This window comes from Herpailurus yagouaroundi, unplaced genomic scaffold (assembly GCF_014898765.1).
Source record: "Herpailurus yagouaroundi ecotype Mexico unplaced genomic scaffold, PumYag 165, whole genome shotgun sequence".
NCBI classification, from domain to species: Eukaryota; Metazoa; Chordata; class Mammalia; order Carnivora; family Felidae; genus Herpailurus; species Herpailurus yagouaroundi.
Genome location: NW_024412406.1, coordinates 11,052,098 through 11,124,186, shown reverse-complemented (window position 1 = coordinate 11,124,186; position 72,089 = coordinate 11,052,098). Strand labels below are relative to the sequence as shown.

General features: G+C 38.1%; 2 protein-coding genes across 4 annotated transcripts in view; both read right to left on the bottom strand.

The window, feature by feature from the left end:
- UBE2W (ubiquitin conjugating enzyme E2 W) overlaps positions 1-6,054 on the bottom strand; it is a 74,980-nt gene extending 68,926 nt beyond the window's left edge. Inside the window, exon 1 of the mRNA XM_040487575.1 lies at positions 5,953-6,054. Within this exon, the coding sequence (XP_040343509.1) occupies positions 5,953-6,054 (102 nt within the window). The remainder of the gene's footprint in view (positions 1-5,952) is intronic.
- A 36,146-nt stretch (positions 6,055-42,200) lies between these two features.
- Positions 42,201-68,976, bottom strand: ELOC (elongin C). 3 transcript variants are annotated; one of them, XM_040487573.1, is made up of 4 exons: positions 68,903-68,976; positions 55,021-55,074; positions 50,538-50,681; positions 42,201-44,055 (listed from the first exon to the last, which is right to left on the bottom strand). In XM_040487573.1, the coding sequence occupies exons 2-4, from the start codon at positions 55,022-55,024 to the stop codon at positions 43,865-43,867; spliced, it is 339 nt and encodes a 112-aa protein (XP_040343507.1). In that variant the 5' UTR covers positions 55,025-55,074; positions 68,903-68,976; the 3' UTR covers positions 42,201-43,864. The 3 variants fall into 3 exon arrangements, with proteins under 3 accessions (XP_040343507.1, XP_040343506.1, XP_040343508.1); XM_040487572.1 differs by lacking the exon at positions 68,903-68,976 and adding an exon at positions 68,726-68,847; XM_040487574.1 differs by lacking the exons at positions 55,021-55,074; positions 68,903-68,976 and adding an exon at positions 51,986-52,094.
- Between the last annotated feature and the right edge of the window lie 3,113 nt (positions 68,977-72,089).

The following is a 72,089-nucleotide window of genomic DNA, read 5'->3' as shown; positions in this document are numbered from 1 at the left end:
AACACAGACATTAAGTAGTGAAACAGAACCTAAATCCAGGTCTTCTGATTCCAGATCCTATATTTTTTTCTAATGAAGTTTTATAAGACCTACTGAATGAAATCAGTTTTTTTTTTTTTTGAAGTTAGTTTTTATCAGAATAAAATAACTCAAAGGCACGCACCATTTGTTGGTGACCCAAAACCTGCATTCACAAATAAAGGCTATCAAATGAAGAATTATTAAAAACACCTGACAAACAGGAACAAGTATTATGTAGGTAAAATTAAAGCAGACAGCAATGACACAAATAAATAAAATTCACGTAACAAATGTTCAATTTAGATAAATACTATGCAGAACTATACTTGCAGAAAGATGCCAGATCACCCCTACTTTTAAAATTCTCCTTGGGGCGCCTGGGTGGCTCAGTCGGTTAAGCGGCCGACTTTGGCTCGGGTCATGATCTCGCGGTCCATGAGTTTGAGCCCCGCGTTGGGCTCTGTGCTGACAGCTCAGAGCCTGGAGCCTGTTTCGGATTCTGTGTTTCCCTCTCTCTGACCCTCCCCCGTTCATGCTCTCTCTCTCTCTCTGTCTCAAAAATAAATAGTTAAAAAAAAATTTTTTTTAAATAAATAAATAAAAATAAAATTCTCCTTGGGGTGCCTAGGTAGCTCAGTTGGTTAAGCGTCCAACTTCAGCTCAGGTCATGATCTCACAGCTCATGGGTTCGAGCCCGTGTCCAGCTCTGTGCTGACAGCTCAGAGCCTGGAGCCTGCTTCGGACTCTGTGTCTCCTCCCTCTGCCTCTCCCCTGCTCATGCTGTGTTTCTCTCTCAAAAACAAATAAACATTCAAAAAAGAATAAAACTGAAAATAAATTTTTAAAAAATTCTCCTTGATTAATAAAGACTCTTGGGACACCCGGGTGGTTCAGTCGGTTGAGCGCCTGACTTCAGCTCAGGTCATGATCTCACAGTTCTGGAGTTTGAGCCCTACATTGGTCGCACTGCTTGTCAGTGTGTCAGCACAGAGCTCACTTCGGGTCCTCTATCTCCCTCTCTCTGTTCCTACCCCACTTGTGCTCAACCAAAAATAAACATATTTTTTTTAAAAAACTATCTTTGAACAGTAAAGATTTGCCATAGTTTTAATCAGCACACAAGTACATGCATAAAAAAATTATTTTTAAAATGTGATGCATTAACTTTATATTATAAAATATGGGGAATATTATCCTCTCAGCTATAGAAGCTATAAAATAGTCTAGCAAATGTTTACTTCTTGACTGTAAAGTTAAGTAATTGTCCCAATGATTTCTCTATAATGCCAAACTTGTTAATATGTTAATAACCTACAACTTCATAGCATTAACAGATCTAATCACAGCTTCACCACACAGTGGCTACATAATTTGGGGTAAGTCACGTTCCAAATAAGTGATTACTCTCCGTCTCTACTGAAATGAAACAGGATTATCTAATTTCCATTTTACAAGGTTGGAATAAATCCAGAAAACGTTAAGTATACTTTGCAAAACATAAAAATTATGGCAAAGATAAACTAAGAAAATAAGCCAACTTTTGGGGGAATACATATATATAAATATGAATTTTAAATTATTCCTTTATAGGGCCTCAACCTTACTATTACAGAATTGCTTAAAAAAATTCTCAGGGGTGCCTGAGTGGCTCAGTCAGTTCAATGCTGACAGCTCAGAGCCTGGAGCCTGGAGCCTGGAGCCTGGTTCAGATTCTGTGTCTCCCATTCTCTCTGCCCCTCCCCCGCTCATGCTGTCTCTCTGTCTCTCAAAAATAAACATTTTTAAAAATTAAAAAAAAAAAAGATTTCTGTAAAATAGAATTAAACTATTTCAGAACTTGCTATAGTTAGAAACACTTTTTGGTTTGCCAAGCAATGAACATTTGCTGTAATCACTATGCACCCATTTAAGAGACAGAGAAAAGGTATTTTTCCTATTCTCGTGAGATCTATGGCCCATGGGAGTGAAAGAGACCTGAAAAGTTAAATAAAACACCCAAACACTTTAGGATAAAAATAGAAGGCATCTCATTAAGCAGTAATTGATTAACAGCTAAAAGAAAGTATCACAATGACTGCTTTGAAAGTTAAGATGATTACCTTAGTTTTATCCTTTACTCAAGTAACTCTACTATCTAGTTATATTTATCATTCACACAAAATACCTTCAATTCTATTCTGTTCCCCCTTTCCTTGGCTTCTCCTAAAAGCTCCCTGACAGCCCTGTTCCTGGCCAGATTATCCAATCAACCTTCTCAGATACTATAATTCTAGGTATATATACTCCCCAAGTTCCCAGTACCCAGTAAACCTCAAGATCCAAGATGAGTCAATTTTCTAACCTTTGATTATGCTGTAACCCTTCACATCACAAATACTTATATGGAGTCCATCAAGGCAATGTGACTACTAAAAATGTCAGTAAGAGCCCATATTCTACCTCTCAATTACTACAGCCAGATACTTGAGTAAAGAGCAGTGCAGTGTTGTGAATAATCCAAAATAATTTATTCTTTCTAAATCCTCTGAAAAGAAGCACCCATTCAAAATCCACCTGTTTCTAAATCTTAATCTCCTTCATCTAGCTAAATCAACAGTTAATAAATAAGTCCCCATTAGGTAAGAGAGAAAAAATGCACAAAATCTGCAAGAGTAATTTAACATTTCTAGAACTATCAAAATTAAATGTGGATCTATTTCTTTACTCTAACTCCTGCCAATGTTAAGCACTGCCAGAAACCCACCATTCTCTAAGAATGTTTTCTTAAAACATAATCTAACCATTATCCTGGTAATATGTGACTTTGTTCTAGGAAGAAACAGTTGGAAAGAAAAAAAAAATGAGAAAGAACATCTCAAAGGCTCAAATAAGTTTGAAAACCACAATTCTGCACTGTATACTGAAGAACAACTCTATCAATATGATAGCGGACAGCACCTCCAGCATTACAGAGGTGCCAGATGTACAGATCTGTACAGATGTGATGATACTCATCACCAATGTTTTATTTCATCCACCTTAGTACCTGATTCAAAAATTATTTCCTAGGTATGCCACCACCTGAGAAAAGGCTGGGAGGCACTGATAGGGTACACTAAAGAAGTTAAAACCTCAACTTCAAAATATTCTCCAATGAGAAAATCAAAGTCTACTTGATGTTATTGATCCTAAAGACTTATTTCATTTTACCAAGTAATCAAATCCTACATTTGTAGAGTATTTATGTTTTTAAGACACAGTTCCTCTCACAGCTTACGTAATCTCTTCAGCAGCAATAATATCCTGGTATGGGTAAGATAAAGAAATCTGAAAACTTTTAGGTAAGACATGGTCAGAGCAGCATTTGTGTATAGTATCTTTTTTTCCTAAGCTGAGGATTCCTAACTGAAATCCTCAAAATATCCATTTCCTAACTTCCTTCCAAAGCACTAACACCTTCCTTCCAATATACTATGCAATTAACTTAAATATTTAGTTCTTATCTGTCTCCCTCAGCTAGACTATTATATCCACAAAGGCAGAGGTCCTGATCTGCTTTGGTTTATCTGCTTTATCTCCAGCACCTTGATCAGTACCCGACACAGTGCGCCCTTAAAAAATAATTGATAAGTAAATAAACAAATTTCATAATCTGGTTGCAGTTTTGTATGTAATTCAGTTTTTTGAAGAGTTAAATTTAAGGGGTACCTGGCTGGTTCAGTCCATAGAACATGTGACTCATGATCTTGGGGTTTTAAGTTTGAGCCCCACATTGGGTGTAGAGATTACTTTAAAAAAACAAAATCTTTACAAAAAACTTTTTTTGCTATTAAGATGGTCAGGAAAAAATTTTGTTCACCAAAGACAGAATAAACACACTGAAAGTAGTAATGTGTTTCAGAAGTTTGATTTATCTATATTAAAATTATTTTTCTAGTTACTACCAGAAAACCTTTATCAGGTATTTCAAAAATACACACAAAAGGAAAGGTTTTATTTTAACTAAAATAGGAAACCAATAGTTTTCCATTCCTCTAATCAGAAGACACTAAGGAATAAAGGGTAATAAGATACTCAGAGGTAGTACTTGGGACACAGAAAAATGCAGTGGCAAGTATTTTTTTTTTTTTTTTTTGTTAAAGTTGCCATGTAAAATCCAAGATTATCACCATTAAGTTCTGTACTAACTCAGTTCTGTACTTTTTTCTTTTAAAAACTGAAATCTGCCTTTTCCAGAACCCTGGAGTCTAAATCTAACCAATTAGTTATCCCTATAATTCTCCGTCAAATACAATCTCACAAGTGTTGTGGATTTAACCTTAATTTTTAGTCTTAAAACAAATACTTTTAATCTTAATACAAATAATCTTAAATTAGTCATATAGCCTATCTACTGTTCAACTAGTGTTCCACAGTTCCTTTTTTGGCCTCAAATGACGAAACTTCTCTAACGTCTCTGGGGAGGTTGGTGTAAAGTATAATGTTTCCTCAAATTGTTCTTGTTTTTTTCCCCGCACCATTTTGTGACATCCCTTCAACTAGGAACGTTATATACATTTTTCTATTCTGAAGGAAAGTCCAGAGTGAGAAGCAAAAGTAAAAATATCGCACGGAAAATAAGTTGAAAGGGAATAGATAAGAAAAAGCACAGAAGTAAATGTGAAGCAAATATGTCCACAAAAGAGGAAGAAGCAGAAAAGAGAAGAAAAAGTGATCTTGCCTAGAAACGAGAGAAAAAACAGAGGGGGGGATAGGGAGATTTGCTTATTCTTCTAGAAACAAAAGCACTAAATCCTTCTGAGAAAAATGTCAGTCTCTTTAAGATGATGTCAAAACTCTAAAAAGCACTCAGCTGACACTCCAAACAAGAGTTCTACCTTCTCTTCCTATACTTTCATTAGAGCTAGTCTTCATCTGTAAAATTAAATGCAGCTATAGATAACACAGTCAATCTTTACAAAACTGCAGTTGTGGTTGCCATCTTTGCCTGGAAAACAAAACAAAACACCAAACTCCATGGCTTGGGGAAAAAAAGAATGTATTAAGTTGGAAAGCCAGAAAACCATGAACTGCTAACTCAGGTAGCTATGACACGGGTTAATAAACGCCTCCTACCAAACTAAGATTCCACTAAAGACCTGGGGAAGAAGGGCAAAGGGCTGTAGCCTTACCGCGATCGCAAGGGTGGGGCACCGTAGAAAAAAAATTTTGAGGGCGAGCTATCCCGAAGGTATAAGGGGGCTGGTGACTCAGATCTCGGGGAGACTGCATACTAGGCGGCAAATGATGTTGATGGACTAAGGGCAGCTTCGGGGAGAGCTACGAAGTGAGCTGCCGGACTAATGCTCGTTGAAAGTGCGAAGGCTAACAGAGGAAGATACACGGGGCAAAGGATTAAGAGTCAAAGGAGAGGAGAGCCGAGGGGCCGAGTAGTCAGGGAAGCTGGGCGTGGGAGGCCTGAGCAGAGGCCGCGAGGCGCCTTTGCAGCCAGCCGCCTTCTCAGCTACCCCACACTCAGCCCCTCTCAGGGCCGCCCTTGCCCCAGTGACAACGGCGAAAGCAGCTGTTTCCGCTGGGCCGGGGACCGCGAAGAAGGCATCCCTGCGGCGGGCGGACAGGCCAGTGTGTGTGTGTGAACGACAGATGATTTCGAGACCACTGTCGCCGAACCAATGCCAAACTTCGCCCTTTTCCCCCCTCTTAGCCTTCTTTATCCCCCAACTTCCCGGCCGGCTGGTGTCCGCTTCGACCGACCGAGGACCCCCCTCCCCCGCCCTTCTTCTCGCCTTCTCTCACCCCTCCCCAACGTCCTGAGGCTGGGAAAGGACTGGCTACCAGGGCCGCTCCCGAGCCCGCCCGGGTGCCCCAGAGTCCCAGACGCCGCCCCTGACAAAACGCTTGCGTTCTCTCGGCGGCTCCCTCGCCCGCCCAGATGCTGCAAACTCCTCTCACCTGCATTGACGCCATGATGGAACCATCCCCCCAAGGCCGGCGAGGCCAGAGACGCAGGGGGCGGAGCTGCCGTGCTCGCGTCACGCCGCGGGGGCCCAGCATCCTGGGCGCGGGGGGCGGGGCCTCCGATGGGAAGGGGACGGCGGGAGGGGATTGGCTGGAGCGCTGGGCCTCCGTGGGGGTGGGGCAGGCGAGAGCATGGTAAATGGCGCTGTCGGTACTCAGTCACATCCAGCTCTCCGGCGTGCCCGGCGAGCTCACCTGCTGACCTGGTCGTTCAAGAAACGCCGCTCTGGTTCTGATCTCGCCATGGTGGTTGTTTTTTTCTCTCTATACCCCGAGATTTTGATGATGTCCAGTCCCGTGGGGTGTTCTTGTTTGTTTGTTTTCAACCACAGGTGTAGGGTTTACAGATTTTTTTTCCTTTCGCGTGGCTTTCCACATCACCATGCCCGCTTTCACACCCTTGGGGCCAGTTACCTGCGGGGCTGCTTTCTGGTCTTTACGGTCTGGAAAGCTTCTCATATTCCTAATTTGGGGGATAGAGACACAGATTTCTTTGTACAGTGGGACAAGAATTGAGAGCAAAACAGCACTTTGGTATTTTAAAGGCAAGGATAGAGCTGAAACTTGCCTGAAAAGGGAAGTTTTTCTTTTGTTTGTGTGCTGTTGTCTCCTTACTACCCCAGCCCCTCAGTTTTAAACTTCACGTGTATCAGTAACAAGGTTGTTAGGGCATTCACATTTGTTTATAGAGATTTGATCCTAGACATAATGTGCCAGTGCACTTTATAATTTACACTTACAGCTTGTAGCACATCCGGACTTCTCTTCAGCTTGTTTCATGGTGGGCAGTTTTGTAGTCATTTGACCGAGGGATGTTTTTGAATAGGGAAAGCTGAGCATTCAGAATTTATTCTGGGAATGCACCAGTTCTGCCAACATTTATCAGAAGCCACAGTTTTAAAAGCTATCCCAAGACTGAAGATGTCATTGGTTTTTAACAGGAAAATGGAAGCCAAAGGCTTGTACCTCATGTTCTTTTAAAGATTTAGGTGGCTGATACATTGAATAGAATGCTTTTACTTTACCAGAAGGAACGCTTAAAATCTATCATTTTATTAACTTGGGCTCTTTTTGCAAATTTCTGTAAGATTTTAAATATAAGAGCAATGTAGGATGTTATTCTTCTCCCCCTAAAGATAGATCATTACGTTCTCTGAGAAATTCTCTAAAGTGTTTTCAAAAAGGAAAAAGATCTTTTAAAAAGACCGATTATTCTATAGTATAATATAAATGAATCATTCTTCATCACTGGAGAGGAAGTTATATTGATTTGCTTTTTCCTCTTAGAATTCCACCCTATTGCCAGAAATGGGCTGGTTTCCCTTTGTTGTGCAAAATGACTGTGTCCTTGAGGAATGTCTGGAGGGTCTTGGCAACCAGGAATCATCCAGAAGCATATCTGGTGTCAGCTCAGTTGTGTTGTCAACATTTCATTTGTAAGTAAAACCCATATATCCCAAGGAAAGAGGAAAGCTTTTCCAGATAAATTTTCTTTTGGAAATCTTTACCCCTATGTTCTCAGAAAATTTCTCCAGAAGGTCAGGTTTTACCATCTAAAGTCCATTTTATTTAGCTTTTTTTTTTTTAATGTTTGTTTATTTTTGAGAGAGAGAGCATGAGCAGGGGAGGGGGAGAGAGAGAGAGGGAGACAGAAGATCTGAAGTGGGCTCCAAGCTGTCAGCACAGAGCCCGATGCAGGGTTTGAACCCAGGAACCACGGAATCATAACCTGAACTGAAGTTGGCACTTAACCAACTGAGCCACCCAGGCACCCCAAGAGTTAATTTTATTAAAAAGCTGAGTCTTTAAGTATAAGTGACATCGGATGACCCCCACAAACAAAGCATTATGACATCAGCAGAACCAACAACCTGCCATGACATACTAATAAGAAAAGGAGTTACAGAATTCCTTACAACACTCCTCACAGTAAAATCAACATCTGGTCCCTTGGGTTATATGTATGTTAAAAAGGATCTTCATGGGAGGGATAAGTCAGTACCAACTATATCTTTCCTGGGAAATATTAAATAGTATATGCTTACTATCTTTTACATTTTTTCTTTGATATGTAACAGAAAGATCCTGATGTACTCAGGAACTAAAACAATGACTTTCAGATGGGGTGAAGTGTATAGTATTTCCAGGGAGCATGAAATCTTTTTATCGAAAACATTTCATTATACAGTGTTTGAAGACTAGGCTCACATATCATTTCTTTACAGTGTGGGACTTAGTATTAGATAGGCAAAAGGCAAACTGTCTGACAATACCAAAAGTGGAGGAGGAGGTGAAGCTCTCATAAACTCTATAGGAGTGAAATGGGTACAATCCCTTTGGAAAACAGTTCAACGAAAATAAAATTAAGATTTCCCATACCCTTAATGAACCTTTTTAATGGCACCATTTGCAATAAAAGATACAACACGCGTATTAAACCAATGCAAATGTTTAACGTTGTTGGAATCCTGATTCAAACCAACTGTAAAGAAGATATTTTTGAGACAACTGGAGAAATTTAAACATAAAACGTATTTGATAATTTTTGATTTCCACGTCAATTACAAATGACCATCATGTTCAAGGAGGTGATTCTCCCTCATCTCACAAACTACCCCCCCCCCCCCCCGCCGGGGGGGGGGAGGGGGGGGGGGGGGGCACAGGGGGTGGGGGGGCGGGGGGGGGTGCGGGCGAGGGGGAAGGCAGAGCCTGTGATACAGAGGACTAAAAGCAGCTGGACTTTCTGGCAGAAAAAAGGGAGGAAATATGGGAAACCAGAGTCTAGTAACTTGAAGAACCTACAAAGTGATCACGGGGCAAATACTGCAATATTGATAATATAATCTGATTTATGAATGTTTGAGTTCTAGTGATGCACTAAACTGGAGACTTAGGAGAAGTCCTATGAGAATATGCTTGTTGGAGTGTGAAGAGGTAGAATTGAGAAGTTTTCACTTGAGTCTGTGTCTCCACAGATGGTTTGTTTGTAGTCTCCTACTGCCTGATCTCATCAAAGAAATGTAGGTAGTTCAGTAATCATTAGCTTGTTAATTGGATGTTGGAAAAGACACCAAGCTATGAATCCAATGCTTATAGTCTTATCCTACCTCTGTCATTAGTGAGCTTGGTCAGGGCTCTTAATCTCTTCGGGCTTATTTGTCAGTAAAATGAGCAAGTCTGGCTGCATAATCTTGAAGGTTTCTTCCAGATTTCAAATTCCACGTACCTACTAGAGATAATCAAAAATTTAAATGATATATCCAAAATACTATCTTAAAAAGTCTAAGATAAAATGCAATGGGAATACTGTACTATTTTGAGTTAAAAAATCATGTTTATAAATACGTTAGGAATGAATTTGACTTCACTGCAATTTATATAGACATACTGGGGGCCTTAGTTAACAATTTTAAAATGCTAGTGTAATCCAGTTGAGCTACAGATGGGATTTAATAAAGTAGCAAAAATTCCATATTCACAATTTAGAGTGATACTTTAAGATAATTTTTTTTTAACATTTATTTATTATTGAGAGACAGAGAGAGACAGATTATGAGCAGGGGAGGGGCAGAGAGAGGAGGAGATAGAATCTGAAGCAGGCTCCAGGCTCTGAGCTGTCAGCACAGAGCCCTACGTGGGGCTTGTACTCACAGGGCTCGAACTCACAGGGCTCAAATTCACAAGCCACGAGATCATGACCTGAGTCAAAGTTGGATGCTTAACTGCCCGAGCCACCCAGGCATCCCCGAGTGATAATTTAAAATAAGCATAACCCTGGGTGGCTCAGGCGGTTAAGCGCCTGACTCTTGATTTCAGCTCATGTCATGGTCACAGGGTCATGGGATCAAGCCCTGTGTTGGGCTCCATGCTGAGCCTCTGCTCCTCTCCCCTGCCCATGCTCACTCTTGCTCTCTCTCAAAAATAAAACATAAAAATAAATGAAGTTTTCTTTTTAAAAAAAGTGTAACCCAAACTAGTCATTTCATGTGAAATCTATTAATAAAGGACAAAGAAAATTAGCAAAATAACAAATGGTTTATATGTATGACCTAATATGTATGACTTATCCTACATGTCAAAAATAGTTGATTCACATATATATTTGGTTTGTAAACAAAATTGTGAATCGAGAACTTCGTCTTCACTTTTTCCCCTTTACCTGTCCCTCTAGCTAGAATTCTTTTCCCCATGTCTACATTCCTTGAGCACATTCCTTGTTTGCTTCTCCCCTAAACCTCTTATCAAACATGTTCTTAGCAAGTTATCCTATTTTTTTTTCCTTTTTGTCCATGGACCCACTCCACAGAAAAATGCGCATACCTGTGAAATTTTGTATTTCAGGGAGTTACCTGACCTTCAGAAGAACTTCATCCAATGGCAGACGTGTATAAACCTCAAGGTAAGAACACCTCTACTGAAGAGGTAACTGTCATGATAGATAGCAGCTCAATCTCTTGACCTTTCAAAACCAGTTTATCCTTTATGTAGATATAATTTCATAGCACTTGCTTTCTTTTGTTCACTTGTGTATTTTCCTATGTTTCTGAAAAGCAGGGTCCTGTGTGAAAAGCTCCAGCTTGGGAACCAGAGGAGTTATATGCTTGCCTTCACCCTTCCCAGGGATGATATTGAAGTTACTTTACAACAGATGTGGCACAGGTGTGGCAAAGGTTCCAACCCTGCAGAACAGAAGCTGCTCAATGCTGGGGCAGGAGCCTGGATATTCCCTACCCGGTGGACCAGGTATCTGAAATTAGATTATAGGAAGATCAGGGGTGATTCAGAGGATTGAAGGATTTATTGGGGGTTTGAGGGAAGTGGCTATTTACTAACCACTACTGAAGTATTTCAGTGTTTTATTTTTTAGGGGGGTGGGTGATAGAAGTGTTCTAAAACTGGATTGTGATGATGGTTACCCAAGTGTATAAATTTACTCAACATTTTGAGCAATTATGTGTGAAGTTTATGGTATATAAATTATACCCTAAAGAGCTTTTTATTTCTATTTTTATTGTTTTTTTTTTTTAAGTAATCTCTATACCCAACATGGGGCTCAAACTCATGACCCAAAGATCAAGAGTCGCAGGCTCTTCCAATTGACCCAGCCAGGCATCCCCCACCCCTCCCCCATAAAGCTATTTTTTAAAAAATAAAAGCACTTCAAGATTTTAATATATCCATACCAGTAAGTCATGGTTGGTCTTTGGACTGGCTCTCCCATTAATGATATGAGATTGAAGGCTGGGTAGGTATCTCCTCGGTCTGGACTTTTCCATCTGTAAAATGGGGAGTCAGTTATTTTTTCAAAACTTTCCAGATAAATGATTTTCCTTGTAAAAAATTCCATAACTGTGTCATCATAATTCGTATCTCCCTCTTTTCACCTGCTCATAAGGCCATCATTGCCCAAAAACATATTTATCCTTTCTCTGCTGCTTAGGATGGATGGCAGCCCTACTGATTTTGTCCTTGCCAGATAGTTCTTTTTCATCCTATGACCTTCCCTCCTGCCTAACTTTCTCATCCCTTTTTTATGCCCCCTTTTGCCTGATCTCTGTTTACCATGTGTCAGAAAAGACTCTAGACTAGGAATCAGAAGGCCTACATTTGAATCCTAACTCAGCTACTTCTTAGTTTCATGACCTGGAATCGGTCATTTAAACTTTTCTGGACCTTGTTTCGTCATCTGTAAAACAGGGACAAAAATGCCAACACGTGGTTTGTGGTAGAGTTAGGTGAGATCATTAATGTGAAGAAGCTTTGTGAACTGCATATCACCATCCAGTTGACAGGCAATACCTACTTTTTCTTCTGACTTACTCCAAGTTCTCTCTCCAGTGGGCAGATGACATGTTGGCTAGAGATAAGAAGTGGGGTGTGTGTGGCAGTGACTGAGAAATACCTATGACAAGATCCCCAAATTTCATACCCCTTGTGAACATAGAACAGTCTGGTCTTTGAACCAGACTGTGCTTTGAACTGAGCTTGCCATAATCAAAGTTTCAAGGTTGGGATGTTGCCTTTCCCAGCCCCACCCAGTGTCCTTCCCCACATGTGGCATCCTTCCAGACCTGCCTTTATTAATAATAATGATGCCAGCTACTTGGGATTGAATATTTATATGTGCCATATAGGCAATGCAAGAGAGACTTGTATTTCCTGTATCATTTAATCTTTAAAACAGCACTATGAAATACATAAAACAATTCTCATTTTACAGGTAAGAAAACAGGCCTAGAGAGGCTAGGTAATAATTTGCCAAAGTCACATGCTTATCCATAGCAGAATCAGAATTCTACCTTGGGAACTCTAACTCTACAGATTGAATTCTTTAAAAAATCCTTCCAAATCTATTCTCTTAAGGACCCATATCAATGGAGTTTTATAATAAAAATAACTCTAATCAAATTGATTCATTTTAAACTATGAAATTTAATAGGCAATGTGGATTTTACATTTTACCAAGAATATCTGATGCCCCCAAATATATCTAATTGTGACTTTTCAGACAGTTTGACAAAATAAAAAAATTGTGGTAATTTTGTCCAAAAAGCATATATTGAATGCCAGGCACTGGGGATCTAAGAATAAGTAAGAAACAGTCCCCATACAGGGGCACCTGGGTGGCGCAGTCGGTTAAGCGTCCGACTTCAGCCAGGTCACGATCTCGCGGTCTGGGAGTTCGAGCCCCGCGTCAGGCCCTGGGCTGATGGCTCAGAGCCTGGAGCCTGTTTCCGATTCTGTGTCTCCCTCTCTCTCTACCCCTCCCCCGTTCATGCTCTGTCTCTCTCTGTCCTAAAAATAAATAAACGTTGGAAAAAAAAAAATTAAAAAAAAAAAAAAAGAAACAGTCCCCATACTCACGTTGCTTACAATCAGGAAAACAGATGAAAGGATTTTGATAGAATATGGAAAAAGCGACTTACTTGCTATTATGGGATCATAAGTGGGGGGCACTTGTCCTTGTCTAGGAGCTTAAGACCACTTTCTGGAAGAACTAAGGACCTTGCAGAGGTGAAAAACAGTAAAAGAGAGGCATTCTGGGCAGAGGGAGCAGGAACCATGTAATTGGTGTTGAAAGGGAATGACAAGTTTGATATTGCCCAATTGAAACTGATGGAAGGAGGTGGGAGACAAGAGGCAGGCAAAACATGGCCTTGGAAGGCTTTGTTTGTTCATGAAGAGATTGGACTTTATCTTAGAAACCATTTGCCAAATGTGAGATGTTTTCAAATGGGAAGTAGTAAGACCAGATTTGTGTCTTGCCCTGACTTCTCTGGTGAGTGAACAGATTTAGTCAGGTAAGAGCAGAAAAGAAAAATCATAAAAGGAGGCTATTGTAAGTGTTTGACAAGTGGAGGATGTGGGCTTGGACTAGGGCATGTAGAGAAATAAAAGGAAGAGCTCTTGAGATATTTAGGCAGGGTAACAGATAGGACTAAGATTTGTTGTATGAAGGGGACAAGGAAAGAGTTAAGTGCCAGGTTTTTTGACTAGAAAATATGGGAATTAGATATAGAAGAAATGGAAGTAGAAGGGGAAGAAAAAATAATTCATTTGGACATGCTTCAGGATTTTAAATTAGCTATAGGACATCTGTCATGCCTTTTTCTAGGGAAATTGTAAAATATATCTCAAATGAATTCACTAGAAAATCCTCAGAACAGAGGCTCAGCTGATATGGAGGGCTCTTTTTCTGTCAGTCTTTGTGGTGAGCAAAATGGCTACTAGTCTACAGACTCATCCTACCAGCTAACTAGCCCTAGTGGATAGTTCTAGCAGCAAATATCTGGGAGGGCCTCCAATCAGCTTAGCTCTCATCAGCTCTATCTCTCAACACATCAGTGATGAGAGAGGTGAGGTACTCTGATTGGTTGGGCCTGGGCTGACTCTCCTAGCATGGGGGGGGGGGGGGGGGGCAGTCCGCCCCACTCAAATCACATGTGATGAGCTCTCCCATAAGAAAGAAGCTTCTCATACTAGAATGAGGGGAGATGACAAGAGAAATGCCTGAGAGACAAAAATGACAGAAGTCACTACCACAATTAAATGGAATATATTCAGCAGATAATCTTACATCACAGACTTAAGCTGGGAGAAGGTAGGGAGAAGCTTTCATTTAAGTGAAGTTTTAGATTGTGATATAACATTAGATGGCCTGAAAATTATAATGACTGATACAAGCTTGTTCTTGTGACAGAGGAATTGGAGAAGTTCTAGCTCTTTCCTGAGATTTCATCAAAGAAAGCTCATGGGGCAGTTTTGAAAGTAGAGTGGGAGACTGCACCACATGGAGTACAGCTCATTAAGTAAAATGATTATATTTGAAACTATGAAAATAAAGAGATTACCCCAAGAGAGAGTTTAGGAAGAAGATGTTGCTGAGGTCAGAGGCTAGGGGAGCACTAACATTTAAGGAGAGAGTGGCCTAAAAGCCAAAGAGCCTTGAACAGGGAGTAAGTAATCAGTAATGTAAATTCATCCAAGAGGACTTATAAAAATTAAAAAAAAAAAAAAAAGTTCAACTGAACTGGCAATGTGGAGTATATCACTGATAGTCATCAGATTACTTTTCATTGGAATGAATTGTTGAGTGAACTGGTAAGGAGACATCAAGAGTCTTAGCTGAGAAGAGAAAGAAGGAGATGAGACCATACTCGAGATAAATGCCACGTCAAGAGTTGGGGGAAAGTTTTGTTTCTTGTTTGTTATCAGAAAGAGATTTGAGCAATTTCGTAGGCTAAAGATAGTCAATAGAGTGGGAAATATTTGAAAATGTTACCAACTGAAGAAGGAGGGCAATGTTGGTCATAATTATTTGATTTGATGTTGAGGAAGGCTCCTAATAGCTTCTTAAATCATAATATCATAGGACTGGGGGAAATATAATCTTATGATTATAGGATATATGAAATCACAGGGTAAATATAGTACATCCTCTTAGAGCATGAATTTTACTGTTGGGTAAATTATTTAAAACAGAATGTTCTTCAGACTCTGGGGATTTGAGGGTACACTTAGAATTACTTATGTGAAAATTTAGAGAATCATTAGGTAAATATTACACTTTGTTCTGTTGCTGGCTCTGTTTGCTTAATTGGCTTTATCAAATGAAATGAAAAATGAACAGAGTTTAAAATTATCAGAGAAGCCAACTTTGAAGGGGATCTTCTGGCAAAAAGAAGATGGTTTGAGCAACAAAACAAGTAAGGACTGTAATAAACTGAAGCACATAATTGTATACATGGAAATATATGTGTGTATGTTTGTGTGTCATAAAATTTAAATTCATAACAATACTAAAAAAAAAAACTTCATTGGTCATCTTTAGAGTTTACTAGGTCACCAACTCATTGGGGAAAGAGGATAAAGATTAGCATTTTCCTGCCTTTCCTATATAAATTGTATTTCAAGGTGACCCAATAATTGATGAAAGGGAATTCTTTCCATAAGAATTACAGATATTGTACATGGAAGCTATGAAAAAAAAGAAAAAGAATAATTGTGCTAGCCCTAGTGAAATAATGGAACATGGCATCAATCATTAATGGGTGTCAAAGGAATCAGTTTGAACAAAAGTTAAAGGGAACTTTTGTTATGGATGGAACTTTATTATGGATGGATCATACTGATATACCTGAATGAATTGATCAATTTTAATGTCAGTAATAGTGGGACAACCAGATAGTATATGCCTCTTGAAGATGATACAATAGGAAGTAATGTGAAGTGGTCTTGCCAAAAAAAAAAAAAAAAAATCTTATCAAGACTCTATATCTCATGCTCTATTTATAGGAAATAAGGATGAGAGAGGTGCAAAATAGAGGAATTTATTAAACTGCATCATGAGGCTGCAAATAGCTAAAGTCAGATTATAGAAAATTCTAAGGACAAATGATATAATTTCTTCAATAAATAACAAAAAGAAGTGGAGGAAAACTCACAGAATGAAAGATAAGAGGATATTAAATAAATGTAGTTTTATAAACTTGTGTAGAACCTGATCCAAACAAACTATAAACAGACATTTTTTTCAATATATGAAATTTATTGTCAAAATGGTTTCCATACAACACCCAGTGCTCATCCCAAAAGGTGCCCTCCTCAATACCCATCACGCACCCTTCCCTCCCTCCCACCCCCCATCCACCCTCAGTTTTAAACAGACATTTTTGAGACAATAGAAAATTAAAACAGATTGGGGGTGCCTGGGTGGCTCAGTTGGCTAAGTGTCCTACTCTTGGTTTTGGCTCAGGTCATGATCTCACAGCTGTGGGTTTGAGCCCCTCATTGGGCTCCGTCCTGATAGCACGGAGCCTGATTGGGATTTTCTCTCTGCACCCCCCTGCCCACCCCACCCTCAAAACAAACAAACAAACAAACAAACAAACAAACTTAAAAAAAAAACACAGACTGGATATTCATTTTAAAAAAAGAGTAGAGAAGAAATGATAGATATGGAAGACATAAAAATATTCATATATATAAATATATAGCCATAATTGATGACTTCTGAAAAAAAGCAAAAAATGGAACAAAAAATATTTTTAAATATGTAGTACAATAAAGAATATATATTTTGCCTCTGTTCCTGGTTCCTGACACAAAGCTCCTAAGTCCCTTGGAATTTTCTCAGTGATAGAGCATCATATGTTAACTCTTGACAGGCCCCTGTATATATTCAGGATGGCAGCTGATGGGTAAAAAGATCAAGCTAGGAGCCTAGAATGCCAGTCCAACTCTCCAAACCCCCAGAGAGGTGAGAGGCACTGAATATTGAGTTAGTAATTGAACATGCCTACATGATGATATCTCCATAAAAACCCCAGAAACAGAGTTTTTTGGGTTTGTGAACACATTCCTGTGCTAGGAGGACAATTGTTTAAAGAGACTGAATAAATGTAAGACCTAGAGTTAGATATGGCAGGAATGTTGGGATCATCAGAGCAGGAATTTTTTTTTAATATGATTAAATACCAAAAACTTTAAAGGAAAAAGTATACAACATGCAAGAACAGATGGGTAATTAAGCAAAGAGATGAAAATTTTAAGAAAGAACAAAAAGAAATGTTAATGATCAAAAACACTGTAACAAATGAAGAATGTGTTTGAGGAGCCCATGAGAGGACTGAACATGGCTGAGGAAAGAACTTCTGAGCTTGAGGATATGACAGTAGAAACTTACTTCCAAAACTGAAAAGCAAAGAGAAAAAAAAGACTAAAAAGAAACCAGAACAGAATATCCTAGAACTGTAGGACATCTACAAAAGGTGTAGCGTATAAGTAATAGGAACACCAGAAGAAAAAGGAAGAAAGAAAGGAACAGAAGCAATACTGAAGCAGGAATGGCTAAGAACGTCTCCAAATTAATGTTAGACACCAAACCACAGGTCCAGGAAACTCAGAGAATACCAAGCAGGGTAAATGCCAAGAAAACAAAAACAAAAAAATTTAAGTGTAGGCATAACATATTCAAACTGCAGAAAATCAAAGATAAAGGAAAACATCTTAAAAGAAGCCACAAGGGGAAGACAGCCTATAAAGGAACAAAGAAAAGCATTATATTCAACTTCTCAGAAACCATACAAGCAAGAAGAGAATGGGCTGAAATATTTAAATTGTTGAGAGGGAAAAACGACCAAACTACAATTCTGTATCTTGTGAAATTATCCTTCAAAAGGGAAAGAGAAACAAAGACTTTCTCAGACAAAAGGGAATCTATTGCCAGTAGACCTCCCTGGCAAGAAATGTTAAATGAAGTTCTTCAGAGAGAAAGAAAATGATATAGATCAAAAACTTGTAACTACATAAAGAAGACATCGAAGGAATAAGTGAAGGTAAAATGTAAACTTTCATTTTTGTTTTTCTTAGTTGATCTAAAAGATAAGTTTGTTCAAACTAATAATGGCAACAATGTATTCAATTATGTATGTGCATATATATTTATACAAACTTATGTATAGGTGAAATAAATGACAGCAATGATACAAAGGATGGAAGGGATGAGTTAGGATTATTTTGTTATTATAAATTAACTTGCACTACTCTTGATTCAGTATAGTGTTATTTGAAAGTGGACTTGGATTAGTTGTAAATGTGCAAACTGTAGGATAATCACTAAAAAACTACACACACACGCACACGCACACACACACACACACACACACACACACACACACACTGCTTAGGAAGGAAAGAAAATGGAATCCTATAAAATGCTCAGTTAGGGGCGCCTGGGTGGCTCAGTCGGTTGAGTGTCTGACTTCGCCTCAGGTCGTGATCTCACAGTCTGTGAGTTTGAGCCCCGCATTGGGCTCTGTGCTGACAGCTCAGAGCCTGGAGCCTGCTTCTGATTCTGTGTCTCCCTCTCTCTCTGACCCTCCCCCACTCATGCTCTGTCTCCATCTCTGTCAAAAATAAAAATAAACATTAAAAAAATAATAATAATAAAAAAAATTAAATGCTCATTTAAAACCATAAAGGCATAAACAAGGGAAACAAAAATAGGAACAAAGAATGGAAACAAGTAGAAAACAGTGAAAAAATATGGTGGACCTTAATCCAACTCTTATCAACAATCACTTTAAATAAGACAGAGATTATCAAGGTGGATCAAAAAACAGGATACAACTATATGCTATGTACAACAAACATACTTTAAATAAAGACACTTCTAGATTAAACGGAAATGAATAGAGAAAGATATATCATGTTAACACGAATCGGAAGAAAGCTGGAGTAACTGTTTAATTCTAAACAAAGCAAATTTCAGAGTAAGGAAACTTATCAGGGATAAAAAGGGGTATTACATAATGATAAAAGGATCGATACTTCAGGAGAACATAAAAATCCTTAATGTGTATGCACTTTAAAGTAGCGTCAAAATATGTGAAGCAAAAACTGATAGAACTGCAAGGAGAAATAGATGAATTCACTACTTGAGATTTCAACACCCCTCCCTTAGAAATGGACAAATCCAGCAGGCAGAAAATAATTAAGGATATAGTTGAATTCAACATAACCACCAATCAACTGGATGAATTAACATTTATAGATTATCTCATCCAATAACAGCTAAATACATATTCTTCTCAAATTCACATGGAACATTCACCAAGAGAGACCATGTACTTGGCCTTAAACCACACCTTAACAAATTTGAAAGAATGGAAGTCATACAGTGTCTGATTTTAGACAACAATGAAATTAAACTAGGAAGAAAAATGCTCCTAGGTGGCTCAGTCTGTTAAGAGTCCAACTCTTGATCTCAGCTCAGGTCATGATCTCATGGGTTGTGAGTTAGAGCCCTGAATCGGGCTACTCACTGTCAGTGTGGAGCCTGCTTGAGGTTCTTTCTCCCTCTCTGTCCCTCCCCCACCCATGCATGCACCCTCTCTCTCTCTTCCTCAAAATAAACTTAAAAAAAAAAACCTAGAAACAACATAAAGATACCTGGAAAATCTCAAAATAGTTGAAGATTAATCAACACAATTCTGAATAATGCATGGGTCAAAGAAGAAACTGCAAGATAAATGTTTACAATATTTTGAACTAAACGAAACTACAACTTACCAAAATTTATGGGATGCAGTGTAAGCAGTACTTAGAGAAGTTTACAGCATCAAATACACATATTAGAAAAGAAAAAGGTCTAAATTCAATAAAATTTTCCACCTTTAGAAACTAGAAAAAGAAGAGTAAATTAAATCCAAGGTAAACAAAAGAAAGAAACAATAAAAATTAGAGCAGAAATCAATGAAATTGAAAATAAGAAATCAATAAAATCAACAAAACCAAATATGGTTCTTTGATAAAATAAATAATATCAATAAGCCTAAAGCCAGACTACCTAAGGAAAGAAACACATATTACTAATACCATAAATGAAAGAAGGAACATCACTACAAATCCCATGCACATTAGAAGGAAAATAAAGGAATATTATTATGAACAATTCTGTACCCACAAATTTGAGGGCCAAGATGAAAGGGACCAATTTTTTGAAAGACATACTCTGCCAAAGCTCACCCAAGAAGTAATAGACATCTAAGTAGTCCTATGTTGGGGCACCTGGGTGGCTCAGTTGGTTAAGTGTTTGACTCTTGATTTTGGCTCAGGTCATGATCTCACAGACATGAGATCGAGCCCCACGTTGGGCTCTGCACTGGGTGTGGACCCTGATTAAGATTCTCTCTCCCTTTCCCCACTCGCACATGCTCTCTTTAAATAAATATTGTCCTCCATCTATTAAAGAAATGGAATCAATAATTAATAACCTTACAAAACTGAAAGCACGGGCCCAGATGGATTCACTGGTGAATTATACCATTTAAGAAATAAATTATACAGGGGCACCTGGGTGGCCCAGTCGGTTAATTGGTAAGGGAATTATCTGTCTCTCACAGATAAATAAACATTAAAAAAAAAAAAAGAAAGAAAAGAAACACAAAGTAAAACTGCACTGAGATACCATTTCTCAGCTCTCAGATTGGTAGAAATTAAAATAGTGTGGCAAAACAGGCACTTTTATACATTGTTGTTGGGAATGAAAAATGGTACAACCTCTCTGGAGGGGAATTTGGCAATATCTAGCAACAGTAAACATGCATTTACCCTTTGTTCTGGCGTTCCTGCTTCAGGAAATTCACACTGATTTACCCCTCCACAAATACAACATAAAATTTCTACAAGGTTATTGTGGAATTATTTATACTACAAAATTATTGGAACAATATGAGTCTATCCATAGTAGAACAGTTCATAAACTATGGTGCAATTACACAATGGAATACTGTGTAACTATAAAAATAATGAGAAAGATCTCTTTGAATGTACATGGAATGATTAAGTGAAAAAATGCAAGGCATGGAAGAGGATACAGCATGCTATCCTATGCATATGAAAAAAGGAGGGAAAGACAAACACACACAAACATGCATACATACTCTAGCTCTACCCACTGATAGGACATAGAACTAATGATAATCCAGTAACAATGAGCACAGGACTTGGTTTCAAGTATTATTCCTCACTAAAAGGAAGTTTGGGGCACGGAAAGCTCAAGCTTAGCCAAAAACATATCATTGTGACAAAAAGTGTACACATAATAATGGGGACATGTAAAAAGGAACTAGTATCCTATTTTGAAGGGGTTCCCACTTGTCATATTGGTATATTTTGGTTATAAAAAAGAATAATTATGGTAATGAATCATAAAATATTAGAAAATATCCACAAATCATTAACAGTGCTCCAAAAGAAAAGGGAAAGGAGAAACTTCTCTTTTATAGAAGAATGTTGGCTAATAAATGAGGAAGTAATGATCATTAGAAAATCACCATTTTGTAACTACCAGTGTAATAACTGATTCAGGCAAAGATCATCAATGGACACTAATACCATTAGATAAAATGTTGCTGAAGAAGAGGATAGTCACAAATGGCCAACCCTTAGATTACTTATAAATTTCAAAGGGTAAGGCATATTCTTTGCTAATAGAGATATTTAGCTGATACTGCATGAACCAAACAGTATTACCAATGAAGAGACAAACTGATATTATATGCCTCCTAGTGGGATTTAATGGTAAATATACAGCATTCCTTATTTAGTGTTTGACTAAAATTTTAACCTGAATCTAATCATGAGGAAACAATCAGTCAAATCCAGATTGTAAGACATTCATTAACACTGTTGGCCAGGGCTCTTAAAAAAATGTCAGCATAGGGGCGCCTGGGTGGCGCAGTCGGTTAAGCGTCCGACTTCGGCCAGGTCACGATCTCGCGGTCCGTGAGTTCGAGCCCCACGTCAGGCTCTGGGCTGATGGCTCAGAGCCTGGAGCCTGTTTCCGATTCTGTGTCTCCCTCTCTCTCTGCCCCTTCCCCGTTCATGCTCTGTCTCTCTCTGTCCCCAAAATAAATAAACGTTGAAAAAAAAAAAATTTAAAAAAAAAAAGTCAGCATAAAAAAAAAAAAAAAGTCAGCGTGACAAGTGTAACAGAAGAGGATTGTGCAAGAATTAAAGAGTAAAATGATTAGGTGCCTAGCTGGCTTAATAGAGCATGTAACTCTTAATCTCAAAGTCATGAGTTTGAATCCCACATTGACTATAGAGTTTAAAGGAAGGTAGGAAGGAAGGAAGGAAGGAAGGAAGGAAGGGAGAAAGAAGAGTAAAAAGACCAAAAAAAGGCAATAAGTAATCTTTAGTAAATGCTAGATTTAAAATATGACAATTGGGGAAATTTTAATTTAACTGTATTGAAGTTACTTTATTGTACTCACTGTATTGTGGTTATGTATGAGAATAGTCTTTAGGACACCTGGGTAAAGGTGTCAGGATTTCTGCAATTTTCAAATGGTCAGTCAAAATTACAAATTTTACACACACATATGTATATGTATTCTACATAAAGAGCTATAGCTACATAGAGAAATGTAGAGATAATTTTGATAGCTAATTTCATGTGTCATCTCAGCTAGAGTATATAGTACCCAGTTATTTAATCACATTCTAATGTTGCTGTAACAGTATTTTGTAGATGTGATAAACATGTACAATCCTGTTGACTTTATATAGAAGATATTATCCTTGATAATCTGAGTGGGACCCCATCTGATCGCTTGAAGGCTTTTAAGAGCAAAAACTGAGGCTTTCCTCAAGAAGAAATCTTGCCTCAAGACTGCAGCATCAATTTCTACCAGAATATCTAGTCTGCCAGTCTGCCCTATGGATTTCAAACTTGCCAGCCCCCATACTGCATGAGCCAATTTTTTAAAACAAACTTTATATATATATAAAGACAGATAAAGCATATGTGGCAAATGTTAACTGATAAAACTAAGTAAAGAGTATACAGGTGTTCATTGTAGTATTGTTTTCTCAAAGCTTGAAATTCTTATAAAAAATTGGGAAAAGTTAAAAATGTATTCTAGAGTGGGAGAGAGCCAAAGCATAAGAGACTGTTGAGAACTGAGAGCAAACTGAGGGTTGATGGGGGGTGGGAGGGAGGAGAGGGTGGGTGATGGGTATTGAGGAGGGCACCTTTTGGGATGAGCACTGGGTGTTGTATGGAAACCAATTTGACAATAAATTTCATATATAAATAAAAAAAATAAAATAAAATAAAAATGTATTCTAATGAAATTTTTTGGAAAGGTAATACAGATCAATCAGCAGAGACACATAGCCTAATAACAATACTAGAATTTAAACATAAAGAAAAACTCCTATAGATATTGCCTTACAAAATTAAGAAGAATAAATCAGTTTGGCATCAGAATTCTCCATTCTGGCACTAAAAAACAGTAGATCAATATCTAAAAAACCCTTGCGGAAGAGAAAATGTGGCCCCAAATTTTAGAACCATTGAAGTAAAAACTCGTGGAATTTAGTTCTGAGAGCTCTTCAACCAACTAAAAGTTGAATGAAGAAGCTGTTGAGGTAAACAGGGTAGTGGTGAGCAATAAGTTTATTTACATTGTTAAGTTAATCAGTCCATTAGTTATTCACTGAGTACCTATTATGCACTAGCTCTGGTGATCAGCTGTAACCCAAAGGGACATGGTTCCTTCCTTCATGGTACTTATAGTGTATAGAGGGAGACGGGCTGATTGAACAAACACATAAACAATTACACTTTACCAATTGCTAGGAAGGAAACAGACTGGTATATAAAAAAAATAATACAGTTAGGCAGGGAGTGGTACCTCATTTGGATAGGGTAGCCACAGGAAATAACTGTGATTGATATTCAAGTTGGGACATGAAACCTGAGAAACAGTAAGCCACATGAAGAGCCAAGGGAAAAAGAATCCCCTATGTGGAGAGTACAGCCAGCCTAGATATAGAACTAAGGTCTGGTAGTATGAATGCTCTAAAGCAACTCCACTCTTGTTTGTAGTAGAACATCCAGCTTCCACAGCAGTTAATGGACAATGTTTCATCGGTTAGAAATAATTTGCCTATCCAATTATATCCTGATGGAAATTATTTACTTATAGTCACTTCAAATTTCCTATCAGGTTGATGCTAAATTATATGAAATAGCATTTGCTGTTGGTGATGGCATGTAAGTAGTGAGACCAGAGATTAATATCTTAAAATACCCCACTGTAATATGATTTGATAATTTTATTTATTTAAAAAAAATTTTTTAATGTTTATTTTTGAGAGAGAGAGATAAACAGAGCACTAGTGGGGGAGGGGCAGAGAGAGAAAGAGACAGAATCCGAAGCAGGCTCCAGTCTTTGAGCTGTCAACACAGAGCCCTATGTATGGCTGGAACTCATGAACCATGAGATCATGACCTGAACTGAAGTTGGACACTCAACCTACTGAGCCACCCAGGTGCCCCTATATTTGATAATTTTAAATCAAAACATAAAGTGATGGGATTTCTAGCATAAGAACTTTCCAGTCATTTATTCCTGGGAAACTCATCATTTCATCTGTTAGTTCTATTCTCTGTTTTATACTTAGGAAACTTTATATTAAAAACAAATCTACTAGAGGTGCCTGGCTGGCTCAGTCAGAAGAGTGTCTGGCTCTTGATCTTGGGGTTGTGGGTTCAAGCCCCACATTGGGTGTAGAGATGACTTAAATAAATAAGACTTAAATTGTTTCTACTATGAGACTACTATATGCTAAGTGCGCTTAAACATATCATGTCATTTAATAATAAACTGGCAAGGCAGTTTATTCCCAATTATTCCCAATTTTACTGCTGAGAAACTCAAAGACATTAAATGACTTGGCCAAGGTCACACAGCAGGCATGTGGGGTAGCAGGTAGATAAGTGATATAGCCAGTATTCAATCCTATCTTTTCCCCTCCATCACACACTTAAACTCAGTAAATATTTACAACTCTGCTATGCACAAGGCCCAAGACTGAGATTTATAGGTATTAAAAATATTGTCCACAGACAATATTGTTCCACAGTCTGTAAGGGATTGTCCAGTGTTCCACAGTCTGTAAGGGAAACAGACAAATGTAATTATAGAATTATATAGACACATATAATTACTTATGATCTAAGGCTAGTTGTGATACATGCTGAAGTAGACATACAAATAAAAGCAAATGAAAGGAGATTGGGAGGGGGTGATTTGAGATGGGTCTTAAAGGAGAGGTAGAGCTGTGAAAAAAGGGAAAGCATAAGCATCTTTTAAAAAATTAATTTTCTAATCCAATGTAACAGCATACAGTGTTATATTAGTTTCCAGTGTACAGTATAGTGATTCAACATTCTATACATCATTGCTCATGATGAACGTACTCTTAATCCCCTTCACCTGTTTCACTCCTCCCTCCACCCACCTCCCCCGACAACCTATATTTAAGAGTGGTTTTTTGTCCTTTTTTTTGTCTCTTTTTTTCTTGTTTGGTTGTTTTTTTCTTAAAATCCACATATGAGTGAAATTACATGGTATTTGTCTTTTCTGACTGACTTATTTTACTTAGCATTATACCCTCTAGTTCTATTCACATTGTTGCAAATGGCAAGATTTTGTTTTTTTATGACGGAGTAATATTCTGTGTGTGTGTGTGTGTGTGTGTGTGTGTGTGTGTGTGTATCTTTTTTCTTATCCATTCCTCTACTGGTGAACACTCGGGTTTCTTCCATATCTTGGCTATCATAAATAATACTGCAATTAACATAGAGGGGCATAAGAATAAGCATCTTTTCATGGAGACAGTAAGGTTGGAATGTTTATAAGTGATGATTAGGATGGCATGGCTGCTTGTGAAGTTAGAGACATAGGTTAGATGTTGAAATACATATGATTTTGATTATGAAGCAAGACAGAATATGACTGCCGGACTGCAGGTGAGAGAGAAAGAGTAAAAAAGAGAAAATGTAGGATAAAGACTACAAGAAAGGCCTGGCTCTGGGCTGGCCCTCATAGTCGTGATCTGTTGACATCACAACTTTCAAGAAGATACATGACCTGGGACTGCGATGATTACCCATGGAGCTTACTTTAGAGAGTGGACACCATGGCTGGGATCTCTAGGCAAAACTCACAAGTGCAGCCAACAATGGAGGTGCATTACAGTCTCAAGAAGCGTTGGAAACAGATCCCACTTGGTTTGAGTTTCCACAGAAACATTTTTAGTCTCATTAAGAACATTTTGGCAATATTCAGGCATGGTGTTTGGGTCCCAGTCAAGCAGGAAGTCCAGGTTTACACCATAATTGGTAAGGGAATTGAATTAGAATCAGGACCTTGTGGCAAATGTGAAGTCAGACCAATAAAGCATGGAGTCAGAGATTAAGAGTCAAGGTGTAATTCCATCAATATATCCCAGATTCATGAGATACTAGCTTGGGAGCAGCAAAGTTCGTTCTAGTCACCAGGAAGTAATGGAGATGAAGTTTTTAAAATACATTATTTAACCAGAATTGGACCAGGGACTCAGCATGACTCAGCTAGAGCTAAAGATTCTTGTGCCAGCCGCTGGTGGGAGGTAATGTTAGAAATATAGGTTGGATTCAGACTGTGGTTGGCCTTGAAAACTATTTATTTTATATGTATGGGGAGTGATATCAAATATATTTCAGAATCATCTGGAAATGAAAGAAAGTGGCTTTGTTTTTCATTAGTCCATAATAATAGAAGAAAGAGTCCAGAAGCAGACCCACACATACACAGTAACTTGATTTACAACAAAGGCAACTGTGCAGTGCAGCAGAAGAAATAATGGCCTTTTCAGTCAATGATACTGGGTCAATTAGACATTAATGTGCAAAAAAAGAAATCTTGACATGTGCCTAATACCATATATAAATATCAATTCTAGATGGATTGTAATTCTAAATGTGAATGGGAACATAAGAGAATAGCTTCAGAACCTTGGGGGTAATTGAAATTTCTTTTTTTTTTTAATTTTTTTTTCCAACGTTTATTTATTTTTGGGATAGAGAGAGACAGAGCATGAACGGGGGAGGGGCAGAGAGAGAGGGAGACACAGAATCTGAAACGGGCTCCAGGCTCTGAGCCATCAGCCCAGAGCCTGACGCGGGGCTCGAACTCCCGGACCGCGAGATCGTGACCTGGCTGAAGTCGGACGCTTAACCGACTGCGCCACCCAGGCGCCCCATGAAATTTCTTAACACAGTATTAACCTTAAAGGAAAAAAATAATATGGGTTATATTAAAATTAAGAACTTTTGTTCATAAGAATCCAACATTAAGACAGTGAAAGGCAAACCACAGACTGAGAGAAGATATTTTCAGTACTTACAGCAAAAAAGATGCATATACAGAAAATATAAAGAAGACAGGCAACTCAGTAGAAACTGGGCAAAAGAAGCACTTCACAAAAGAGCGTATCTAAGTAAATACAATACCACTATACCTACTCTAGAATGGCTAAAATGAAAATGTCAATACTAAGTGTTGGCTGGTAAGGATGTGGAGTAATTAGAACTCTCATACACTGCTGGAGAAAGCATAAATTGTCACAGACAATTTGGGAAGCCATTAGCCAGAAATTTGTAAAGCCAAACATATGCATATTCCACAATTTTACCTGTGGGTATTTACACAAAATGTGTATATGTGAACACCAAAAGCCCTATATAAGAATGTTCATAGCAGCATTATTTCTAAGAGCTCAAAACTGGAAACAACCCAAATGTCCATCAACAGTAGAATGGATAAATGAACTTATACAGTCCTCTATGTCAATTATATCTCAATAAATTTGAAAAAATAAAAAAAGCACTACCCCTTCCCTGAAGAGGAGAAACTCAGTGTCTTATCAATTAGTGAGTTTATTTATTTATTTTATTTTATTTATTTTTGTTTTTGTTTTCAAGTTTTTATTTAAAGTCTGATTAGTTAACGTAGGTTAATACCGGTTTCAGGAGTAGAATTTAGTGATTCATCGCTTACATATAACACCCAGTGCTCATCAAAATAAGTGCCCTCCTTAATGCCAATCATCCATTTAGATCTTCCCCTGCCTACCTACCTCCATCAGTTTGTTCTCTATAGTTAAGAGTCTCTTATGGTTTGCCTCCCTCTCTCTTTTCTTTCCCCTTCCCCTATGTTCATTTGTTTTGTTTCTTAAATTCCACACATGAGTGAAATCATATGGTATTTGTCTTTCTCTAACTTATTTCACTTAGCATAATACTCTAGCTCTAGCCATGTCATTGCAATTGGCAAATTTTGTTCTTTCTGATGGCTGAATAATCCATTGCCTTCTTTATCCATTCATCAGTTGATGGATACTTCAGCTCTTTCCATAATTTGGCTATTATTGATAATGCTGCTATAAACATCAGGGTGCATGTGCCCCTTCGAATCAGTACTTTTGTATACTTTGGGTAAATACCCAGTAGTGCAATGGCTGGGTCATAGGGTAGTTTGACTTCTAACATTTTGAGGAAAGTCCATACTATTTTCAAGAGTGGCTGAACAAGTTTGTATTCTCACCAACAGTGTAGGAGTTTTCCCCTTTCTCCACATCCTCACCAACATCTGTTTTTATCTGTGTTGTAAATTTTAGACATTCTGACAGGTGTGAGGTGGTATCTCATTGTGGTTTTGATTTGTATTTCCTGATGATAAGTAACATTGAGCATCTGTTCTGTGTCTGTTAGCCATATATATATCTTCTTTGGAAAATGTGTGTCATGTCTTTTGCCCATTTCTTAAGTGGATTATTTCTTTTTTGGGTATTGAGTTTGATAAGTTGTTTATAGATTTTGGATACTAACCTATTATCAGATATGTCATTTGAAAATGTCTTCTATTCCGTAGGTTGCCTTTTAGTTTTGTTAATTGTTTCCTTGACTGTGCAGAAGCTCTTTATCTTGATGAAGTCTCAATAGTTTATTTTTGTTTTTGTTTCCCTTGCCTCCAGAGACACATCTAGTAAGAAGTTGCTAGGGCTGATGTCAAAGAGGTTGCTGTCTGTGTTCTCCAGGATTCTGATGGTTTTCTGTCTCGCATTTAAGTCTTTCATCCATTTTGAGTTTATTTATGTGTATGGTGTAATAAAGTGGTCCAGTTTCATTCTTCTACATGTTGCTGTCCAGTTTTCCCAACACCATTTGTTGAAGAGACTGTCTTTTTTCCATTGGATATTCTTTCCTGCTTTGGATATTCTTTCCTGCTTTGTCAAAGATTAGTTAACCATATAGTTGTGGCTGCATTTCTGGGTTTTCTATTCTGCTCCATTAAAAAAATTTTTTTGTTTAACATTTTATTTATTTTTGAGAGAGAGAGACAGACAGAGTGTGAGTGAGGGAGGGAGAGAGAGGGGAGACAGAGTGTGGAGAGAGAGAGGGAGACACAGAATCTGAAGCAGGCTCCAGGCTCTGAGATGTCAGCACAGAGCCCAACACAGGGCTCAAACCCACTGAGCTGTGAGATCGTGACCTGAGCCAATGTCAGATGCCCAACTGATTGAGCCACCCAGGCACCCCTATTCTGCTCCATCAATCTATGTGTCTGTTTTTGTGCCAATACCATACTGTCACGATGACTATAGCAGTGTAATATAGCTTGAAGTGTAATATAGTTGTGATGCCTCCAACTTTGCTTTTCTTTTTCAAGATTGCTTGGGCTATTCAGGGTCTTTTGTGGTTTCATAGAAATTTTAGGATTGTTTGTTCTAGCTCTGTGAAAAATGCTGTTGGTATTTTGATAGGGATTCCATTAAATGTATAGATTGCTTTGGATAGTATAGACGTTTTAACAATTTTTGTCTTTCCAATCCATGAGCATGGAATGTTTTTCCATTTCTTTGTGTGTATGGAACACTGTAAGTGTTCTATAGTTTTCAGAGCACAGAATTTTATCTCCTTTGTTGGGTTTATTCCTAGGTATCTAATGGTTTTTGATGCAATTGTAAATAGGATTGATTTCTTTTTTCTTTCTACTGCTTCATTATTGGTGTAGAGAAATGCAACAGATTTCTATACATTGATTTTGTATCCTGCAACTTTGCTGAATTTGTGTATCAGTTCTAGCAATGTTCTGGTGGAGTCTTTTGGGTTTTCTGCATAGATTATCATGTTGTCTGTGAATAGTGAAAGTTTGACTTCTTCTTTGCCAGTTTGGATGCATTTTACTTCTTTTTGTTGTCTGATTGCTGGGGCTAAAACTTCCTGTACTGTTTAGTTAACAATGGTGAGAGTGGACATCTCTATCTTATTCCTGACCATACAGGAAAAGCTCTCAGTTTTTCTCCATTCAGGATATTAGCTGTGGGTCTTTCATTTATAGCCTTTACAATGTTGAGGTATGTTCCCTCTCTCCCTACTTTGTTGAGTTTTTGTCAAGAATGGATGCTGTATTCAAAATGCTTTTCTGCATCTATTGAGAGGATCATCTGATTCTTATCCTTTCTTTTATTAATGTGGTATATCGTTGTTGATTGATTTCAAATATCGAACCACCCCTGCCTCCCAGGAATAAATCCCACTTGATTGTGGTGAATTATTCTTTTAATGTACTATCGGATTCAATTAACTAGTATCTTGTCAAAAATGTTTGCATCCATGTTCATCAGGGAATTTGGTCTTTGCATCCATGTTCCTCAGGTTATTTGGTCTGTAATTCTCCTTTTTAGTGGGGTCTTTGTCTGTTTTTTTTTTTTTTCCACGTTTTTTATTTATTTTTGGGACAGAGAGAGACAGAGCATGAACAGGGGAGGGGCAGAGAGAGAGGGAGACACAGGATCGGAAACAGGCTCCAGGCTCTGAGCCATCAGCCCAGAGCCTGACGCGGGGCTCGAACTCACGGACCGCGAGATCGTGACCTGGCTGAAGTCGGACGCTTAACCGACTGTGCCACCCAGGCGCCCCTGGTTTTCAAATCAAGGTAGTGTTGGCCTCATAGAATGAGTTTGGAACTTTTCCTTCCATTTCTATTTTTTGGAACAGTTTGAGAAGAATAGGTATTAACTCTTCTTTAAATGTCTGGTAGAATTCCCCTGGGAAGCCATCTGGCCCTGGACTTTTGTTTGTTGGGAGATTTTTCATTAGTGATTCAATTCCTTTGCTGGTTATGGGCCTATTCAATTTTTCTATTTCTTCCTGTTTCAGTTTTGGTAGTTTATATATTTTTAGGAATTTATCCATTGTTTTCCAGATTGCCCAATTAGTTGGCATATCATTTTTCATAATATTCTCTTATAATTTATTGTGTTTCCGTCGTGTTGGTTGTGATCTCTCCTTTTTAATTTAAGATTCATTTATTTGGATCCTTTCTCTTTTCTTTTTGTTAAGTCTGGGTAGGGGTTTATTGATTTTGTTAATTTTTTCAAAGAACCAGCTCTAAGTTTGTTGATCTGTTCTGCTGTGTTGTTGTTGTTGTTTCTATATCACTTATTTCTGTTCTAATCTTTATTATTTCCTTTCTTCTACTGGCTTTAGACTTTATCTGCTGTTCTTTTTCTAGCTCCTTTAGGTGTAAGGTTGGGTTGTGTATTTGAGACTTTTCTTGCTTCTTGAGATAGACCTATATTGCTATATACTTCCCTCTTATGACTGCCTTTGCTGCATCCCAAAGGTTCTAGACCATCATGTTTTTATTTTCATTTGCTTTCACGTATTTTTTAATTTCTTCTTTAATTCCTTGGTTAACCCATTCATTATTTAGTAGGAAGTTCTCCAACCTCCATGTTTTTATTGATTTCCAAATTTTTTCCTGTGGTTGACTTCAAGTTTCATAGTGTTGTGGTCTGAAAATATGCATGGTATGATCTCAGTCTTTTTGTACTTGTTGAGGCTTGATTTGTGGCACAGTATGTAATCCATTCTAGAGAATGTTCCATGTGCACTGAAATGAGTGTGTATTCTCCTGCTTTAGATGAAATGTCTGAATATTTCAGTTAAGTTCATCTGGTCCAGTGTGTCATTCAAAAGCCATTGTTTCCTTGTTAGATAATGTGCTTAGATAATTTGTCCATTGCATAAGTAGGGTTTTAAAGTCCCTTATTATTGTATTGTTATCAATGAGTTTGTTACTAATTGATTTATATATTTGAGTTTCTCCAATTTGGGGGCACAAATATTTACAATTGTTAGATCTTGTTGGATAGACCTCTTTATTATGATATAGTGCCCTTCTTCATCTCTTGTTACAGTCTTTGGCTTAAAATCTAGTTTGTCTGAAGTAAGTATGGCTACTCTGGCTTTCTTTTGACGTCCATTAGCATTATAAATGGTTCTCCATCCCCTCACTTTCAATCTGGAGGTGTCTTAGGTCTAAAATGAATCTCTTGTTGGCAACATGTAGATGGCTCTTAATTTTTTTTTTTTAATCTTTTTGATACCTTATGTTATGTTTTGTGATTGGAACATTTAGTCCACTTACATTCAGAGTGATTATTGATAGATATGAATTTAGTGCCACTGTATTATTGTAAAGTTGGTATTTCTGGAGAGTTTCTCTGCTCCTTCTTAGTGTTTGTTGCTTTTGGTCTTTCTTTCCCACTCAAAGAGTCTCCTTTAATATTTCTAACAGGGATGGTTTAGTGGTCAGAAACTCCTTTAGTTTAGTTTAGTTTTGTTTTCCTTTTTTTTTGTTGTTGTTGTTGTTTGTTTGTTTTTTGTTTTTTTGTTTTTGTCTAGGAAACTCTTTATCTCTCCTTCTATTCTGAATGACAGCCTTGCTGGGTAAAATATTCTTGACTGCATATTTTTCCTATTCAGCACATTGAATATATCATGTCACCCCCTCTGGCTTGCCAAGTTTCTGTTGATAAGTCTGCAGCCAGCCTTAAGGAGTTCCCTTGTAAGTTAGGTATTTCTTTTCCCTTGCTACTCTCAGAATATTTTCCTTATCTCTGTATTTTTGCAAATTTTACTATGATATGTCTTGGTATAGGCCTGCTTTTGTTGATATTGATGGGAGTTCTCTGTACCTCCCAGATATGGATGTCTGTTGCCTTCCTCAGATTAGGGAAATTTTCACCTATAATTTGCTCACATAAAACTTCTGCCCCCTTTTTCCCTGTCTTCTGCTGGAACTCCTATGATACTAGTGTTTTTATGCTTTATGGAGTTGCTGAGTTCCCTAACTCTACATTTGTGATTCAATTCTTTTTCTTTCTCCTTTCTTTTCAGCTTCATTTTTTCCCCCACATAATTTTATTTTCTATATCACTTATTCATTCTTCTGCTTTCTTTCATCCTGTGGTCATTACATCCAGTAGATTTTGCATCTTGGTTACAACATTTTTTTTATTTCAGCCTGACTAGTTTTTAGATCTTTTATTTGTATGGTAAGGGACTCCCTGGTGTCTTCTATGCTTTTCTCAAGCCCAGCTAATATCCTTATGATTATTGTTTTAAATTCTGGTTCAGGCATATTACCTATATCTGTTTTGACTAGATCCTTGGCCATGACCTCTTCTTTTTCTTTCTTTTGGGATGAATTCCTTCCTCTTGGCATTTTGTCTAGGTCTCTGTCTTCCATGTGTTAGGAAAGCCTGTTATGTTTCCTACTTCAGAGAGTAATGGCTATATTAAGAAGAGGTCACATGCCGTGCACGGCCTGTCACTTCAGGAAGTGTTTTTGGTGTTTGTTGTGTGCACTCTGCTGTTGTCTTTTGGCTGCTCTTTCCCTCAATTCAGTCCTCTGCAGAGTTTCTCCTTGCCTGCAGTGAGGAGTGTTTGGACTTTGTCTAGTGTGTGGTGAGTTTTAACTCTGTGTGTTTTGGTTTGCTTGTTAAAAAAGACTAGATCCTATTTCCCCTAGAGCTGGAGCTCTGGAGCACTCTGTGGCTACTAGATTTGGTGTGTGCAGGGGTTTTGTGTTGGTCTTCTGAGGAAGAGGCATGTTGCGTTCTGGCTCTCGGGCACATTTGCCCTCTGTAAAACAAAACAAAACAAAACAAACAAAAAACCTATAGAGCGCAGGGGACAGGGCTTGGTGTAAGTGGCTCAAGCCTCTACTGTGAGTATTGTGTCTCTTTGAAGTCCATGCGTGTTGATGGAAGGGGTGAAAAATGGTGTCACCTGGCTCTCTTGTCCCTGGAGAGGGGAGTTCGCACCCACTGATGTTCAGGAAGCCCTCACAGAGGAACGAACAATTTTCTCTCTTGTGTCTGAGGCTTCTGTCAAATCTCTGCCTTCACCTTGTCTGTGTCTAAGTGTTGGCCCATCTGGCAGCACAGTACTCCTGTGTTTATCTCAGGAGCATGGCTGAGTTTCAAAACTCCAAATTTTAGGGACCTTGCATGGCACAGACCTGTACTGATCCTCTAATGGAGAGGGTGTCACCAAGCTGTGTCTGGTGCTGGTTTGTCCCAGAAAAGCAGTTGCATGACCATGCGGGGTTTGTAGTTTATGGTAAAAGCAGCAAAAACCCAGTGTCCAAGTTAGCTGCCCTCAACAGGTGCCCCTGCTGCTATGCTAATGAATGAGGCAGCTCAACGGTCTTTTGTCCCCTGAGAGGCAGTGCTACCTCTCCCAAATGCACTCCAGGAAGGGGAACTGTCTCTCCCAAAGTGACCCAGGGCATCCTCAGACCATGCTGTCTGCTTCTGGTCCTCTGCCCTCCTCCACATGAGCACTGCTATGCCAGCCAGGCTTGACGCTGGCAATGGCACAAACTTCCAAAACTTCAGGTTTTGAGCTCTGCTGCTTGTAAAAACTCGTGATTATCAGCCTCTCTTGTTTTCCCAGTCAGTAATTCTGGGGAAATGCTTTTCTTGTGCAAGTCCCTGCATGCTGCGCGCTCTCTCTCTCTCTCTCTTTCCCTCCCTCCCTCCCTCCCCGCTGTCTCCATGATCAGGGCTCCCTCCCCTCCACCACACCAGGGATTCTTTTCTTCTGCAAATCTCATCTCCATAGCTTCTACTTTCCACAGTGTGGCCTCTTTTCTTCCTCTAGTTGGTGCAGTTTGCTCTCTCAGTCCACAGATCGATTTCTTGGGTGTTCAGAATGATTTGATATTTATCTAGCTGTGTTTGAGGGATGAGGCAAGCATGGAGTCCCCCTACTACTGCAACATCTTAATTCCTTCCACCACAATGTCTCAATTATTGAGTTTAAAAATAAATCTGAAGGGCACCTGGGTGGCTGAATCAATTAAGCATCTGACTCTTCATTTTGGTACAGGTCATGATCTCATGGTTTGTGGGTTTGAGCCCTGCATTGGGCTCTGTGCTGACAGTGTTGAGCCTGCTTGGGATTCACTCTCTCTCCCACTCTCTCTGCTCCTCCCCTGCTCTCTCTATCAAAAATAAATAAGCATTTTTAAAAAATAAAAACAAATCCAAGATCTCTACATTATGTCTGTTTCTCCTGCAGTTCTCTTGTGATCCCCTCAAGAACTAATTATAAAGTTAAACCACCACAAGTGCTAAATAAAATAGTGGGGAAAAAAGGAGATGGTGGAAAAAGAAGGACGATAGTTAACACATGTAGATATACATAGGACATAGCAGGAAAGAGTAAGTTGTAATTAGATGTTGCAATTGTCATTTTTACAACTGATTGTAAGGCTGAAGCAGGTTTTTATGCTTTCTGTCTTCTATTGTATTTACTTTGCCTTCAGTCAGTAAACCTTCTGGCATCAATGGGGTGCCCTAAACTTATTCCTGGGGAATCTGAGCTCCTGGTGATTCTGTGTTCACGTAGTTGCAGTAATCTTTCATTAACATTGATGCTAGATCTAGAAAATCTCCAGGGATCAATTTATATTCCTAGTCTGAAACAATGATGGGTGAGGTAAGAATTAGCTCTCCCCAGAGTATATCTCCAAGTCTAAAGGAGTCCCTACTTCTTTACAGCTAGAACACTGTGGTAGATTTAGCTGTCGAGAAGGGTCTTAAGGGATTAGAAATGATCCTTGTTTAATTTTGTGGGTTCCTTCTCTTTTCTTAATATCTTAAATTTCACATAGTAGACATGTAACCACCAGTTGCCAACTCAACTAACATTTTAATTCAGCAACTTATTGGATAAATCTTCACATTTGGTTTTACAGTGATCAGAAAGCTGCCTGTGGATGCACCTGGATGGCTCAATAGGTAGAGTGTGCAACTCTTGATCTGGGGGTTGTGAACTTGAGCCCCATTTTGGGTGTAGAGATTACTTAAAAATAAATCTAAAAAAAAAAAAAAAAGCTGTCTGTGGCTGAAGAACAGCATAATAGAAATTTCCTAGGATTCTAACTGTGCCTTGAAATGAAACAGGAATTTGTGGTTGTCTTCTTTCTTTAAGCTATTCAGTACCATTAAAAGCTATAATTCCACCTCTCAGGCTATAATTTCACACCGTTAATTCTTTATATCTTCCATCTTGTTCTTTGATAGATGCTTTGCAAGCATCCAAAGCCTTGTCCTCAATGGGAAAGAAATAACTCGCATAGCTATTTAATCCTCCTGAGCTCTTGACTCTTAGATTACCATTTATGAATTCTATGGAATTGCCACTACTTTTGGCCCTAGCTAGGCAAGGTAATTAAAAAATGTATATCAGTTTCCCCCTTTATCTTGAGAGTTTGTTGCCTATAACCTACCTTTAACATCAATTTCTGTAAGAGTCATAGTCCTTAACTAAAGCCTAGGTAGAAAATAAAAGGCAATTATTGGAAGGATGTGGAGTGTTCCTTGGTCATGTCCCAATGCATGGGCAGTCAGGCAGCTGAGAAGAAATCTTTTTTTTAACCTCTGTAGTAGGATGTTGGGGCCCATCTTCACTTGTTTTTAGATAATGGGTATTTTCCAAGTCCAGGATGGGGACTATTATGATATATAGCTAAAACCAAAGTAAACAAACAGAACATCCCATAAAAATGGCCACTACATTTTCAACTTCTTTGAGATTTCAGAATTTTCAAGTTTATACTTAGGGGATTTTTCTGTGAGACCTTACATTGCCTGCAGATGTTATTGTCTGTTTTGTTCCAATATTTACACCTAATTTTGTTTTTTATGTTTATTTTATTTTTGAGAGAGAGAGAGAGAACAAGCAGGGGAGGGGAAGAGAGAGAGAGGGAGTCACAAAATCCAAAGCAGGCTCCAGGCTCTGAGCTGTCAGCACAGAGCCCAATGCGGGGCTTGAACCCACAGACGGTGAAATCATGACCTGAACCAAAGTTGGATGCTTAACTGATAGAGCCACCCAGGTGCCCCTACACCTAATTTTTAAAAATTACAACTTTGTCTGGAAATTTCCAAGAAATACTATGTAGTGTATTGATAGCAAGTATTTGTATGTTGGTCCTCACTTTTGTTTTTTAGAGATGTAATTGACATGAAACACCATATTAGTTTCAGGTGTACAGCATGATTTGATATTTGTATACACTGCAAAATGATTACCACAGTAACTCTAGTTAACATCTGTCACCATACATAGTTAGAAAAAAAAATTATTTCTTGTGATGAGAACTTTTAAAATCAACTCTCAGCAACTTTAAAAATATGCAACATGTTATTATTAACTATGGTCATTATGCTGTACATTTTATCCCTGTGACTTACTAGTCTGAAAGTTTGTGCCTTTGATCCCTTTTACCCCTTTCACCACCACCCCCCTCCCCCAACATCTGGCAACCACCAATCTATCTGTTCTCTGTATCTATGAGCTTGATTTGTGTTTTTGTTTTGTTTTGGTTTTTAGATTCCACATACAATTGAGATCATACGGTACACATCTTCCTCTCTCTAATTTCACTTAGCATAATGCTCTCAAGGTCTGACATGTTGTGGCAAATGGCAAGATTTTATTCTTTTTTTATGGTTGAAATAAATGTATTCCATTCTCTGTGTGTACATATATATGTATATATACATATATGTGTGTGTGTGTATATATATATACATATGACATTTTCTTTATCCATTCATTAATTGATGAATACTTAGATTGTTTCCATATGTTAGGTATTATAAATAATGCTGCAATGAACATGGATGGGGTTGGAGGGTGGCATATATCTCTTTGAGTTAGTATTTTTATTTTCTTCAGAAAAATACCCATAAGTGGGATTTCTGGATCATATAGTAGTTTTATTTTTAATTTTGTGAGGAACCTCCATATTATTTTCCATAGTGGCCACACCAACTTATATTCCCACCAACAGTAGACAAATTTTCCCTTTTCTCTGAATCCTCACCAACACTTGTTATTTTGCCCTCATTTTAAATGAAATTGCACGTGATAAATATTTTTTAAGTGTGGTAACTATTGGCTTGATGTTGTTTTATTTTTTTATTAAAATTTTTTTAAGTGTTTTTTTTTTTTTGAGAGAGAAGGAGAGAGAGAGAGAGTGCAAGCAGGGGAGAGGCAGAGAGAGAGGGGGCAGAGGATATGGAGCAGGCTCTGTGCTGACAGCAGAAAGCCTGATGCAGGGCTTGAACTCACAAACCATGAGATCATGACCTGAGCTGAAGTCAGATGCCTAACCAACTGAGCCACCCAAGTGCCCCAGGTATTGTTTGAAAATAATGTACGGAATATTCTTTTCCTAGTGTATTAGTTTAAAATCAGAAGTGGAAAGAATATTTTACCAAATGATTTTTTAAAATTAATGTTTATTTTTGAAAGACAGAGAGACAGAGCGTAAGCAGGGGAGGGGCAGAGAGGGAGACACACAATCTGAAGGAGGCCCCAGGCTCTGAGCTGTCAGCGCACAGCCTGACGCGTGGCTCGAACCCACAAACTGTGAGATCATGACTTGAGCCTAAGTTGGACGCTTAACCAACTGAACCACCGAGGTTTCCCACCAAGTGTTTTTTAAATATCTACAGAGATGATCCTATATTTTTCTTTGGTAAATTTATATCAATACGTTTTCTTGCCTTCAACCATCTTTGCTTTCTTGGAATAACTGTCAATTATGGTGTAGTATTCTTTGACTATAGTCTGGATTTGATTTGCCAGTATTTCATTTAGAATTGTTGCCTCTATATTCCTGTGAGAGAGGCGTCTGTGGATTGCTTTTTTAAAATTTATCTATCTATCTATCTATCTATCTATCTATCTATCTATCTATCATCTATCTATCAGGATAATCCTGGCTTTGTAAGAGTGACTTGGAAATTTGCCATCTTTTTCTATGTGCTGAACAGTTTACTGTGAGAATCATCTTCCTTGAAGATTAAAAAACAAAACACTTAACTGTAAAAATAATCTAGTCTTATGCCCCTGTGGGAGAAATATATGGACAACTACTTTATTTTCTTCCATGGTTCATTGGTCTATTTAGATTTTTCTTTGTTTAATTTTCATAATTTAGAATTTCCTAGTAAATCAATCACAATTCAAAAATTTATTGGTATGATTATATAATAATCTCATGAATTTAAAAACTTTTCTCATTTTTGTGTATAACCTTTCTCATAACAAATGTTGGGCATTGTTTTCTTTTTTTATTTTATCTGCATTTTTTCTTTCCTGTTTTTCTTTTTTTAATGTTTATTAATTTTTTAGAGAGAGAGAGCACGTGAGCAGGGAGGGACAGAGGAGGAGACAGGGGATCTGAAGCAAGCTCCATGCTGTCAGTGCAGAGGTCAGTGTGGGGCTAGATCATGACCTGAGTAGAAATCAAGAGTCAGATGCTTCACTGACTGAGCCACCCAGGTGCCCCAAAATAAATAAACTTAAAAATTTCTTTTCTCTTTTTGCTGCTCAGTTTGTGTGCCTTTTATTACCCTGTTTTCCAGATCCTGATATGTTCTTCTGCATCCTCTAGTGTTGATTCCCTCTAGTGTTTTTTACTTGTTATTGTAATCTTCAATTATGATTGATTTTTAGTATTTTTTTCTCTTTTTTGAAGGTCTCACTGAGGTCATCAGTTCTTTCCCCCAACCCAGTATCTTTGTGATTATTAAATTCTTTATCATGCATTTTGCTTATCCTGTTTCATTTAGTTCTTTTTCTGAAGTTTTTTTCTTTTTCTTTTGAAACATACTCCTGTCTCCCCATTTTGCTTGGCTTTCTGTTGTTGTTTTTTTTTTCCTATGGATTAAGTGAAATGGCTACTTCTCCTAAAGTTAAGTAGTGGTTTTGCGTATCATGTCCCCTACTTGGGCTATGTGGACTTAGTGACTTTTGCTGGCTAGCTGGATAGGTTACTCTTTTGAACTGTGGCATGTCCCCATCTCTCTTGCTATTCTATGCTGTGCAGTAGCTGTTCAGTCGGCTCTTGGTTTTTCTTCGGGAGCAATTGTTTTGTTAATAGTTGTAGTTTGGGGTGTTCCATGGAGGAGGTTGAGTTCAGAGTCTTCCTACATCACCTTCTTGAACTGGAATCTCCCCGTTTAATTTTTTGAAGTGCCCAACTATTTTCTACAGGAGCTGCACCATTTTACATTCACACCTGCAACTCATAAATTGTAATTTTTACAATTTATACATCTAGGCCAGTGTTTATTACTTGTCCTTTAAAAAAATATTATTGCTATCCTAGTGGTTGTGAAGTAGGTATCTTTTTGTGGCTTACTAGTTCCCTAATGACTTATGACTTGAGCAGACTTGCATGCATCGTTGCTCATTTGTGTACCTTCTTTGGAGAAACGTTTATTCTGAGATAGCTATTCTTTTTTCAAGGGAGAACATCAAGAAGCTAGATCATTAACAATGACCTTGAACCTAGCTTTCCTGCCTTTGCTATTCATTAGTCTTCCCTGCAAGTGGCAGACCAGATGATGTGCAGATATCTCCAATTAGGCTCAGACTAATCTTTTAACATTTACATATTAGTAGTTAGGACATAAAACTTTTAGGGTTGCAGTGGAATATGCCTGAGACACTACCTTTACACACCAGTGAGTTTGATTCAACTCAACATTTATTGAATGCCTGCAACGTAATGGCATTCTGCTGGACACTAAGAAAGATAACCAATCAATACCACCTAAGAAAATAATTTTCCTCCTTCATTCCTGCTGGCTTACCATCTAGTTTTTAGATGTACATAAGGCAAAAATTGCCACTAGGCAAAGAATGAAAACAGTTGTGTTAAAAAAAAAATCACACAACTTAAATTGTTTCATTAGTTTCACAAGCTTTTGTATTTTTATAACTTTAGTATATATAGCCATGCCATTAGTCAGTGTAACTTCCTGGACTCAATTCTTTAGGAACAGGTTTTCATCAGAGTACCTTCAGTGTTTAAGGATGGTATGGTACCTCATCAGTCTATTCTTGCCCAGAACAGGAAAATTGCCTTTCAATATGATGTTGGAAAAAACCCCCAAAATGTTGGAAACACAATGCTTAAACCCCGTCTACTTTGAACAAATTAAGAGATGATGTGTTGCATTATAAGAAAGCAAATTTGTGAAATCCCTTTGAATTACAGCTTTGATGCTGCTACATTTTTTTAAAGTTTTTATTTATTTTGAGAGAGAGCGAGCAGGGGAGGGGCAGAGAAAGGGAGAGAGAGAATCCCAAATCTCAAGCATACTCTACACTGCCAGCAATGAAGCCTGATGTGGGGTTGATCCCACAAACCATGACATCATGACCTGAGCCGAAATGGAGAGTTGGATGCTCAACTAAGTCACCTAGGCATCTGGATGCTGCTACATTCTTATACTTAGTTTTGTGACATGCCATACTACCTGAACCAGATTACTGGCTACTTGAGAAAGGTACTCTAATTCCTCTAGTTATATACTTTCTTCCTAAACCAGCCTGGCCACTTACCTTTATTCAGTAGGTTTGGATCAAAAACATTTGTGTTATTTCTCAGAATATTTGCACTATTTTTGAAGAGTCGATAAATTTAGCAATATGGCTCACGCTAAGATGACCACTCCATACGTAGCAAGATGTCTCTAAATGTAGTTCTACTAACATGAGGTGAATTTACTGCTTACAGTAAACTGCATTTCTCAGTATCAACAAGATTTCAAAAGTAAGGAGACTGTCATTTGTCAATAATTGCATGAAAGATAAGCAACCTAAAAAGCATAAAATCATCTTAGTACAAAAATGAAGTATTGACTGAATAAAACAGGATTTTGTGGTAATATTTTATGTGCAGGAAAAAAATTGAGATTTGCCCATTTGAAAGGTAAACTAATTATCAAGTCTCAGAAAACTGTTAAGATCTCAATGCTATGTAAAAGTATCTCTTTGATTTAACCAAATAAAAATTCCTGCTATTCAATCATATGGCAAATGTCCTGAAGCAAGTGGTTTCATGAATTCTCAGAAAAAAGAGCAAATTAAAGTTAAAAAGATCAAACACCAAGTGTTCATCAAACCTTTCAGTCAAGAGCCTTTATTAACATGCAAGTATCATTTGCCGCAAGATATACAGTTTTTCCTAATCTTTCAGTTCTACTTCAATATCTTAAACTTAAGGTTACTTCTGGATCTAACACATAAAGTAACCTACTAAAATTGGTCAAAGTTAAACTTTATTCTAGTTGTCACTTTGACCTTTAGAATCATCATTTAGGTTTTTGACATTATTTGTCAGCAAGTAGATAGAATATAATTCTTGTACTTGATAGTCTTCTATACTAAAATATGTACCAGTATGTCTTGAGAAGTTACTAAAATATATGCAATTAACACATTTAATTGCTTTCAGTAAGCTGGCAAGTACAATGTTAGGTCTTCTATGAAGAAAAATTACTTACAGATCTTGGTTATGTTTTTTGTAGGTTCCAGAAAAACTGGTCCATATTAAATCAGTCTTAAAGAACTAAGCTGAAGGCTTAAATATATATCTCCTATAATGATAGTTTTGTCTTACCACTAAGAGATAATAATAAACCCACCCCAGTACTTCTTTTCTCATGCCTAAGCAGAGGTGCTCTGTCATAGTTTTTCTGTTTAGTATAAAAGCTGAATGACCTCTTTGTAAATCTGATTTCAGTAGAAGACCCACAGATTATGGGCATCATACTTATTGGGACATATTTTAATTAATAGAAGATAATTCATATACTATATCAAAGTACATGATAAGATTTGCACTGCATCTCTCCATGTTTTTAATCTTTTATAACATTTCAGTTTGTTGGAGGAAGACTAGAATAGTTCTGAAAAGTCTAGCTTTTAAGAGCCGATTAAAGTCCATAATGAGTCTTTTAAAACATATTTAAATAATCAGAAGTGCAGTCACAACAAGGGACTATGTAAGAATATTGCAAAGGAAGCTTTATAGTCAATGCAGGTACAGTACTTTGGATTGGCCAAAATGCACAATGCACATGTAATCAATCGTGTAGTTTACTTGTTGACCATGTGGCTACCGGTTCAAAAAGTGATTGCTTCAAAAGCTGTGCCTAGTAATCTTCCAAAACTGCTTTTAAATAAAGTTCTTAAATTGCAGCAATAAACAAAAAGACAAGATACACTTAAACAATACTGCAGTTTATCAAAAGACACATAAGAAATTTCAACTCTTATGTCTTTGACAGTTATAAAAATCAATGTTTTGGCTAAGTTATAAACATGTTTATAATGCAATTATTTGCATAACTCTAGTAATGCTAACAACGGCTACAAGATCAGGTTTTTTTTTTTTAAAAAAAACAACACTAAAAACACAAAAATACGTAGCCCCATTATTTACCTGTAGAATGTGTTCATTTATGCTTAAATTTCAGTTTTACTATATCACCACTGCTCTAATTTTAAAAATCACATCCAAAGGATAAGGCAAAACCACCTACGAATTGGCATATTTGTTTATTTCTCAATTTGTGAAAATGTCCTCAATTTGTTGATGTAGCAAACAAATTTCAACTCTGATTGCTATGCAAAAGAACAGAAGATAATCTGCTTTGCAATGAACTTTAAAGTTCAACTGCACACAGGCAACATGCTATATATGAAAAAATTACTAACTGAACTACAGGTATTAAATACTGAAAAAAGTTAACAGTTTATTATAATTTATTTTATTTAACAATCTAGGAAGTTCGCAGCCATCAGCAGTTCCAGTGCAATTTCAGGTGCAATTGGGAATTCAGGAATCTCCGTGGAGCTGTTAGTGTAGCGAACCTTGTAGGTAAAATACATGCATACTTTTGATAGCACATGTGAAGGGATCTCTCTAAAATTGACTTCATTAGTTTCGTTCTCAGCAAACTGACCTGTAAAAGAAAAGAAGTATGTTTGTTATGGGCTGAACTGTGTTCCTCCACAATTCCCATGTTGGGAAGTTCTAACCCTCAGTACTTCTGTGACTATATTTAGAGATAGGATCCTTTTTTCCTCTTTTTTTATTTTTTCTGTGCAGGAACTATTTTTAAAGAGATAATTAAGGCCAAATAGGATTATCAGGGTGGGCCCTAATCTAATGACTGGTATTGTTATAAGAACAGGAAGTTATAGATCAAAGATGCACACAGAGGGAAGACAATGTGAAGACACAGAGAAGACAGCCAACTACAAGGCAAGGAGAGAGGCCTCAGAAGAAACTAACTCTACCAATACCTTGATCTCAAATTGCTAACCTTCAGAATTATGAGAAAATAAATTTCTATTGTTTAAATAACACAGTCAATGGTACTTTGTTACAGCAGCCCTAGCAAACTAATACAACGTGAGAAGAATAAACCCAACTAGCATCACATGAAATAACTTATTCTGATTTCTGAGTATAAATATAAAAAAGAAATCTTTATTAAGATAGTATTTGAGATTAATCAAGACTAATTTTAAAATTCTAATTTTCTTCCAAGGACTTTGGAAATTTTAGCTTCTCCTAAGAATCATGGTGGCATGATTAAGTAAAGGCGAATAGTATATAAAAAAAGACAATCTTGGGGCGCCTGGGTGGCTCAGTCGGTTAAGCGTCTGACTTTGGCTCAGGTCATGATCTCGCGGTTTGTGAGTTCGAGCCCTGTGTTTTGGGCTCTGTGCTGACACCTCAGAGCCTGGAGCCTGCTTCAGATTGTGTCTCCCTCTCTCTCTGCCCCTCCCCCGCTCATGCTCTGTCTCTCTCTCTGTCAAAAATAAATAAACATTAAAAAAAATTAAAAAAAAAAAGAGACAATATTTTCGAAGATTCAGTTTAGGGAATCAAGTCTTTATGTATCATCAGGAGCCCTGTGCTATAGTGAATTGCCATATAAAAATAAATAATAAATGTCTGTTTCCCCCTTTAGTTTTTAAAAGTATGATTATGTTCATGAGATCTCCTCATAAGTTACTTTTCTTTGTTTTAGTAACACTTTATGAACTGTTTTTAATGATCTCTCAAAATTTCTTTAGCTATATAAAGGTTATAGCATTTAGCATTTACTATAGGGATAAAATAGTTTCTTAGCAGTCTAGCACGAGTACTGAATATAAAAAGTAGAAAAATGTACTTTCTGAGAATGTAGTAGTATTTTAAAAGTTTTCTAATAATTGTTGCTTGGGGGTGGGGTGGGAAGAAAAGAGAGCAGGATTGAATGAGTAATTCACAGCAATGAGGTAAATTTTGCTTTGTCAATGACTAAAATTCTCTTTCTTGAATATACGTACGAAATACTACCAATAGACACTTATTAAGCCTTTGATACTAGACAAACATGAGGGTTTTTTTTTTTTTGAGGTGAAATTCGTATAACATAAAATTAACCACTTTAGAGCATACGATTCAGTGTACATACACAATGTTGTGCAACCACCACTGCTATCTAGTTCCAAAACATTTTCAGTATCCCAAAATAAAATCCTAAACCCTTTAAGCAGTTATTCCCCATTTTCCCAACCCTCAGCCTCTGGCAAAAACCAATCTTTCTGTCTCTATGGATTTATCTATTTTGGATATAAATGGAATCCTACAACATGCGACCTTTTGTATCTGACTCCTTTCACTTAGCATATTCTGAAGGTGCAAGTATCTGTACCTCATTCTTTTTTATGCAAACATTAGTTCGGGGCTGCAGATATATTAAAGGAGACCACACTTACAAAAAACAAACATCCTTTAATCTTAATTTTTAGTTAAAATTTGTTGGCACCCATGATTTTATTTTTCTAAAGTAAATCCTAGCTCTATCCAGTAGAAAAGTCTAAACTTAATTCATCCCACGAGCAAGGAGTACTGCTAACAACCAGATTGGGGTCCTTAAGGCCCATTTTCCATTAGGAGAAAATGGCTCTTTGGAAAAATGGCTCTTTTCCAGACTGGAGAATTATGTACCAAATGAGCCTAGGAAATCTTGTCATTATAGAAAGTAGTACAGCTATCCCAGATTACCAGAGCCAGGTCAAAAGGACACAGAAGCCAACCTGATGTGGCTCCTTCTGAATAAAAATGGAGCAAATGGGGGCAATTTGAGCATCAGTGAGAAGGACTACCCTAGATTAAAAAAAACCTTAAATAATAAAAAGTCACAAGAAAATGAAACACAAAAAAACAAAAAAACCCCAAACACTTTTTGCTACTGGAGGATGCTGAAGAATAATTTCATTATTCAAAAATTATATGTAAACAGAAAAAAATCAAGCACTTATTTTTGCTATACAGAGTATATTTCAGGGTAACCAAATATTTCTTCATAGGAGAATTCTAATAAATGCACAAGAAATGGTAAGAATTAGAAAGTCACTGTTTTGTAATTCCAAATGAAGTAAATCTCAGCAGTAATCACAATGAATGCTAAAAGCATATGAAAATCTAACTGCAGAACTGTTCAGAGATGAATCAGCTTACTAGCCCTGTAACCTACTAAGCTATCCTGACATTGCTAAAATATTGATACAACAGAAATACAGTAGTACTGCCTATAAAGTATACTTGCCTAGAAAAATGAGCTGGATTCTAATCAAGCCTCTAGAGTTCTAATTTATAAGCTTACAAAATGAAACATTAAGTCTAATCCAGATGTGAACATTTTACAAATAACTTGGTTCTCCAAAAAGTTCATGGTCTGCAAAAAAAGGGAGAGTGCAGGGGGGACTATCATAGATTCTGCAAGTGAAATGACACTGGCAGGATACATTTGCTTGAAATACTCTTTAAAAAAGTGAGGATGATAGGGGTGCCTGGGTGGCTCAGTGAGTTTAGCATCTGGCCTTTGATTTCAGCTCAGGTCATGATTTCAGAGTTCAGGAGTTCGAGCCCTACGTCGGGCTCTGCACGGGCAGGGTAGAGCCTGCTTGGGATTCTGTCTTTCTGCCCTTCCCTAGCTCGCGCTCTCAAAATAAATAAACATTAAAAAAAAAAAAAGTGAGGAAAATAGATGAAATGAAATTGGCAAAATATTGATAAAACTGAAGCTGGAGATGAGTACATGCAAGTGTATTATACTAATCTCTCTGTATATGTTTTAAAATTTCCACAGTAGGGGTGCCTGGGTGGCTCAGTCAGTTAAACATCTGACTCTTGGTTTTGGCTCAGGTCACAATCTCACGGCTTGTGAGTTCAAGCCCCACATCGGCTCTGCACTGACAGTGCAATGCCTGCTTGGGATTCTCTATCCCTCTCTGTTTGCGTCCTCTGTCTCTCTCTCGCTTAAAAAAAAAAAAAAAAAAAGTTAAATAAATAAAAATTTCACAGTAAAAAATATGGAAAAGGAATTACAAGTGACCTTAAATAGAAACAATCAAGAAAACTAAGGGGCGCCTGGGTGGCTTGGTCAGTTAAGCATCCAACTTCGGCTTAGGTCATGATCTCACGGTCCATGAGTTCGAGCCCCGCATCAGACTCTGTGCTGACAGCTCGGAGCCTGTTTCAGATTCTGTGTCTCCCTCTCTCTCTGCCCCTCCCCTGTTCATGCTCTGTCTCTCTCTGTCTCAAAAATAAATAAATGTTAAAAAAAAAAATTAAAAAAAAAAAAACAAAACTAAAAGGCAACCTATGGAATGGGAGAAGATATTTGCAAACGACATATCTGATAGTATCCACAATATATAAAGAACTTATAAAACTCAACACTCAAAAACTGAATAATGTAATTAAAAATGGGCAGAAGACATGAATAACATTTTCCCAAAGAAGACATAGAGATGGCCAACAGACACATGAAAAGATGCTCAACATCACTCATCATCAGGGAATTGCAAATCAAAACTACAATGAGATATCACCTCACACCTGTCAGAATAGCCCAAGTCAACAACACCAGAAACAGGTAGCTGGCAAGGATGTGGACAAAGGGGAACGCTCGTGCACTGTTGGTACAAATGCAAACTGGTGAAGCCACTCTGGAAAACGGTATGGAGTTCCCCAAAAACGTAAAAATAGAACTACCCTATGATCCAGCAATTGCACTGCTAAGTTTTTACCCAAAGAATACAAAAATACTAACTCAAAGGGATACATGCACCCCAATATTTACAGCTGCATAATCTACAACAGCCGAATTATGGAAACAGCTCAAGTGTCCATCAACTGATGAATGGATAAAGGAGATGTGGTGTGTGTACGTACACACACACACACACTGGAATATTAACAATGAATGAAAGAAATGAATGAAAGAAATGAATGAAATCTTGCCATTTGCAACAACCTGGATGGAGCTAGAGTAATACGTTATATGAATTAAGTCTGAGAAAGACAAATACCGTATGATTTCACTCATGTGGAATTTAGGAAACAAAACAAATGAGCAAAGGGGAAAAAAAAGAGAAAGAGGCTAACCAAGAAACAGACTCTTAACTATAGAGAACAAAATGATGGTTACAAGAAGGGAGGTGAGTGGGGGGGATTGGTTAAATAGGTGATAGGGATTAAGAAGTGCTCACTTGTGATGAGCACTGGGTATTGTAGGAAAGTGCTGAATCACTATATTGTTCATCTGAAACTAATATTACACTGTATATTAACTAGAATTTAAAGCAAATCTAAGAAGACCCAAAACAAGTGACCTCAAATAGCCAAAATAATCTTGAAAAAATAAAACACTTCCTCATTTCATAACTTACTACAAAGCTATAGTAATCAAAATACTGTGGTATTAGCATAAGGACAGATCAATGCAATGCCACCCCCCCAACCCCCGCCCTGGTTCAGCGGGTAGAGCATGCGACTCTTGATCTCAGGGTTGTGAGTTCAAGCCCCACGTTGGGTGTAGAGATTACTTTAAAGAAAAAAAAGAAAAAAAAAAGATCAATGGGGGAGAGTTGAAAGCCCATACATAAACCCATGTGGCTATGGTCAACTGATTTTCAACAAGGGTGCCAAGACCATTAAATGAGGGAAAGAACAGTCTCTTCAATAAATGGTACTAGGATGCCCATATAAGAAAGAATGAAATTGAATCATTACCTCACATCATATACAAAAATTAAGTGAAAATCAAAGACCTAACTGTAAGAGGTAAAATCAGAACTGTTATGGGGCACCTGGGTGGCTCAGTCGGTTAAGTGTCCAACTTTGGTTCCAATCATGATCTGCTGGTTCACAAGCTCGAGCCCCATGTTGGGCTCTGTGCCGACAGCTTGGAACCTGGAGCCTGCTTCAGATTCTGTGTCTCCCTTTCTCTCTGCCCCACTCCTCTCCCTGCTCGTGCTCTGTCTCTCTCTCTCTCAAAAAAAAATTAATAAATAAATAAATAAACATTAAAAAAAAATCACAACTGTTGTAAGAAAATATTTGCATATCATATCTGATACGGGTCTACTGTCCAGAATTTATATTAAAAAAAACACTTACAACTCACTAACAAAAAGACACACAACTGAACTGAAAAATGTGCAACAGATCTGAATAGACATTTCTCCAAAGACGATATACAACTGTATAGCAAACACAAGAAGTGATGTTCAGCACCGTTAGTCCCTACGGAAGAGTTAATCCAAACTATAATGAGAAACCACTTGATATCCATTAGAATGGCTAGAATCAAAAAAAAAGGGAAAATAAGTGTCAGTGAAAATGTGGAGAAACTTGAATATTCATACAATGATGGTAGGAATATAAAATGGTGCAGCCACTGTATAAAGTTTGGTGTTTCCTTGGGGCGCCTGGGTGGCGCAGTCGGTTGAGCGTCCGACTTCAGCCAGGTCACGATCTCACAGTCCGTGAGTTCGAGCCCCGCGTCGGGCTCTGGGCTGATGGCTCAGAGCCTGGAGCCTGTTTCCGATTCTGTGTCTCCCTCTCTCTCTGCCCCTCCCCCGTTCATGCTCTGTCTCTCTCTGTCCCAAAAATAAATAAACGTTGAAAAAAAAAAAAAAAAAGTTTGGTGTTTCCTCCAAAAGCTGAACACAGAATTATTGTGTGCTCCAGAAATTCAAATCCTCAAGAAAAATTTTAAGGTAAAAAAAAAAAAAAAAAAAAAAAAAACCAAAAACCTCTCAAGGGAAAAAAAAAAAAGAAAATGGTAAGAATAGATGTTTGGGAAGTGGTAAATTTCTAAACATAAACTTTATACGTAGTTAGGAGCACACATCACCATCAGAGTCCTACTGTGGTGAAGAAATTAAACATGGAAACTAATGTAGGGAAATGATCCTATTAGGGTAAATAACTGAAAACAGGAAATGGCAGGAACCAATTTTTCCAATGCAACACAATCATGAAATAATGTTAGAAAAGTTACTGTCTCTTTCCTTTAATGTTATGAATCGCTTAATTCAAGTTAAGAACATACTGAAAGTAAAGATTTATTAACAGAAAATAAAGAAATGTACCTACCTGGGCCACTCAACATGGCTTTTATTGTTCCAGATGTTAGTGCGTGTTCTCTTTTTACAATAAATTCATGACCATCCGAAGATATCAATTTGACATACATGGCATCGGGGCCTTCACAGCCGCCATAGGTTTTCTCTTCTCCATCTAAAGTAAGTAGTAAAATGATTTTTGAATCACAAAATTAAAATAAACAGGTTTACCAAGGTTAATTTTTGAATAACTCAGACCCAAAACATTTCTGGATGGTAAGATCTACCAAGATTTTAGGTTTTTTTAATTCCTTGTTTTATCATTCTCTAAACATTTTCCAATGTCAGAATAAACTACATTTAAGAATATTATTTTAGATGAAAATTTACTAGTATTTTTCAAAGAAGTATTAACAATTTTTTTGTGAACACAGTAGCACATTCAAATTCAAAGGCTCAAATAAAATAAGCAAATAGTAAAACTTTAAATCACCTGAAATACTCATCTTAAAAATATGACACATTGTGTGTTTATGAATGAATGTTTATATGTCATGTGAATTCAACTTCCCTGATAAGCTCCTAATTCTAAAAGTTAGGGCTTCCTTTTACTCAGCGTCTTGCTCTTGGTCCGTATTAATAATCCAAAGATTTTACTGCTGAGTTTAAATTACTGCACGATTGAAGTAATGAATATAGACAAATACCAGTCTTTGTAAATTCCAAGTGGAGGTGAGGACACAGAGCACGTAGATGTTACTCCACTGCCAGCTATCCTCATTGCCACCACAGCTTCTGCCACAGTAGCTAGCTCAATATAACTTTTCTGGGAGTATGCATTTTTGTATATCCCCATAAGATCTTTCTAACATCTAGAATTCTCACAGTATTGTACTGACAGAATTATTTTTATGGTTACCAATATCTGAAAGAAAATATCTTAAGGCTTATTCTAAAAACTTACGAAGCCCAAGAAAAAGAGTACAGAGGATAAAACTGAAGTATTCAAGCTATAAACATCCATTTATTAATTCATTAGTAGTTAATTTAAAAATCCTTCCAATTAGGATTAATAAATAAAAAAATCATTAATGTTCGTCTGCTGTCCAAAATGTTTAATCTGAATCTAATCAGGAGTAAACAACCCAGACAAATCTAAATTTTAAATGGTCATCAAAGACCTCACTCCTCACACCCCCAAAAAGAGGGAACTGTTTAGATGAGATTAAAGAGACAAATTAATGCAATACGTGATCCCTGACTGGATATAAAACACAGGCATACCTCAGAGATAACTGTGGGTTCAGTTCTACACCACTATGAAAAAGCAACGCAAAAGTGAGTCAAATCAATTTTCTGGTTTCCCGGTGAATATAAAAGTTTGTTTACAGTATACCATCGTATGCAATAGCATTATATGTAAAAAAAAATGTATATTATCTTAATTAAAAATACTTTATTGCTAAAAAAAATGCTAACCATTGTCTGAGCTTTCAGTGAGTAGTAATCTTTTTGCTGGTGGAGGTTCATGCCTTGATGTTGATGGTCACTGACCGAGCAGGGTGGTGGTTGCTGAAGGCTGGGGTGGCTGTGGCAATTATATAAAATCAGACAATGAAATCTGCAGCATTGATCAACTCTTCCTTTCAGGAACGATTTCTCTGTAGTACGTGATACTATTTGACAGCATCTGACCCCAGGAGAACTTCTCTCAAAATTGGAATCAATCTTCTCAAACCCTGCCACTGCTTTATCAACTGAGTTTATGTAATACTCTAAATCCTTTCTTGTCATTTCAACAACTGTCACAGTATCTTTACCAGGAGTAGATTCCATCTCAAGAAACTACTTTCTTTGCTCATCCATAAGATGCAACTCCTCATCTGTTAAAGTTTTATCTTGAAATTGTAGCAATTCAGTCACATCCTCAGGCTCCACTTCTAATTCAAGTTCTTGTTATTTCTACCACATCTGCAGTTACTTCCGCCACTGAAGTCTTGTACCCCTCAAAGTCATCCATTAGGGTTGGAATCCACTTTTTCTACACTCCTGTTAGTGTTTATATTTTGACCTCTTTCCATGAATCACACGTGCTCTGAATGGCATCTAGAATGGTGAACCTTTTCCAGAAGGTTTTCCGTTAACTTTGCCCAGATGCATCACGAGAATCATTATCTATGGCAGCTATGTATTTCTTAAGTAACAAGACTTGAAAGTCAAAGTTACTCCTTGATCCATGGGCTGCAGAATGGATGCTATGTTTGCTGGCATGAAAACAACATTAATCTTGTTGCACGTCTCCATAAGAACTCTTGGGTGATCAAGTACGTTGTCAGTAAGTAGTAGTATTTTGAAAGGAATCTTTTTTCCCTGAACAGGAGGTCTGAAGAGTAGGCTTAAAATATTCAGTAAGCCATGTTGTAGACAGATGTGCTGTCATCCAGGCTTTGTTGTTCCATTTGTAGAGCACAGGCAGAGTAGATTCAGCATGATTCTCAAGGGCTCTAGGATTTTCAGAATGATCAATGAACACTGACTTCAACTTAAAAGTCACCAGCAGCATTAGCCCCTGACAAAAGAGTCAGCTTGTCCTTTGAAGCCAGGCATTGACTTTTCTCTACAACAGTCCTAGATGGCATCTTCTTCCAATACAAAGTGTTACATCTCCACTGAAAATCTGTTGTTTAGTGTAGCCACCCTCATTAATTACCTTCGTTGGATCTTCTGGATAATATGCTGCAGCTTCTACATCAGCACTTGCGGCTTCACCTTTACAGTTTTAGGTTATAGAGCCAGCTTCTGCTAGTTTCAGACTTTTCTTTTATAGCTTCCTCCCCTCTCTCAGCCTTCACAGAATTGAAGAGTCAGGGCCTTGCTCTGGATTAGGCCTTGCCTTAAGGGACTGTTGTGGGTGGTCTGATCTTCTATCCAGACCACTCAAACTTTCTCCATCAACAATAAGGATGTTTCGCTTTATTATTTGTGTGTTCACCGGAGTAGCACTTTCAATTTCCTTCAAGAACTTTTCTTTTGCATTTGCAACTTGGCTAACTGTTGCAAGAGGCCTAGCTTTCAGCCTGTCTCAGCTTTCGACATGCTTTCCTCACTAAGCTTAATCATCTCTTGCTTTTGACTGAAAGTGAGAGATGTGCAAGTCTTCCTTTCACTTGAACACTCAGAAGTCATTGTAGGGTTAATAACTGGCCTAATTTCAATATTTTGTGTCTCAGGGAATAGGGAGGTCTGAGGAGAGAGAGAGAGATGAGGGAATAGCTAGTCGGTGCAGCAGTCAGAACACACACAACATGTATTGATTAAATTCCCTGTCTTATGTGACCATGGTTCATAGTATCTCAAAACAATTACAACAGTAGCATCAAAGATCACTGATCACAGATCACAGTAACAGATACAATAATAATAATGAAAAAGTGAAATATTGTGAGATTACCAAAATGTGACAGAGACATGAAATGGGCAACTGCTGTTGGAAAAATGGCACCAATAGACTTGCTCCACACAGGGCTGCTATAAACTCAGTTTGTAAAAAAAACAAAAACAAAAACAAAAAACAAAACCAAAAAACTGCAGTATCTGTGAAGTGCAATAAAGTGAAGCACAATAAAATGAGCTATGTCTATAATGTACCTGCTGTAAAGAACACTACTGAAATAACTGAGAAAATTCTGAATATGCAATGAATTAGGAGATGCCTACTCAAGTATTTGGTGTGAAGTGATACTGCACAACTAAATAAATGGTACAGAAAAAAGCAAGCATGTGTATGTGGATATATAAATACATACATACACACACACACACACACACACACACACACAGAGAAAGCAAATGTGGCCAAACATTAACAATCACTGAAGGCTATGTAGTGTATGACTCTCACAATTTTTCATAATAAAAAGCAGGGACATTCATAAAGATGCAAGTAACTTTTAAATTATAGACTACTCAAGCATACAGATATTTAGCAGGTGTTATCAATCCCTTAGAACAAAAATAAAAACAATTATTAATTATTTAAATTTGCAATTCTTGTGGTTTTTTTTTGCAAGCTAAAGCATTTTATATGCTTGTTGGGAAAGTTTCTAATTTCTTAAGGTGCTATTTCTTACTAGCGATCACAAATATATTTGGCACAAAAACATTACTTATCTGCCTTTCAAAAATATGTACAGGCATACCTTGTTTTTAGCAGGTATTATGTTGTGTTTTGTTTTTTATACATAATGTTATTGCACACTTAACAGACCACAGTATAGTATAAACATAACTTTTACAAGCACTGGGAAACCAAAGATCTCATTTGACTAGCTTCATTGCTGTGGTCTGGAACCAAACCCACAATATCTCTGAGGTTTGCCTGCAGTAAGCAGATGCTGTAGATTTAAACAACTGATTTCAGTCTATTCTGATTGCATTCACCAATGTCAAAGGCCTATCTTTGAGAAGACCAGCTTCTACTATTTGCAATAAAAAATGACTTTTATGTAACTTACCCATTATGTTCTTATGAAATTCTACTTTACTTCCACAGGAACTTTAGTAGTTTCCTGAAAATATAACAATGCTATTTTAAGATTAATGCTGGAATAACATGTTTTCGCCCATTACTATTTAATATATCCTTGGTATTACAAGTTTAAAAACTCTCTCTCTGCTATGCAGGAGTTTCCCAGCCACCATAAATGGAACAGTATCAAGTTTCTGAACATGGGAGGAAAAGATGATCACCTTCAGAATGGTGGGCTGTATAAATACAGATTTGTTTTTTTCCTTCCCTTTAAGGTAGCTATTCTGACAACAGTTTAAAAATACAGATGTTGAGTTGCAGGATACAAAATCAATGTACAGAAATCAGTTGCATTCTTATACACTAACAATGAAGCAACAGAAAGACAAATAAAGAAACTGATCCCATTCACAATTGCACCAAGAAGCATAAAATACCTAGGAATAAATCTAACCAAAGATGTAAAGGATCTGTATGCTGAAAACTATAGAAAGCTTATGAAGGTAACTGAAGAAGATTTAAAGAAATGGAAAGACATTCCCTGCTCATGGATTGCAAGAATAAATATTGTCAAAATGTCAATACTACCCAAAGCTATCTACACATTCAATGCAATCCCAATCAAAATGGCACCAGCATTCTTCTCGAAACTAGAACAAGCAATCCTAAAATTCATATGGAACCACAAAAGGCCCCAAATAGCCAAAGGAATTTTGAAGAAGAAGACCAAAGCAGGAGGCATCACAATCCCAGACTTTAGCCTCTACTACAAAGCTGTCATCATCAAGACAGCATGGTATTGGCACAAAAACAGACACATAGACCAATGGAATAGAATAGAAACCCGAGAACTAGACCCACAAACGTATGGCCAACTCATCTTTGACAAAGCAGGAAAGAACACCCAATGGAAAAAAGACAGTCTCTTTAACAAATGGTGCTGGGAGAACTGGACAGCAACATGCAGAAGGTTGAAACTAGACCACTTTCTCACACCATTCACAAAAATAAACTCAAAATGGATCAAGGACCTGAATGTGAGACAGGAAACCATCAAAACCTTAGAGGAGAAAGCAGGAAAAGACCGCTCTGACCTCAGCCGTAGCAATCTCTTACTCGACACATCCCCAAAGGCAAGGGAATTAAAAGCAAAAGTGAATTACTGGGACCTTATGAAGATCAAAAGCTTCTGCACAGCAAAGGAAACAACCAACAAAACGAAAAGGCAACCAACGGAATGGGAAAAGATATTTGCAAATGACATATCGGACAAAGGGCTAGTATCCAAAATCTATAAAGAGCTCACCAAACTGCACACCCGAAAAGTAAATAACCCAGTGAAGAAATGGGCAGAAAACATGAATAGACACTTCTCTAAAGAAGACATCCGGATGGCCAACAGGCACATGAAAAGATGTTCAGCGTCGCTCCTTATCAGGGAAATACAAATCAAAACCACACTCAGGTATCACCTCACGCCAGTCAGAGTGGCCAAAATGAACAAATCAGGAGACTATAGATGCTGGAGAGGATGTGGAGAAACGGGAACCCTCTTGCACTGTTGGTGGGAATGCAAATTGGTGCAGCCGCTCTGGAAAGCAGTGTGGAGGTTCCTCAGAAAATTAAAAATAGACCTACCCTATGACCCAGCAATAGCACTGCTAGGAATTTATCCAAGGGACACAGGAGTACTGATGCATAGGGGCACTTGTACCCCAATATTCATAGCAGCACTCTCAACAATAGCCAAATTATGGAAAGAGCCTAAAAGTCCATCAACTGATGAATGGATAAAGAAATTGTGGTTTATATACACAATGGAATACTACGTGGCAATGAGAAAAAATGAAATATGGCCTTTTGTAGCAACATGGAAGGAACTGGAGAGTGTGATGCTAAGTGAAATAAGCCATACAGAGAAAGACAGATACCATATGGTTTCACTCTTATGTGGATCCTGAGAAACTTAACAGGAACCCATGGGGGAGGGGAAGGAAAAAAAAAAAAAAAAGAGGTTAGAGTGGGAGAGAGCCAAAGCATAAGAGACTGTTGAGAACTGAGAGCAAACTGAGGGTTGATGGGGGGTGGGAGGGAGGAGAGGGTGGGTGATGGGTATTGAGGAGGGCACCTTTTGGGATGAGCACTGGGTGTTGTATGGAAACCAATTTGACAATAAATTTCATATATAAATAAAAAAAAATAAAGTGCTATATAATTAAAAAAAAAATACAGATGTTGTTCCTTAGGAGTTGAATTGAACTTGAAGGAGATCGTTGACCTTAATCATCTTTGTATACTTGTATCTACTAGATACTAGCAGACACTAAAGCACGTATTTGCTAAATCAATGATAACATGATAAATCCAAGGACATGAAGTAGCCTTCAGAAAAATGAAAAAGATAACGCTTGCCCTCCTCTTATGTAATTGTGCACATTTATAATACATTTCACTGTGGCATCTTTTCTGCAGTCTATGGAAGTTCTAAAGTTTAACAGTGAAGTTGTAGAAAATCTTTAATATTCTGACAAATCTTAAATTTTACAAAGATGAATGCTAAAGGAAAAGGGTTCATGTTTTGAGTAACTTTTTATTTTTATATCATTTCTTCAAGATTTCATTTATACCAGTATTTTTATGTTATTAATGGGAAAACATCCTGTTCTCTAAGAAATTCCTGACCAGTATTTTATCTAGCCTTAAGGGAAGGGCCAAGAAAATGAACCATAACATTTTATAGCAGGAAAGAAACTTGGAGGATAACCTATGCATTGCTCATTTTAAAAAATAGTAACATCACTGATGTAATAAGGGAGTTGAATGATTTGTTCCAGTAATGACAGAGTAAGAGTAGGAATCAAATCTATTTGTTAGTCTAGAATGCTAAGCATGGATATGTAAGTACCATTCTAATACGAGATAAGGGCAACACGGGCAATGTCATATTATTACCAACAAGTTGTGGGCCTGATAAGTGGTAAACATTGCACTACATGCTTTACGTACATTATTTTAAAACAACACTTCCACAAGGGTATTATTATTCTCATTTTAGAGATGAAGAAACACTAAGAAGCTGTTACTTGCTTAAAGCTTCTACAGCTCAAGTGGCAGCAAGAGGATTTAAACCTAGGTAGGTCTGCTTTAGGGCCTGCACTCCTTTCCATTATTCCATGCTGCTATGGTAAAAAATTCTGGCTCCCATTAAAACTTGTTTTCCACTGCTGCTAGGTAAGAGCTGCTGATAGAAATCCTTAGATACTTATTGAAAGTGTAAGTACTAAAAGCAGTACTCTGCCACTTTATGGTAATAATAGCAGATAAAAATTCATTGGTCATTATTACTGTATTCTGTTCATACTGCTTTGTAATCATTCTAAGAAAACAAAAAAGGAAAAAAACGATAGAAAAGCTAGAACAAGAACTTCAAGTACCAACTTTCTATCTGGAAAATCTCCAGAGCCAAACATCTAGGATGTTTACTTAACTAGCAGTAGCTATGCAACCATGCAGTCACATTTTAGAAGCCCTTTGTGTAGCAACAGCTTCTCTATAGACTTCTTAATGTAGTAAATCAATTTCACCATTTATTCAAGGATTAAAGATGGGTGGGTGGGGGAAGAGAAACTCCCCATCACTAACAACAACAAAAAAATCCACAGTATATTAACACTAATAGTTGAGTAAATCCTAATTCTTAGGTAGAAGTTAAAAATATTTAAAGTGTGATTAAATTGGGATGTAACCTACAAATTACCTACATAAGTCTAAGTTTGGGTTTACAAAATTCTCAGGGTAAACACTTGAGTGTCTATTCCATAACTGAGCTGAGTTCTGGAAATACGAATTAGGTAGGTAAACACACGTGGTTGAGCAGTAGGTTGAAAATATTTCCAGGCAAAAGACACAGTATGAACAAAAAGTCCTCAGATATATTGTGCTTTTAGTGTTATATATAAACATTATTCTTTTATAGTTTTTTATTTTTTGGGAACCAATAGAAATTCTAGGTGAGCCTAGCGCCCACAATCAGTTTTGAATCTAGTATTACTGAACATTGAAAAGATCTTTGAACAGCCAGCCCATCCTTCAAATTTGAAATGTTACTGCATTTACTATTAAAGGAATTTCTAGACTATACTCTATCTCACTAACCTGTTTAATACCTAAGATATCTACTGTTTTCATTACAGTCAGTGTGATAAACATGTTCTAAGTGGCCAGGCAAGTCCCATTTTATCAATACACATTTCTTTTTACGTGGACTTTTAGATACTTTATAGTTTTTATTATGAATTCTGTCTGTTTTCCTGTTATACTTTCTGAAAGATTATTGCTGGTGTTTTAAAGAAAAGCTTTTAAATCCATTAAAAGTTGATTTGTATCCCATCACCTATGCAGAACTCTCTTATTAGTACTAATAGTTTTTTAACTGATTGACTTAGGTTATTAAGTAGATGACAGCAGCAGCTACAAATCTATTTTTTGTATGCCTCTTTACATTCACTATTTACTTGGAAAAAGTAATAAGGTTAGGGGCGCCTAGGGTGGCTCAGTCGGTTAAGCGTCCGACCTCGGCTCAGGCCATGATCTCGCGGTCCATGAGTTTGAGCCCCGCGTCAGGCTCTGTGCTGACAGCTCGGAGCCTGGAGCCTGCTTCCGATTCTGTGTCTCCCTCTCTCTCTGCCCCTCCCCCATTCATGCTGTGTCTCTCTCTGTCTCAAAAATAAATAAACGTTAAAAAAAAAAATTAAAAAAAAGTAATAAGGTTAGACATCTAACTGATACCATTCATAAAAAATATGCTACAGATTAAAGAAACAAAGATAATAAAACTCACTGAACTCTGGAAAAATAACAGAAGAAAAAAATAAAAATAGCTCAAAGACCTGTACAAAAAAAATGTTTGATCCCAACAGTAATCACCAAACACCCAAACTAAAACACCAAAATGTGCTAAGAATCAAGTGGTACAGAAGAGGAAGAGGATAATACTAAATATATAGCACAACAGTTTTTGGAAGGCAGCAGCACAATCATCAGGAGGCTAGCAATAATTCTCCTTCTTGGTATCTATTTTAGAGAAACACTAGCTTGTGCACAAAGGCAAGGAGAAGAATATTGACTATAATACGTGCACAAATGAAACATTGAAAAAACCCCTGAAAAGTTCCCAATTAGGGAATGACCTAAATAAAAATAGTATATCTACAATTATTGATAGTTATTATGGGCAGTGAAAGGGAATAAATTAAATCTATGTATGTATGAAATACCACCAAGATTTTTATTTAAAAAAAAAAATTTTTTTTTAACGTTTATTTATTTTTGAGACAGAGAGAGACAGAGCATGAACGGGAGAGAGGCAGAGAGAGAGGGAGACACAGAATCTGAAACGGGCTCCAGGCTCTGAGCTGTCAGCACAGAGCCCGATGCGGGGCTCGAACTCACGGACCATGAGATCATGACCTGAGCTGAAGTTGGATGCTCAACCGACTGAGCCACCCAGGCTCCCCAAGATTAATTTTTTAAAAAGCAGATTAGAATGATAGGTATAGTTTGGTGCCATTTATGTAAAACAAGTGGCTTCCTGCCTATTATGTTTTCTGCAGAATAAATAAAATGCACAAAAATACATGTTCAAAGTATAAATAACTAGGAAACTGTAACTTTTTTAAAAGAAAACTATGGTTTAAATTTGTTTTTAAAGTTTATTTTGAGGAGTGCCTGGGTGGCTCAGTCAGTTAAGCGTCCCACTTTGGCTCAGGTCATGATCTCACGGATTGTGGGTCTGAGCTCCAGGTGGGGCTCTGTGCTGGCAGCTTAGAGCCTGGAGCCTGCTTCCAGTTCTGTGTGTCCCTCTCTCTGTGCCCCTCCCCTGCTGGTTGTGTGAGCAGGGAAGGGCAGAGAGGGAGAAAGAGAATCCCAAGCAGGGTGAGCCCTGTCAGTGCAGAGCCGGACCAGGGGGCTTGAAACATGAAGTGTGAGATCATGACCCGAGCCAAAATCAAGAGTCACCAACTGAGCTTAACCAACTGAGCCACCCAGGCACCCTAAATTTGATTTTTTAAAAAGAAACAAATAAACGTATGGAACCAAACAGCTCATAAGGGAACAATGGTCAGCCTGATGATTAGTTCCTAACTATATGTAAAAATATGATTAATTTGGAAAACAAAGTAATACAAATTGACAGAAGTTAGAAGGCAATTCCAATTTGTAATAACACATCAAAATATCCTGCCCGAATGTGCTTATAGTGTCACTGGATGTATGTCTCTCAAGAGGAGTTAGAATTTCTCATTCTGGCCTATTTAACTTATAACAATGCTCCTATATCTAATTCTTGCATAGACTCTAATACTTTTAGCAAATAGTACTACTCCTCTCCCATTTTTCCTCCATTGTGGAATTTATAGTTTTCTTTACTATTAGATGCAAATGCTTCAAAGTGTGTCTTTTTAGATACATTTTGTCTTGCTGACTAACCTTAAGTTTCCACAAGGCAAGATTCTCTCTTTATGACCCAGGTATCCAACACAATGGTAATTATGTGGTAATGTTAACAGGGTGAAACTTCATACAATAGTGTATCTGGCCAAGGACACAGACATTCCTATTCTGAGCTTTCTGACAGAATAAAGTTATTCAAAGGTACAATTCTTTTGACCAAGATTAATTACTTTTATGTTTTCCCATGATGTTGGCATTGAATCAACTTACAGAACTTTTAGACAAGCATCGTGAAAACTATTCTATTTAAGTTTATTGAAACATTTTGGGCTATACTGAGGGGAGGGGGTGACGAAGGAAGGAGATGGTATTCCATCTTTCACAATAAAATTTAGTCAATATGAATTCTTGGTTCTTAAAATAATTTTTATTTTAAAGACTTCAAGGACATAGGTCACAGCCACATTTTATGAAATTACGATAACCAAAACGCCAGTCTCACAATTTTGCACTGACTACCACAAATTGTTAATTATAAATGCAAGTGTATGAAACATATATTTCTGTACACGATCTCTAGAATTTTATGTTTCCTGGAACAAATTCAGTTATCTGAAAATGTTGTGTTTGATAATGTCCTCAAATCTCCTGGGGTTAAAATGTGCTTCCAAACATCCCTGAGTTTAAGAACAAGTTTTGTTCTCAGTGGCTGTCTATACACACCAACACTAGCTCAAAGAGGGTAGTTCTTTGCCTTTACTAAGGGAATCTATTAGGTCATTTAAAGTAAAAGCACTGACCTCAATTTTCAATCTATTTCTGATAGTTAACAATTAGTCACAGCCTAATTGTTGTCCTAAATGGTCAAGTTTTTACTATTAAAATAATAACTCACCTAATAATACTCAGTAATCAACTGCATTATAATATTCCATCAGCAGGGCTTCATTTCTAGAAACAAACCCTCACAAATGTCTGCCCTATGTTCTGCCTGTTGTGAACTATGGGCCTTTAGGAATCTAGATTAGAAGAGATCCTTCTGATATTTAAGAACTCTATTTTAGACTCGCCCCAAATGACCAATCAGAAATATTACACAGGGTGATGCAGACCACAGCAATCATTACAGTGATGTTAAGTGGACTTCAGATCACTGTGAATGATGGTTCTCAGTTACTTATGTTTTGGTAAGTTATAGCTTACTAATTTACAAGTGGCAAACTGATAAACAAGTCTTTCCTAAATCCTCACACTTGATTTCTAAGTATTCATCCAAGAAATAACTTGCCCACAAAATAATTTTGTACAGAGCGCCTGGGTGGCTCAGGCGGTTAAGCGTCTGACTTGGGGTCAGGTCATGATCTCGTGGTTTGTGAGTTTGCGCCCAGCACTGGGCTCCGTGCTGACAGTGTAGAGCCTGCTTAGGATCCTCTGTTCCCCTCCCTCTCTACCCCTCCCCTGCTCGTGTATGCACACGCGCTCTCTCAAAAATAAATAAACATTAAAAAAGAAAAAAGAAAAAAATGTTTTATGGAAGTGTCTAGAGCAGCTTTATTCAAAACAAATGAGAAACTATTCTGATGACACATAAGCCGTGATATATTTGTACAGAGGAATACCATTCGTAACAACAAGGGATGATCTACTGGTACACAAGACATAGGTGAATACTAAAAATATTATACTAAATGGAAAAACAAAAAAGTACATACTGCATTATTCCATTTATATGAAATTCTAGAACAGGCAAAATGAATTATGGTGATAGATCAGTGGTTGCTTCTGAAGGAACATGAGGCAACTTTCTGGAAAATTAAATGGTACACTATTTCAGGGTATGTCAATTATATCTCAATTAAAACAAGGTTAGAGTAAGATGTTTTTAAAAATTTATTGATTTTTCTTAAATTTAGGTATTTTTCATTGTAAAGATATCAATCCAGAATGGTTTTGTCTCATTAACCTTTCAAAAGATACTGATGCTGATAATAAAACTAATCCAAATTCTCTAGATTTGCAGATGCTAATAGAGAAGGAGTAGGACTATGGGAGTCCTAAAGAAGTAAATCTTGGACTATGAATCTCTTAAGTGAATGGCCACAAAAGGAAAGTAGGTTTTGATCTGGGTCTCAATGTAAGGAGGTATTTTTACCAAGCAGAACTGGAAGGAGATCCAAGCAAAGTAAACAGTATAAGCCAAATCAGGAGAGAGGTGGGAAAGGCCTTCATACAAAGTAGAAGTGTCACTGGAAGTCCACATCTAAATTTCTGCTCTCCAAATTTCTATCTTGAGACCCTGATAAATTAAAGTGATAATACTTGTTTATCTCCCAAACACAATGGGCTAAACTGTGTCTAAAAGTGCCTTCCAGAGCCACTATTTCATGACTATACCCATCTGAAATTCTTCATCCCTCTACAAATGCCTGTAACTCCAATTTCCCATCTTTATTCAACAGAGTTGTTGCGGTCATACACCAGAGCACTTAAGGACTCCAGAGCGCTACGTGCTTCGACGGAGTCTGTCTTCCTCACTCTTGTAAACTACCTAAACTCCCTCTTAGACAATGATCTTCAAACTCCTTTGTTTTGGTTTAAAAAGGTTTGAGCAAATATTCCCACTATATACTCTCTAATTAGATTCTACATATTATAAATTAATTTAAAAGAACCCTTAGAATGGGCCAAAAACAAATATAAAAAACAAATAGAAAACAAGTTCTGACCTTGCTTAATCCCACTGAATTCATCAGGATTGGCACCATGCACATCTCACAGTCTTTATACCCTAAGTCCCTGCCCTCCCCTCTGATGTATATGCCCACCCACATCCCAATCCCGGGCAAACCCAATTCTCTGCCTAGCTCAAGCCTCAACCAAGAGATGGATGTGGCTGGAAAAAAGACACAACCATTTTGACTGACCTCAACTTTAAATTTGTGACCACACACTTTAAATACGCACCTGGCATTGTAGTGATCCTGGTAGTAACTGGCTTTTCTACTCTGAAAAAAAATCCTAGCTTCTCCTAAACCTCCAACACCTTCTCCTCCCTGCCCTGACAAATTTACTTATTTTATCAAGAAAACAGAAAGATATCACTTCAATTACCTTGTCTTTCTACCTTCATTCTACTTGCATGTATATACCATATCTTCTGTCTACCCTCCTGTTTCAAAAGCTGAAAAACCATTCTTCCTGGGGCACCTGGGTGGCTCAGTTGGTTGAGCATCCGACTCTTGGTTCAGCGCAGGTCATGATCTCATGGTTCATGGGTTCAAGCCCCACACAGGGCTCTGTGTTGACAGGGTATAGCATGCTCGAGATTCTGTCTCCCTCTCTCTCTGCCCCTCCCCCAGTGGCTCTCTATCTTGCTCTCAAAAATAAATAGGGGCACCTGGGTGGCTCAGTTGGTTAAGTGTCCCACTTTGGCTCAGGTCATGATCTCAGGGTCTGTGAGTTCAAGCCCTGTGTAGGGATCTGCGCTGACAGCTCAGAGCCTGGAGCCTGCTTGGATTCTGTCTTCCTCTCTGTCTCTGGCCCCTCCCTCACTTGTGTACATTCTCTGTCTCTCTCAAAAATAAACATTAAAAAAAAATCCTTCTTATCTAAGGCCAACCCTTCCATGTAAGCACACCTCTCCAAGGACTTTGTTCTATTAGTCCTACCAAATTCCTATTATTCCTATACACATCAAAATGCTGTAACATCAGGGGCGCCTGGGTGGCGCAGTCGGTTAAGTGTCCGACTTCAGCCAGGTCACGATCTCACGGTCCGTGAGTTCGAGCCCCGCGTCGGGCTCTGGGCTGATGGCTCAGAGCCTGGAGCCTGTTTCCGATTCTGTGTCTCCCTCTCTCTCTGGCCCTCCCCCGTTCATGCTCTGTCTCTCTCTGTCCCAAAAATAAATAAACGTTGAAAAAAAAAATTTAAAAAAAATGCTGTAACATCATTACTACCATCCACATCTCCTTAACCTACTCTGATCAGACTTTTGGCCCACTAATCCACTCAAAGGGCTCATCACATTTCAATTACTTTACTTGTCATCTCTTAGCAGGGTTTTACAGTTGGCTACTACCTCCTTCCCAAAACAGTTTCTTCCCTCAATGTTAGAGATGCCACATCCTCCTGCCTTTTCTGTTTCTATCACTGTTTGCTCCTCTTCTGACCAGAGTACTCCCAGTCATCTGCCCTCTTCTCCATTAACACTCTCCACTTGATGTCCTCTGGTCCACAGGTTTAAATATTACCTATAAGACTCTGACCCCACGCAATAGTTGTACATATCCAACTTGCCTACTTGCACACATTCTGAGCTGTACAATAATTATCAAACTCCTGACTTATTCCTTTACAGAATTCCAAGTTTATTCCTCAGAAACCAGTGTACCCTCTTGTCTTCCTCATCTGAGTAAATGGCACTACTGGTCACACAGATGCTCAGCAAAACTGTTGATTACTCAATTTTTTTTCTGTCCTAGGGTGAAGGCAAGACCCACCTGGCTCTGTCTTCAAATGATATTCCAAATCAGACCATTTCTACTAACTTCCACACCACATCTCTAGTTCAAGGTACCATATCTCAGTTGGACTACTACAAGCCTCCTTAGGAGCTGGTTTCCCCACTTTCCTCCAACTTGGTCTATTTGCCACCCAGTAACTAGTTATCGAAAGCCTAAGTCAGATGTTACTCCCCTGCACAAAATCCTCTAATGGCCTCTCATCACAAACAGAAAAAGGACCATAAAGTTGCATCTTATTTAATCTTTACTATTCTGATTTTCATCTTCCATCATTCTTGCCTCACTATGCTCCAGCTATACTGGCCTTCTCTGTATTGTAATAGGTCAAGTTCATTCCCCTCTTAAGGTCTTTGCATTTTGCAGTTACTGCTATCTTAAAAGCTCTTCCCTCAGATTTTCCTCATCATTTAGGTTGTCCAAGCAAAACCATCAACTCCTCAGAGAGGCAGATCTTCCTTGCTGACTCCCCTATCAAATTCGAAACCCTTACCCTGGTCACCTAGTTTACCCTAACTCTAATCTTGATATAATCTCTTCACATCTATCACCACTTGAAACTATATTTCCTTATACATATACTTATTGTATCTCTGCTTTCCCCAAGCTCCATAAGGGCAGGACTATAGCAGGTCTGGCGTATAGCAGATGCTTGATAAATATTTCTTTCTTTTTTTTTTTTTTTTTTGATAAATATTTCTTGAATGAAAGGTAATATTGTTTTCTTAATTTCAAGGCTTGAAATTTCAGGTATGACTATATGGGCTTTTTCTGATCTTATTTAATTTTTTTTTTTTAATGTTTATTTACTTTTGACAGAGAGAGAGAGAGAGAGACAGAGCATGAGCGGGGTAGGGGCACAGAGAGAGGGAGACAGAATCCAAAGCAGGCTCCAGGCTCTGAGCTGTCAGCACAGAGCCCGATGCGGGGCTTGAACTCACAGACAGCAAGATTGGACGCTCAACCGACTGAGCCACCCAGGTGCCCCTTTCTGATCTTATTTAATAATGGAACAGTAAACTTTTTTTTTTTTAATTTTTTTTGGAGAGAGAGAGACACATGCAAGAGTGGAGGTGGTACAGTACAGAGAGAGAGAATCTTAAGCAGGCTCCATCCCCAGCGCAACACAGGGCTCGATCTCAGGACCCTGAGATCACCATCTGAGCCTAAATCAAGAGTCATATGCTTAACCAAATGAGCCACACAGGTGCCCCTGGAACAGAAAACGTTTACTACAAGTGAGACAAAATGCATTTAGACAGATCAATGTAAATGCAGAGAGTTTCCAGATTATTTTATAGTACTGAAAAACCTATTTAAGGAAAAAATACCAAAGAAAGTACCTTATAAGGTACACTCAAATATTACTTTAAAACTTAAAAAAAAGAAAAACTTGATATATAGGGGTGTGTAGATGTGTCAGTCGGTTAGGTGTCTGACTTCAGCTAAGGTCGTGATCTCACAGATAGTGAGTCTGAGCCCCGCCTTGGGCTCTCCGCTCTCAGTGCTGAGTCGGCTCCGGATCATCTGTCTCCCTCTCTATCTGCCTCTCCTCCACTCACCCTCTCAAAGATGAATAAACATAAAAAAGAAAAAAAAAAAAAAAACACCAGAACTTGAATAAATAGGGTTGACTATAACCTCTGGCTACTAACCACTAATTACATTACACAATTACCATAATGTAATGAAACCGGCAGCTGAGTTGAAATGAACTTAAAAAAATATGTATATATATTTTGAAATCGTAGTTACTAAATACATTTCATACTTAAGTGAAAAAAGAATGACCATTTGAAAATAATGAACCCCAAATCATTACTTGGCAATTAGCAATAAATATCCACGATGACAGGGATCATAGCTGTTTTCTTACCACTGTATCTCTAGAATGAATGAATCCACCTGTGATGTTTCAACATCATGAATTATAATGTAAGCAAGATCAGCAATTTATCATCTTAGTCTACTATACACTAAAGGAAACAACTTTTGGGGGGTCAAAAAGCAAATATGGCAGTTTTCATATAAGGATTTAAAAACTCAAACTAAAGGATTTCGGTTGTTTCGTACACTGAAGGTGATGCAAAGTAGAAATGCTCGCACTAATGACATGAATTCCACAGCTACAGATTACTAAAGAGATTTTAGTTCCGTAAGAGAAATTCAGCGGCCGCCGTACTAGATACGTTTCAGAAAAACTGAAGGTAGATGCACGACAGTTTCAAACTATCAAGTCGGGTAGAGATCGACCGACAAGTTGCCCAGAAGGTAAACTTGTCGGGGTCCTGCAGCTGGAAAGAGGGGGACGGTGACTGTGAAAGACTGTGAGAGTCACTCCTGTGACGGGGGACGGACTCCAAGAAAAGGACTTATCCGAGTGCACCCGGGGAAAGCAAAAAGGGAAAGAGACAGGCTGCCATGCTCCTAACTCCACCCTCCCCGCGCTCAGCCCGGGGAAGGCCCAGACACGCTGGCGACCGCCCCTCCTTCTCCCTCTTCCAAACCCACCGAGAGGCGCCTGGAAAGGTCCCGCAGCCCTCTTCTCCCCTCCCCCAAACCAGGAGCTGAGGAGGCCCGGGGAGGTTAAGAGCTTCCGTTCCTTCCCCGCCCAAATGGGAAGGGGTGGGAAGTGGGACTGTGAGCGCGCCCAGTACAAGCCTTCCTCGTTCTCCATACGAATCTGGAGCTCCGTTCCCAGCCCAGCCCAAGACTCACTCGTCAGCCCTGAAGCCACCGCAGCCACCGCGCCGGGTCCCCGCGCACCGCCACAGCCCCTACTCCAGGGCCACCCCCCCCACCCCCAGCTGCCTGCCGCCGTGGGTTCCGGGGCAGTTGGAGGAATCACTTCCGCCGGGTCATGGACGCTTTCTACAACGCGCGGGAGATCGGTACCTGGTAAGGCAGGGACGCAGTCTATTGCCGGCTTCCGTGCACAGGAAGTGCGCACGCCCTCCTCCCTACTCCTACAGTACCACTGACCGCGGTCATTTGCAAATCTCAACCAATCGGATTCTGAGTCTCTGATTCCCAGCATGCAACGCCGAGCCTGATCTGATTTCCGCAGGAACAACATTCTGAAAGAGATGCTCGGCGTTCCGTCGCAGCACTGCATCCTGGGATTTGTAGTTACTCTGGCAGGTACTCTCCACGGCAGCACTACACCCTGGGACTTGTAGTTTCTCACATTGGATGTTAAGATCTTTGGTAATTTTAGAGGTTGTCTCTGCCTCTGGTTTGGGGGTACTTGTGGGGGCTTGGAGATTACAGAGAAAAAAATTGCAAAGTGGAAGTGCGGTTTCTATGTTAACAAGATCGTGGTCTTTAAAAAGCAGCATCTGTCTTTTGTGAAAAGGTGCTAGAGCATCTCAACTGTTCACGCAAACGGGTGGCCTCATTTCCTCTCTTTCAGATACCGATTACTGAAAACTAATCACGTCCCCACCCCCAGGATTGGGGCTTTTCCCCCTCCCCACAAAACCCTCCCTGCATTCCCCTCCCAGCCCGGGGTTGTTCAGCTGTCCTGAATTCTGAGATCTTTCACAGAGATTCCAGGCGTCTGCCGCGGATACTGAATTCTGAGACCTTCTTTAACACTCCATGCTCTCTCTGCCCCAGCATCCTTCCTCTCTCGCTCTGTCAGTCGGCCTATCCTTTTTACTTGCTTTGCTGTGGTTAAATTCAGGCACCCTTCCAGAAAAGCTGAAACAGCTAAATAACGTTTGCACTTTGTTTACGGGCCGTGGCACGCAGGGAATGTAGGGCCAAGACACTCGCCATTACAAGTTGCTCAACTAGGCGCTTGTTGTGTTAACAATATACACGAAAGGAAAATAGATACAGGCGATCCAGTTTGTTGACCTAATTAATAACTTTCGGCTGAAACACATGTTTTATTGATTTGGCAGATAAAAGTTCTTGCTTTTTGCAAACAGATTGTTCTGTTACTTTTCAAAGACTTTGCAAAAATCATTTTTGGAAGTTTTTGGTTTTAATGGTAGCTCAGAATAGAGTTTGGCAGGAAGGAGAGGCAATGGGTTGAGGAGAGGAGGCTGTGGGCCCATTTTCAATCAGACTTTTCCTCCTTTACTTCAGAAGTGTTTTCTCCCCTTCTGTCTTCCTCTTTTCCTCATTGCATTATCACCCTCTAAAGGATCATTATATTCGTTGCTTAGAGAATGATAGAATTTTCCAGATGAGGATACTGAGGCTAGCTAATGCCAGATTTAGCGCTAGAACCTAGTCTAGGATAAATTTTTATTTACATAGTCAATATAATATGCTTACTGTGCTTATTATATTGCTTATTATATTGCTTATTATGAAAAAATATAGATTGCAGATAAGTTTTTTTCCATGCATTTTTACATAATCATACTGTGTATATGTGGTTCTATATTTTGTTAACTTTCCAACTGAACTCTGTAGCCAAAGTTTCAACAGGCATCATTTTTAGCATCTGTATAGAAACACATTGACTAAATGTGATTTTGATAATCTGTTGACAAATTATTTTCTAGAAAGATTCTTCTGTTTATGTTTTAAACCAGTAATGTATAAAGAAATATTTTGGGTTCTTATCAGTGTATTAGGTTTACCGATTTTTTTTCTTTTTTCCATCATGCCATTTTGCCCTTAAATTCACCTTAAAGGAAGAAAAGAGAGCTGGTGGATGGGGAGGAAAGACAGCTAAAAACAGACAAAAAGGACATACAATAATGGTGGCCATACATTCTACAAGTGATAATTGTTTTTCAGTTTTACATCAGCCTCCATTTTTTTTTTTAATTTTTTTTTTTAACGTTTATTTATTTTTGGGACAGAGAGAGACAGAGCATGAACAGGGGAGGGGCAGAGAGAGAGAGAGGGAGACACAGAATCGGAAACAGGCTCCAGGCTCTGAGCCATCAGCCCAGAGCCCGACGCGGGGCTCGAACTCACGGACCGCAAGATCGTGACCTGGCTGAAGTCGGACGCTTAACCGACTGCGCCACCCAGGCGCCTCTTAATGTTTATTTATTTTTGAGAGAAAGAGCATGAGCAGGGAGGGGCAGAGAGAGAGAGAGGGAGACACAGAATCTGAGGCAGGCTCCAGCTCTGAGCTGTCAGCACAGAGCCCCACGCAGGGCTCAAATTCACAAACCACAAGGTCATGATCTCAGCAGAAGTCAGACCTTAACCAGCTGAGCCACCCAGGCATACTTATCAGCCTCTGTTTTTAAAGGGAACCTCTTAGATGATATGAATGGGTATCAAGTCTTATTTTTAAAGTCTTAGTATCATTCTAAAATCCCATTCAAGTAGTTTATATTCAACAAACGTCTATATTACTAGAACTGGGAAATCTAAGCATAAATAACAATTCAACGTAATTCTACAGCATAGAATTTTCAGAATATGATCTCAGTTTAGCTATTTTGAAACCCTGAAGTAAACCAAATATTATTTTTATTTGCTTATAGTATCTGTTGGGGAAAAAAAACTAAGCCTAACAGAAGTTAAAATTCAAGTTCTCAGTATATTATTGAAGTACTCAGTCAAGGACGCTGTTAGACTGAGATGGCTCTAATACCTTGATAGCCTATGTAAGCAAACCAAACCTAAGCCAGAATTAATTCCTATAAATGTCTAAGAACAACCAATCACAAACAGCCAACTAGATTTCCCCAAATAATGCAAATGCTTAAACTATAGCAAATGAAATAACTTCCTTGCTTTGCTTCTTCGTCTTCTCTGTGTTGCCGCTAGCTCCTCTCAATGGAGGACTCTTAACCACTTTCAGTTTGGTGCTGCCCAATTTGAATAAATTTTTGCTCAAATAAATGAAACATTTCTAATATATCTCACTTTATCTTTGTAACAATATTAAAACACTATATTAAAAGAAAATTTTAGACATATATCAGTAAAATGGAAAATTGCTATTTGCAGAATCAATTACACTAAACAGAAGAATTTTAAAAGTCTAAGTGGAAGAGGGAGGCCTGGGTGGCTCAGTCTGTTGAACGTGGGACTCTTGATTGCGGCTCAGGTCATGATCTTGCAGTTAGTGGGATCCAGTCCTCCCCACCCCACTTCAGGC

Excerpts from the sequence above, each read along its gene's own strand:
- ELOC (XM_040487573.1), bottom strand. Across the intron at positions 44,056-50,537 it reads AGCCATGTTGAGTGGCCCAG|GTCAGTTTGCTGAGAACGAA; the intron begins GTAGGTACATTT and ends TTTCTTTTACAG.